The 67,015-nt window shown below is 48.4% G+C and overlaps 10 protein-coding genes and 1 non-coding gene across 20 annotated transcripts; 4 read left to right on the top strand and 7 right to left on the bottom strand.

The window, feature by feature from the left end:
* Window positions 1–7,665: 7,665 nt before the first annotated feature.
* Window positions 7,666–10,940, bottom strand: LOC136552407 (probable serine/threonine-protein kinase PBL16). Its single transcript, XM_066543969.1, has 7 exons — window positions 10,716–10,940; window positions 10,473–10,577; window positions 9,696–10,012; window positions 9,452–9,587; window positions 8,983–9,119; window positions 8,686–8,809; window positions 7,666–8,425 (listed from the first exon to the last, which is right to left on the bottom strand). The coding sequence occupies exons 2-7, from the start codon at window positions 10,537–10,539 to the stop codon at window positions 8,073–8,075; spliced, it is 1,134 nt and encodes a 377-aa protein (XP_066400066.1). The 5' UTR covers window positions 10,540–10,577; window positions 10,716–10,940; the 3' UTR covers window positions 7,666–8,072.
* Window positions 10,941–11,147: 207 nt separating this feature from the next.
* LOC136552368 (subtilisin-like protease SBT3.18) lies at window positions 11,148–26,397 on the top strand. 7 transcript variants are annotated; one of them, XM_066543954.1, is made up of 11 exons: window positions 11,148–11,294; window positions 11,392–11,477; window positions 20,147–20,160; window positions 21,118–21,189; window positions 22,318–22,409; window positions 22,777–23,136; window positions 23,512–24,182; window positions 24,290–24,357; window positions 24,437–24,876; window positions 25,004–25,217; window positions 25,337–26,397. In XM_066543954.1, the coding sequence occupies exons 6-11, from the start codon at window positions 22,782–22,784 to the stop codon at window positions 26,331–26,333; spliced, it is 2,745 nt and encodes a 914-aa protein (XP_066400051.1). In that variant the 5' UTR covers window positions 11,148–11,294; window positions 11,392–11,477; window positions 20,147–20,160; window positions 21,118–21,189; window positions 22,318–22,409; window positions 22,777–22,781; the 3' UTR covers window positions 26,334–26,397. The 7 variants fall into 7 exon arrangements, with proteins under 7 accessions (XP_066400051.1, XP_066400022.1, XP_066400035.1 ...); XM_066543925.1 differs by having other exon boundaries at window positions 19,281–20,160; XM_066543938.1 differs by lacking the exon at window positions 20,147–20,160.
* Window positions 15,302–16,646, top strand: LOC136468858 (tapetal oleosin GRP-16-like). Its single transcript, XM_066467274.1, has 2 exons — window positions 15,302–15,690; window positions 16,439–16,646. Exons 1-2 carry the CDS (start codon window positions 15,302–15,304, stop codon window positions 16,644–16,646), a joined length of 597 nt encoding a protein of 198 aa, XP_066323371.1.
* Window positions 16,684–17,502, bottom strand: LOC136468850 (uncharacterized). The gene is made up of 2 exons (XM_066467267.1): window positions 16,935–17,502; window positions 16,684–16,718 (listed from the first exon to the last, which is right to left on the bottom strand). Exons 1-2 carry the CDS (start codon window positions 17,500–17,502, stop codon window positions 16,684–16,686), a joined length of 603 nt encoding a protein of 200 aa, XP_066323364.1.
* Window positions 26,398–34,174: 7,777 nt separating the features above from the next.
* LOC136552343 (YTH domain-containing protein ECT4-like) lies at window positions 34,175–39,195 on the top strand. 4 transcript variants are annotated; one of them, XM_066543898.1, is made up of 9 exons: window positions 34,175–34,702; window positions 35,087–35,175; window positions 35,282–35,399; window positions 35,570–35,643; window positions 36,175–36,720; window positions 37,129–37,710; window positions 37,798–38,010; window positions 38,102–38,248; window positions 38,528–39,195. In XM_066543898.1, the coding sequence occupies exons 1-9, from the start codon at window positions 34,591–34,593 to the stop codon at window positions 38,786–38,788; spliced, it is 2,142 nt and encodes a 713-aa protein (XP_066399995.1). In that variant the 5' UTR covers window positions 34,175–34,590; the 3' UTR covers window positions 38,789–39,195. The 4 variants fall into 4 exon arrangements, with proteins under 4 accessions (XP_066399995.1, XP_066399982.1, XP_066400003.1 ...); XM_066543885.1 differs by having other exon boundaries at window positions 34,176–34,702; window positions 35,279–35,399; XM_066543906.1 differs by having other exon boundaries at window positions 34,181–34,702; window positions 37,132–37,710.
* Window positions 39,196–40,264: 1,069 nt separating this feature from the next.
* On the bottom strand, window positions 40,265–40,348 carry TRNAL-CAA (transfer RNA leucine (anticodon CAA)). Its single transcript has one exon. It is a non-coding gene; the product is annotated as a tRNA-Leu (tRNA).
* Window positions 40,349–41,518: 1,170 nt separating this feature from the next.
* LOC136552333 (photosynthetic NDH subunit of subcomplex B 2, chloroplastic-like) lies at window positions 41,519–43,134 on the top strand. The gene is made up of 3 exons (XM_066543875.1): window positions 41,519–42,153; window positions 42,234–42,671; window positions 42,792–43,134. The coding sequence occupies exons 1-3, from the start codon at window positions 41,704–41,706 to the stop codon at window positions 42,984–42,986; spliced, it is 1,083 nt and encodes a 360-aa protein (XP_066399972.1). The 5' UTR covers window positions 41,519–41,703; the 3' UTR covers window positions 42,987–43,134.
* A 231-nt stretch (window positions 43,135–43,365) lies between these two features.
* Window positions 43,366–47,657, bottom strand: LOC136552324 (DEAD-box ATP-dependent RNA helicase 38-like). The gene is made up of 8 exons (XM_066543866.1): window positions 47,328–47,657; window positions 46,921–47,214; window positions 46,561–46,788; window positions 45,646–45,711; window positions 44,761–45,162; window positions 44,511–44,622; window positions 43,963–44,048; window positions 43,366–43,874 (listed from the first exon to the last, which is right to left on the bottom strand). Exons 1-8 carry the CDS (start codon window positions 47,577–47,579, stop codon window positions 43,812–43,814), a joined length of 1,503 nt encoding a protein of 500 aa, XP_066399963.1. The 5' UTR covers window positions 47,580–47,657; the 3' UTR covers window positions 43,366–43,811.
* A 4,074-nt stretch (window positions 47,658–51,731) lies between these two features.
* Window positions 51,732–53,461, bottom strand: LOC136507004 (phosphoserine aminotransferase 2, chloroplastic-like). The gene has a single exon (XM_066501870.1). It carries the CDS (start codon window positions 53,360–53,362, stop codon window positions 52,082–52,084), a length of 1,281 nt encoding a protein of 426 aa, XP_066357967.1. The 5' UTR covers window positions 53,363–53,461; the 3' UTR covers window positions 51,732–52,081.
* A 923-nt stretch (window positions 53,462–54,384) lies between these two features.
* Window positions 54,385–60,542, bottom strand: LOC136552317 (DEAD-box ATP-dependent RNA helicase 38-like). The gene is made up of 8 exons (XM_066543857.1): window positions 60,122–60,542; window positions 59,715–60,008; window positions 59,355–59,582; window positions 56,670–56,735; window positions 55,780–56,181; window positions 55,530–55,641; window positions 54,979–55,064; window positions 54,385–54,890 (listed from the first exon to the last, which is right to left on the bottom strand). Exons 1-8 carry the CDS (start codon window positions 60,371–60,373, stop codon window positions 54,828–54,830), a joined length of 1,503 nt encoding a protein of 500 aa, XP_066399954.1. The 5' UTR covers window positions 60,374–60,542; the 3' UTR covers window positions 54,385–54,827.
* Window positions 60,543–63,964: 3,422 nt separating this feature from the next.
* Window positions 63,965–65,728, bottom strand: LOC136506996 (phosphoserine aminotransferase 2, chloroplastic-like). The gene has a single exon (XM_066501864.1). The coding sequence runs from the start codon at window positions 65,628–65,630 to the stop codon at window positions 64,350–64,352; it is 1,281 nt and encodes a 426-aa protein (XP_066357961.1). The 5' UTR covers window positions 65,631–65,728; the 3' UTR covers window positions 63,965–64,349.
* Window positions 65,729–67,015: the final 1,287 nt, after the last annotated feature.

Raw genomic sequence — 67,015 nt, 5'->3', positions numbered from 1 at the left:
TTACTTGTTTCATCAAATCAAAGCTTAAAGCATCCATTAGAAAACAACAAGCACGTGCATCAAATTCATAGAGAACTCTTTGAGCTTTGGTGAGATTTCTATGGTCCAAAACATGGGTGAGACCACTTGTGACAACCCACCAAAATTTAGGTCCCTTTGCACGAAAATGATCAAGCATGTGATTTTTTCCAAAGTGCAAAGTTTATGCCATAAAAAATGTGTGCCTCACAAACATCTAGCCCATTAGACGCCATCCTCTTAGGTCAGTGAAGACCACAAATGAGAGACCTCACTCTGATACCACTTGTAGGGTCGAGATGGTGGACTAGAGGGGGGTGAATAGTCCTTTCTAAAAATTAATCACGTTGGCTAACCGAAACAAGTGTGGAATTAGAACTATCGGTCTAGCCAAGACTACACCCCTCTATCTATGTTCTCTAGCATCTTCCAAAGATACTAATTAAGCAACAAATGTGTCGGGCTAGCTAGAGCTCACCTAACCAATTCTAGGAGCAAGGTCACACAAACCTATGCCACTAGTACTTTAAGCAACAAGGGAGCTCCTACACATGCTAGTAAGCAAAAGCACAAAGCCAATTAAGCTCACTAGCAATGCTCAATAACAAGGCAACCAATGCCAAATTAGAGAGCGCAAATACTTAGCTACACAAACTAAGCAAAGTGACTAATAAGGTTACATAAACCTAATTAGCCACGCAAGGGAGCTACTTCTATGCTACACAAGCAAGAAGGTAACTAGTAAGCTACACAAGCTAACTAATTACAAGAGCAACTACACAAGCACAATGTATATGAAAGTAATTACAAGCTTGTGTAACAAGGATGCAAACCAACGGGAAGAACAAGGTTGACACGATAATTTTTCTCCCGAGGTTCACGTGCTTGCCAACACGCTACGTCCCCGTTGTGTCGACCGCTCACTTGGTGGTTCGGCGGCTAATTGGCATCACCCGCTAAGCCCGCACATCGGGCACCGCAAGAACCTACCCTGAAAGTGAGGGTAGCTCAAAGACACGCTCAACTAGAGTTGCTCTTCGTGGCTCCCGCGGGACGAGCACAATGCCCCTCACAAAGCTCTTCTTCGGAGCACCGCACAACCTTCTTGCGGGCTTCGACGGAGACCACCACCAAGCTGTCTAGGAGGTGGCAACCTCCAAGAGTAACAAGCACCACCGGCTTGCAACTCGATCACCTAGTGCCACTCGATGCAACCTCATGATGCAATCACACTAGAATCGCTCTCTCACATAATCGAATGATCACTATTAAGTATATGTGAGATAGAGGGCTCCCAAGCACTACTACACAAGCCACTAAGGCTCTAGTGTGCTCAACTCTTGGCTCAAGGCTGACCAAGGCTTCTATTTATAACCCCACGAACAAATAGAGCCTTACCCCTTCACTAGGCAAATGTCGGGACAACCGAACGCTCTGGTCCGACCGACCGGACGCTGGACCTCAGCGTCCGGTCGTGCGATGCACGCCACATGTCCCCTTCTTCAAACCCTCTCCCCTCTCCTACTTAAGGAAAAGGGAGCAACGGTTACAGAGGGATGCGCCGATCTGGGAAGCCAGAACGACGGGGCAAGATTTTCTCTTTCTTTCATTTAATGTAGATAAGACGTGCCCTGAACCGATGAGACGCGCCCCGCTCAATGGAACGGCTCCTGATCGGACGGAACGTGGCCTGGCCGTGGCCCACCACTACCGCACGATCAACCACTACCACACGACGGGCACAGGAACCAAAGCGCCACCGCACGCGAGCGGCTCCCCACTTCCCCAGGACAGACCTAAAGGAACCCAAATGACAGGTAAGGGTAGACACCGGATGACAGGTAAGGAAGCGAAGGGGTGCCCCATGTAGGCCACGCCGACTCCATCGTAGACGACGAGCATGGGTCCTGGTTGGACATTTCTAACTGAAGCTCTCCGAACCCCGTCACTTAGGTCATCAAGGTCCCAGTTGGACTTTTTCCGACTGAGGCTCTCCGAGCCCCGTCACTCTAATCATTAAGGTAAACATTGCCAAAACCCCCTCTATTTCTTTACAAATCATTCATACATCCATTTGCGCATTCATCTCATACGCCTAAACCCCCTGGACGGTTAGGGCATGAACCGCCTGGGGGCTCGGGAACTAAGCATCGCACGTGCAGCAAAATGCACTAGAACACTCCGTGTTGCGCCATGAAGCGATGGTTGCCTCATTCGACATGAGCAAACAACAGAGCCAGGGGAGAAACTGTAGATGGGCACCGTGCGGCCTTCACCCGGTCTGGCAAACTGGGTCATCTCACCCTTCTTGTTTGATCCTAAACCTCTCGCCAAGCCCACAGAATCTCCATCGAGGGGAGGCCATTAGGCCACCTTGGTCAGTCTTCAAAACGACCTAGGCATCTGCTGGGTTGTAGGTAAAGGAGTAGTGGAATGCCACAAGAGGGCTATGCCAACCCCGTCACGAATGACGGACCCAGATTCCGCTCGATCACACCCGTTAGCGAGCTCACCGAGCTAGTCTTTGAGCCCGAGTGATCGGGACAGGCAACGAAACTCAGCCCCTCCGGTTGTGAGGAACTAGATGGGGTAGTGCAAAACAACTCACATCAACCCACACGAAGGCCCAACAAGGCTCAGGGGCTCAAATGCCAAAAACCTTGGGACCACGACTCTGAACTCGTGTCGACAGGATCTATGACATCTGGCTACGGCTTGGGACCATGACTCCGAACTCGCGTAACAGCTTCACTTCTGACTGCGCTACAAAAAAAATCCGGGGATCGTGACTCCGAACTCACGTAACAGCTTCACTTCCGACAAAAACCCTAGGACCATGACCCCGAACTCGCGTCGATAGGATCTACGACATCCGGCTATGGCCTAGGACCATAACCCCGAACTCGCATCGATAGGATCTACGACATCCGGTTATGACCTGGGACCGTGACTCCAGACTTGCATAACGGCTTCACTTCCGACTATACTCCAAGAAACCCTGGCCAGGGACCACAACTCCAAACTCATGAAAAAACTAACTGAACTAACTACCTCGGCTGCCGAGGCCGCACCAACATCAGGACCCATGGGCTCCATCTCGTCCGTTTTCGGAACTAACCATTTCAAAACCACGACACGCACCAACGCTAGGGTCTGTCTCAAACTAAACTTTCTCACTCGATCCCCGGCGTGCATCGACGCCGGGATCAGTAAGTTCTGTTTCAATCCGATCTTCGCGCCTAAAATCGCCTCAACTACACAACATCACCTTGGTTGACAAAATTTCATCTCAAAACTAAAAACACGCACACCCACGGGTGCGCTCACGTGCACCCACTAACACGACACAAAACCTCTCCCACTGACAACACAAAAAAACCCCTAGTTGGTTCCACCCATGGGCTCGGGGGCTACACCTGCGGGTGCGCTCACGCGCACCCGCTAGCAAGACAAAAAAAATCCTCCGGACGATTTGGCTTAAATCACCTGGGGGCTCGGGGGCTCCTGTTGGGTTCATAAACCTGGAGTCCCTCGGGGACCGACTTCCATGCCCGGGCTCGGCCTAGGAAAACAATATGTAGTTCATGAGACGGCCTAAGAGTCTAAAACACAATGGGCCAAAAGGGCAGTCCGGTCACTTCCAGCTTCTCTGCTCTGCCTACGTCATCACACGTCACCCTGACCGGACGCACACAGCCAGCGTCCGGTCACTTCTAGCGCTAGTGTCCGGTCGATGACCGACGCCTGCACGCTGACTGCCACTATTGACCGGACGCTGGAACCCAGCGTCTGGTCACTGCGTGACCAGAGTCCGGTCCACTCTGTGGGACCCTATCTTTTCTATATAGGGCGTCGGTGGCACCGTCGGACTGTCCGCACCGGACACTCCACCAGTGGAGTTCCTAACCCTTCTCGCCACCGTTTCATTGCCAAGTTGATCCACATCAACTCCAACTCCATCTCCTTTGTAAATGTGCCAACACCACCAAGTGTACACCATCATGTGTATGTGTGTTAGTATTTTCATAATCATTTTCCAAAGGATTAGCCACTCAACTTGCCACGCCACTCGATCCTAGCGATGATGCAAAATTAGATCACTCGAGTGGCACTAGATGACCGATATGCAAACAAGTTTGCCCCTCTTGATAGTATGGCCATCTGTTCTAAACCCGGTCATCAACTTCTCTACACACCTATGACCGGCAGAATGAAATGCCCTAGGTTATACCTTTGCCTTACGCATTCCATTCTATCTCCTACAATGTTGATGCAACACATGCACCAACATGATCAACAATGATATGATCCACTTCATATCATCACGTGATCATATTGGTTCATTGATCTTGACTTCACTTGCTTTTCACCGTTGCCTTCGTCCATCGGCACCAAGTCTTGCTCAAGCTTCACCGCCACGTGGTCCATCGCTCTAAAGCCTTCAACTTGCCCTTTACGCTTGCAACCGATCCATCAAGCCAAGTCATGTCTTGATCTTCTCCACCTTGATCACATGATTCAATGTCATGTCTCATGTGCAATGAGCTCCTTCATCATCACATGTGTGAGCTTTGCAACATCTCCAAGCCATTTCACCTTTATGACATATGTTGCTCACACATATATATATGTGGACTAATCACCTGTATATCTCACATAAACATAATTAGTCCACCTAGATTGTCACTCAATTACCAAAACCACACAAGGACCTTTCACCATCTCTGAGTGGTCTCTCCAATCGGAAGGCCTGGCCAAAAACACTGCTTCCTACTTCGACCCCGTGACTTCAACCCTGCGACCGGGGCTCGTGGGAACCCTGCTCACCGCTCTTCTCCGACCGGCGCACTCAGAGCCGACTGGAGCCATCCGACCGGGGGAGCCCCGTTCGGTAGGAACCAGAAGACGTACGGAGAAAGGCAAGGCAAGGCTCACAAGTCAAAACTACTGTACCAGGGACCATACCCTGCATGAAATAGTACTCTGCAGCCACCATCTCCCCCTACAGTATTGTAGGGGCAGCTAAAACTCCCATACGGTAAGCCCCCCGCGTGTCTCTAGACATCGATCGCGGTATGGGTACCAGGATTTGCCGTACCGGGTGAACATAGCGCAACTCCTCACATGCCACTAGGCATCAAATAGTATTTGCAGGTACCGGCGTCCATCCTTCCTGAAAAAGATAGCACGACCTCATGTGCGCATCTGACATTCTACAGCAACATCAACAGTGTTGGGGACGCCTACCATTATCCAATCTTCATCAGCGTGGGCAACAAGGCTTAGAAACATCCGTACTCTCTCCCTCTCACCTGTAAAGCCATCCCCTTCATCTATAAAAGGGGATGCGCTCCCTCCAACAAAAGGAGGTCGACTTCTTCAAGTTCAGACTCACTAGATCGATAGCTCACAACTCCTCAAGCGCACGCTCAAACATCTAGCTCGTAGCGAAGTTCCTGTCACTCTCGGCCCTTCCGGTCGGAGCCAACCGGACCTCTTGTACACCCCATCTTTCTCTCTCTCATTTATAACCCTACTGCAAACTTCGAGCACCTGGGCTCAGGAATAAAGTCACCGACCGACCTCGACTGGACGTAGGGCACGTTGCCCGAACCAGTATAAATCCTGTGTCATTGAGTGCTAGGCCACCTCTGATCACAACGTACAGCAAAACTATAAATATTCACTAGTTGGCCACTTTCTGCACCAACAGTACTGTTGGCTGATTTGTTGTGAGAGAAAAATACTGTTCGTTGACTAAAAAAGTACAGCTTATAAGCCAAGCGAACATGATGATTATTCTGTCTATCTATTTTTCCCTTTCTACAATGCTCTTGCGCCCCTTTCTGTCTTATACGTGACACAGACTTACAACCTTGCTCTTATAAGTTAGAACCATACTCATGTACGTATTGAAATAGATAATCCAACCATTACGTAAATCTCTGAGCTATAAGTTGTTAGGTTAATCGAGCGATAAGGTGTTCCGTTGCAACGTGCCAATATGTTTGCTATTATATACGTATGCTCGCTAGTGGTCTCCTTCAATTCACTTCAATCATTCTATATAGGCGGAATCATTATTACAGTGACTTACCCATGGATTTAGAGATCTACCTAGCTTTTAGCTATAATTCTAAGAACCACTACATACTCTACCTCCGTCTAAAAAAACTTGATGTTCTATAATTTTAGGATAGATTAGTGCTCAACGAAAATACCAATATATCCCTATTTATTGAAGGTGAACTATGCTAATTAAGGAATAAATCCCTTACTTAAGATTTGTCCAAATATATTGTCTAAGCAAAAATATCAAGTTTTTTAGGACAATTTTTAAATCATAGAGTTTTTTGGACAAAGGAAGTACAACGTAACAACAACTTTCTCTCGCTAGCAATCAGACTTTCTTTATCAAGTTTTTTTAGACGAAGAAAGTACAACGCAACAACTACTGGTGTCCACTATAGCGGCGGTCTCGTAGTCTCGCCCTGTCCCATCACATGTCCCCCTCCCTCCTCCCATCCACTATAGCGGCAGTCTTGTCACGTGGTGTGGGCAGTTGAGCACCGCTCGCGCAGGATGGAGTGGGTAGAGTGGCATTGACATGACGCAACCTGTACAGACAATAAAAAAATCCAAACACGCAGGCACGTAATCGTTCGTACATACCCATCCCACGAGCCACGATAACTGCTCCAACTTCTGCACATTACTCTTCCACCCGCCGTCCAGCCATCCTGTTGTCGAAAAAACTATGTGCAATAAAGTACCAGCATAGCGAGAGACGGAGAGGAAAGGAGGCTTGGTGCCGGTGCCCACGGCATCGAGCTCGACGCCTGGAGCTACGATGTCAGCGTCTATGGCGTCGAGCTGCCTGCCAAATCAGCGCCACGTCAACGTCGAGCCCAAGATCTCGGCGCCAGAGACGCTAGCACAGTGTTATCTCGGCGCCATCGGTGCTGGGACCGAGGGTCAATATTCTAAAATCTTTCCGAAACTAAAAAAAAAAGCTAAAATGTAAAAAATTCGGACAGTGCCACCTCCCGCCTCCCGCAGTCCCGCTGCTGGCTGGCGGCAGGGCAGACAGGGCCAGGCCCGCGCGCTGCCTGCTCGGCCCAGAGGCTAGAGCTCGGCGCGATGAGGTGCCCGTCGAACAAGTGCCCGGTGTTTCTAAGGCGTAGGCGGCGCAGCTCGACGTGCCGGAGCACGCCAACGACAACGAGCGACGTCTCGACGAGGCTACGACTACGAGTGCTCGTCCGCTCGGAGCGTTGAGCTGAAGGTGAGGTCACTTGGAACTTGGATCATGCACGCCCTCGCCCTGCACCTGTTTGTTGTTTTGCTCCAGTGAAAAATCGTATTGCTGATTACTATGCCCCGAAGCCGAACCTGTCAGCTAGGATCGGTCCTATATTCGTATGTCTTGCCATCAATCCATCATTGAACGGTAGACCCTGCTTTGATCATGACCCGCTATTGCACATGGGGAAGCTCTTGATGGGTCCTCTTCTCGGCGAACGCCGGCAGGTCTAATAAGAGGGTGGGGGTTCAGTAACCAAATGACGATAAAGATCACGTGATGGTGGTGATACAATTACAGCCCAAAAACCAATAACGACTATAGCCTGTAACTCCTTAATCACAAAGAGGAAATAAAGCGTGTTGTTTTTGTTTGACTCCCAGGAACATATATATCTGCATTACTCAACATGCATATATCATGAGCTGCACAATACTAGTTACTAGGTTACAAACACTGGTAAGCAAACTTCCTTTGTGGTCAACAAACATTGCAGACTGCACAGACTTGCCCACATCCGAAATGTCGGAAATCGCCATGCCAGGGCTGGATCTGGATACACACCTAAACCTGCCTAGAGATATATACTAACTTTGTGCTCAACAAAACTACTGTCTCCATGGATTAATTAAACAATCAAGAAATCATCTGCAGATCAAGAACACTGGCTAGCTACTATTATCACACGCATGTAGTAAGTACGTGGCGCTTGTGTTTTCCTGAGCTGTGCGTGAACTGTGAAGTGACCACTTCAAGTGCCTTCAAGTGTCATCGCCACACTGTCACTAGGGGTCTCCTCCAGCTGCTGAAGAGGCTCCAAAGTTGCTACGATGTCACGCATCAGCGGCCTAGCCTTTGGGTTGCGGCTAAGGCAATGGTATGCCAGCATCGCCGTCTTCTGCACCGCCTTTACTGGGTAGTCCTCGGCAAGCCTTGGGTCTACTATGCCAAGTACCTTCTTCTTCTGTGTCAACAACGGGAATGCCCAGTCTGCCAACATCTGCTCCCTGACTGGTCGGGACTTGTCCAGTGACTTCCGGCCCGTGAGGAGCTCCAGTAGTACAACACCATAGCTGTAGACATCGCTCATCGCTGTTAGATGCCCTGGAGTTGAAAAAGAGCAACACATTGGTTCAGTCTAGTACTGGATATCTGAAATTTCTGGAACCAGATGCCTAGCTAGTTCTAAAAGATTCAGTGCCAATTCCCTTGCTTATGTAAAGTTCCGTCTCAGGTCATGACCACAAGGCCCTGAGTAAGCAGTTGCATGAACCTAGCATATCTTTTATTTTGAAACTCATTTCGTAGTAGTTAAGCTTGCTCTTGACTTAGATACACAGTGTGATCTTTGAGGATCACATTACCTGTCATAATGTACTCTGGTGCAGCATAACCGTAGGTACCCATAATACGAGTTGAAACATGGGACTTATCGCCAACTGGTCCATCTTTTGCAAGCCCAAAGTCAGATAGTTTTGCATTGTATTCCTGTAGTTTTTATGGGTATCAAAGAAGATTCTGATAAGCAAGAAACCACTGTGTCCCATGCCCATAACAAAATGAATGACAGTATCATACTGCGTATGTATTTTCCTTTGTTTCCTGCATTTTAGTTTACAGCAACTGGCATTCAAGTGTAACAACATAAAAAAAGAAGTTACCTCATCTAGCAATATGTTTGATGTCTTAAAGTCCCTATAGATGACTGGCTTCTCAGCTTCATGCAGAAAAGCAAGTCCTTTTGCAGCACCGAGAGCAATTTTCATTCTGGTCGACCATGGAAGTGGCACCATAACCCCTGCATTATAAATACAAATACTTTAATGATATGATAAAATACATTGCTTAATCTGAAATGAACAAATAATAATGCATAACTGACCACATAGGTCATGCAGAAATTGATAATGCTGCCACTCGATGCAGTGCTGAGATGCAGTTAAATAATGCTAGTTCAGGATAGGAGTGAAGGACAGGTTTATGCTTGTTTTCAGCTAATTCTTTCCATTTATGAGTATGAGAATTTGCACGAATGCCATGTCTGGATATAACATAGTCAGTGTTATGACAAGGTGACAAGAAACTTTAGAAAACCGAATAACAATCTGTCAAAAATAGGATAAGAATTACTTGAAAACAAATGAGACTCCACGCTTCCTAGGGGCATGAACTCATAAACAAGAACCCTGTGGTCATCTTCACAACAATAGCCGATCAACTTCACTAAATTTGGGTGAGAGAGCTGTCCAAGAAATATAACCTCAGCCTGCAAACACGGACAAAAACTTCATATCTGAAAACAGCAAAGCAAAGCATGCCAAAACTGAAATAAATGCTTTTATCATTATATATTCAGAAATAGTAGGTTAATCACCAGCCACTCCCTATGGCCCTGGAAGCTATTGTCACCATCATGGACCTTAACAGCAACCCTCAGGGGCTCTTCTATCTCTAACCCTTCGCGGAGATCCTTGGTGATGAAACCTTTGTAGACTCTGCCAAATCCACCACCCCCTAGTAATGAATCTTGCCTGAAATTTTTGGTAATTCTCTTGAGCTCCTCAAATGTGAATGCTATCAAAGGATTGCGGGCTGTATCCTTTCTCAGCGCCTCCACTTCTTTCGGGTTGGATGGTAGCTGGCAGTCCTCCTTTTCAGTTCTCTCCGATGGGCTCTGAATTTTGGGAGATTCTGCAGAAAACAAATAGGCAAGTCAAATATGGGGACTGAAATACAGGATGCAGATTATTCAGAAACTTTGTAAAATCAGTTACCAAAATATGAACAAGAATTTCATATGGCAGAACAAAAGTATCTGAACATTACATGGAATAGCCATAAAATCAACTGTCAAGGTTAGAAAAAAAGAATCATGGGATTGGATCAGATTAAACATTAGGACTGATTTTTTGCGAAGAAAATATTCAGTACTGAAATAGCTGTAATTGGATTAAACAAGAGCAGGGAACATCTATCAAGATGAGAGAACATTCTCTCTCTCTCTCTCTCTCTCTCTCTCTCTCTCAAAAAAAAAAGCAGCAGTTTTATTAATGCCTAAATTGAGGGGATCAAATAAATATCTGAAACTTCTGCATATTACAGTTGAAGTTACATAATCACAGAGATCAAACCAAAGATATAATAGTGGTACCTGATTTGGTTGCATTGGAAGAAACCCTGTTAAAGTATGGATTCCCCTTAAACCAGCAATTACCCATAGTGCACGGATCCTAAAGAAGAAACTCTGTCTGGTACTCTGTCTCACCAAGAACACCAAGAACAGAAAAGGAGGCAAAAGAGTGCTTGTAGTAAAGCTGATGGGTTGATGGTTTGCTTATTTAGCAACGGATGAGCACCAAAAAAACAAGAATGACACCAATATATAATCCCAGACCTATGAATCGCTCTCAGGAACCAAACCAAGAACAGGCCCTCCTGAAGATCAGCCCTAGTTGTCAGCATGAAACCAAGGAAGGAGGAAGAACGCTGGTGCGAGAGAAGGTCCAAATTTTTATTCTCCTGAAAGCTACAGAGAAGGCACAAGCACAAAGGAAAGCCTCAAACGAAACATCCCTTTCTCTATTGAATGGAAACAAAACGCCAAGGTGGAAAAGAAACGGAACAGCTGAGTGCTGGTAGTGGTAGTCCGTTTCCTCTATATGCAATCCTTATATGGATGGCATAAATATTGCATTTAAGAAGCGTATGGAAGATTTTTCTTTTTCTGCATTTATTTATATTTTCCTCTATGCATTTCTGGGGGTTGGCTTGTGGAGGAGAAGAAAAAGGGGATGGGAAATGCAGCGACCAGACATCACGTAAAGGCCCCAGAGCACCAAGACGAGGGTGCACTCGAGTTTGAGTGGGGCAATGGGGATTGCCGTTGTGGCTATCTCTGTCTCTCACGGCTCCCCTGCAATCATCCTAGATTCCACTGTCTTGGCCCTGAGGAGGGCTGAGGCCCTTGACCTTGGTTGCTTTGCCCTCACTCCTTTCCGATTTGCTTTCTGGGCTGTGGTTGGGACTTGCAAGGAATGCACTCATCTAGCGCCATCTGCTTGATCTTTCAGGGATATGAAATGATGGGGTTTCTTGGTGGAACGGCGGTGGTGGTGGTGCCCATCTCACCCCCACTAACCAATAACTGTAGCCACAGGTGAGACTAATCACTGCACTAATTATATCTCCCCCATTTCCTTGCTCCAAGGAATTTTCTAATCTTCTCGTGGAATTTGCTTTCTTTCCCCTGTGATGATGACAACCTTTACTGCTGGGCAAGTGGATGTCTGGATCACGCAGCCAGTTTCCTCCTACGAATTTTCTCCAGGGGAAATGTTGCAATCCTCGCAGAGTTGTGTTGCAGTGGGAATTGGCTTGGGCGACTCACTCGGCGTTGCTTCTTGGCCGCTCTTTTGGCTTGGGTGGGCTTGGGAGTGAGGGCGAGACCTGGACCGTTGCCAGTCTTCCAAGTTCAGCACCCACCAGGCACCACCAACCATTACATCTGTTCCTTCCCACCGCATTTGGTCTGAAATGTTTCCCCTATGTCTAAGCTGGGCGCGTCAACATCACTATCTTTTTCCTAGCCAATTGCCATGCTTAGGTTTGGTTGATCTCGTTAATTAAGGTCAATAAAGGTGCACGGCTTTGGATTGTTTAGGATGGCGCTTCGTCTGGGCAACAAATTATAACACAAAGGGCCCATCACTGGAGACAGTAACAGTTATGCTGTTTTGACATGTGAGGGATATAGTTGCAGAAACATCCCGTTTCAGCAGTAGCTAGTGATCCTGCATCTTCATGGGGAGGTGGCTGGCGTTTATGTCCCCTGGAGGTTCAGCAGCATAGCGTGAACTACTTGTTTCCATGAACATAAATAATTTCTCATTGCATTCCCTGTCAAACTGTAATATTGGCAAAGAAATGAGCGTGTCGACTGGTGTGCACAATATGCTTGGGGATAACCTTGTGCGATCACCACACGTTCGGTTGATTGCTTGTGAGACTTCGTGGTGTTAGTGCTAGGTTTGCATATACACCGTTAGGCCGCTCAGTTTTGGGTTCACCATGGCCTAAAAAGGGGGGACTTAAATTCTCGGTGATGGGACTGTGTGTGTGAGATCCGGCTAGTAAAATCTATCATGCTGTCCATTTGATGTTTTTCCTAACTATGTCGGCATCAGTAGCTCTGACTGTCTGACATATAAACTCAGCCTGTATTTGGATTTTGTATGGCTGCATGAACCCTGAGGGTGCCGACAGATTTTGTCCGTGATTGGTGCTAAAAGAAGCTATTTGAGTAGATTGACTATACCATTTCATGACACTTGGCGATGTTTTGATGGGTTAGAATCTTGCCTGTAGTAGGTCATTTTTGTCATTTTATCAAAACAGCACACTTTGGGTTTTATTTTCCTATGCTTAAAAGCTACAGGCCTTTACAAGCCACATTCTTTTTACTCCTGCATTTTGATAGTACCAAGTCAAAGAAACAGGCTCCACTTGGGTTTCCTTTAGTTGTCTGATCCTAGAAAGCCCTAAAGGTAACTTCATTTGTTGGCCGCACTAGAAAAAATCATTGTCTAGATTCTCCTACAAGGCAGCTTGCACAAGTAGTGTTTGTGAAACTTGTCATTTGGGAATTAAAATCCTATTCATTTAGCTCTAGTTGTTTAGTATGAGCTCTGATGGTACTGTATTCCCTTTTGTTGTCCTGAATCCTGATTATAACCTACAGCCTAGGTCATGCCTTTATCATTTTTTCTTCCTTTTTTCTCTTGAACACGCAGGAGAGTTGTGTATCATCATTATATTGAGAAGAAAAGAGAAGAGGTTAGAACCCATACAACACCCTTGCTCACACAAAACAGAACAGATTGTACCTACTTGCCAGTTGCCACTCGAAGTAAACACAACCAGACCTCGATCAGCATTCTTCTTCCTTTTTGCTCCTACTACATCCCTTCTGTCGATGTTTAGACAACTTACTGACATGGAATCCAATTTTCAGTGAATGATTTTATTAGACAAAGGCCATTAGGCTTTGTATATTCCTTGATGATGGATTACAAAAGGGATTACACTTATATAGGAGAGAGAGGGGATGGCCCAAGGGGCCAGCAGTGTGAAAGGGCCAGTATAGCTGGCGCCTGCACAGATAGCTAGGAGATTACAGTAAAGGAGCAAATAATTCTAACACCCCCCCGCAGTCGGAACGTCGGTGGAGCGAACGTTCAGATTGGAGCGAAAGTCCATGAACACAGAAGACGGAAGCCCTTTGGTGAAGACATCTGCGAACTGTGAGGTGGTGGGAACGTGAAGCACACGAACAACACCAATAGCAACGCGTTCTCGGACGAAGTGGAGGTCGATTTCCACGTGCTTGGTGCGCTGATGCTGAATGGGGTTGGAGGAGAGGTAGACGGCGCTGACGTTGTCGCAGTAGACGAGGGAGGCAGTCTGTAAAGGGTGGTGCAGCTCCTGTAGAAGTTGCTGCAGCCAGGATGCTTCGGCAACGCCGTTGGCAACAACCCGATACTCAGCCTCGGCACTCGACCGAGAGACAGTGGGCTGCCGCTTGGAGGACCAAGAGATGAGACTGCCCCCGAGGAAGACCGCATAGCCGGAGGTGGAGCGTCGAGTGTCAGGGCAGCCGGCCCAATCCGCATCAGTATACACAACAAGTTGCGTTGGAGTAGACCGAGGAATAATCAGACCGAAGCTGAGGGTGCCCTGAAGGTACCGAAGGATCCGCTTGGCAGCCACAAGGTGAACTTCCCGGGGATCATGCATGTGAAGGCAGATTTGCTGGACAGCATACGCAATGTCGGGTCGAGTAAATGTCAGGTACTGAAGTGCACCTGCAAGGCTGCGGTAGGCAGTGGGATCAGCAACAGGAAGACCGGCATCTGCAGGAACTTTGGCACAGGTGTCGACAGGAGTGGAGCAAGGCTTGCAGTCGCTCATCCCATGGCGAGCAAGAATGTCCAGGATGTACTGACGCTGTGACAGAGTGAGGTGATCCTTGTGGCGTGAACTGCCACACCGAGGAAATGATGAAGGGGGCCAAGGTCCTTCATGGCAAACTCGTTCTTGAGTGCTGCAATCAGGCGATGCAGGAGTTGCTCGGAGGAGGCAGTGAGGACGATGTCGTCGACATAGAGAAGCAAGTAGACTGTCTTGGTGCCACGACGAAGTATGAAGAGGGATGTATCGGACTTTGCTTCACTGAAACCCAAAGAAAGCAGGAAGGAGGCAAACCGGCTGTACCATGCCCGTGGAGCCTGTTTTAGTCCATAGAGGGATCTGTTGAGCTTGCATACATGACCAAGAAGTGCAGGATCACCAAAACCAGTGGGTTGTGAGCAGTAGACTGTTTCTGACAGGGTCCCGTGGAGGAAGGCGTTTTTCACATCAAGTTGATGAATCGGCCAATCCCGGGAGTGAGCCAAGGTGAGGACAGTCCGGACGGTAGCAGGCTTGACGACGGGGCTGAATGTCTCGTCGTAATCAACGCCGGGACATTGGGTGAACCCGCGAAGCACCCAGCGAGCCTTGTATCTGTCCAGGGAACCATCGGCATGAAACTTATGCTTGAAGATCCATTTGCCGGTGACCACATTTGCCTTGGCAGGACGGGGAACGAGATCCCAAGTGTTGTTGTCCTGTAGGGCAGCATACTCCTCTTCCATGGCCCGACGCCAGTGTGGGTCGGCGAGGGCGTCACGACAGGAGCGTGGTAGAGGTGACAGAGCCTCAGTGTGCAGCGCGAGGCGCGGCTGTCGGTAACCGGACTTCCCGCGGGTCGCCATGCCATGAGTGTTGGCGACTGGCGGGATGGGGACAGCTCCTGTTGGAAGAGGAGGGTCACCCTTGACGAAGCGCGGCGGTGAAGGAATCATGTTGGAGCGTCAAGGAGGTGGTCCAACAGGGGACGCAGGTGGCGAGCTGGGGGCGGGTGGACGCCGGGTGTAGACATGAATGACCGGTGGTTTGTTGAAGGAGGACGCCGGAGGTAGTTGTACAGGGGGTGCCACCACGGGCGCCTGTACAGAAGGACCCGTGGGCACCGGAGCAGAGGGCGCCAGGGGCGCCTCTGCAGAGGGCGCCATGGGCGCCGACGAAGTGGGCGCCTGTCCCGAGGGCGCCATGGGCGTCGGCGAAGTGGGCGTCTATACAGAGGGCGCCATGGGCGCCTGTACAGGTCGAGCTGGAGAGGAGCCCGGCGGCCGGGGCACGAAGCCCGGCGGAGGCTGTCGGAGGGCCGGTGCGCCCAAGGTGGGCACCGGCTGGGAGAGCACACGGGCGGGCAGAGGGCCAGCAGCCCACGGTGTACCTGCAGGTGGAAGTAAAACTGACGACGAATCGTCGTTAGTTAGAAAATCAAGCTCGTGTGTGGGTGGCGAAGGTCGACGGAGGGAGAAAGGGAATGTTGTCTCGTCGAAGACAACGTGGCGTGAGATGATGACGCGGTTTGTGGCGAGGTCAAGGCACCTATACCCCTTGTGGTCAGGAGAATAGCCAAGAAAGACGCACAAGGAAGATCGTGGAGCGAGCTTGTGAGGAGTGGTGGCGGTGAGGTTGGGGTAGCAGGTGCACCCGAAAGCTCGAAGGTCATGGTAGGAGGGGAGAGTGCCATGGAGGGCAAAGAAGGGAGTGCTCATGTTCAGGGTCTTGGTTGGGAGGCGATTGATGAGGAGAGTGGCGGTGGCAAGGGCATCAGCCCAGTAAGAGGGGGGCATGGATGCTTGGAAGAGCAAGGTGCGGGTGACGTTGTTGACGGTGCGAAGCATGCGCTCGGCTTTGCCATTTTGCTGCGAGGTGTAGGGGCATGCATGCGAAGGGTGACACCTTTGGCAGAAAAGAAAGCGCGCGACGCGGAGTTGTCAAACTCACGCCCGTTGTCACACTGCACGGTCTTGATGGTGCAACCAAACTGAGTGAGCACATAGGCGAAAAAAATGGAGAGAGCATTAAAGGTGTCAGACTTTAGTTTAAGAGGGAAAGTCCAAACAAAATGCGAGCAATCATCAATAATGACTAGATAATATTTGAAACCGGATACACTGATGATTGGGGAAGTCCACAAATCACAATGTATCAAGTCGAAATTTTTAGTTGCACGAGACAAGGAATTGTTAAAAGGCAAGCGGACATGACGCCCAAGCTGGCAAGCATGGCAGAGAGTGTCATCGTCGGGCTTGCTGCAAATGATGGAGGACGACTTGGCAAGAGTCTGAAGAGTAGCCTTCCCGGGATGACCGAGCCGATAATGCCAAGTAGTGGAGGAGGGAGTGGCCACGAGAGCGCAGGAACCGGGTGGTGATGTCGGGAGCTGCAAGGTGTAAAGGGGTCCCGAGCTGTCACAGTGAACGAGGAGGTTCCTGGTACGAAGATCCTTCACAGAAACACCAAGAGGGTCAAACTCGACAGAAACAAGATTATCAGTGGTGAATTTCCGAATTGACAAGAGATTTCTAATAATGTCAGGGGCAATGAGAACATTGTTGAGGCGAAATGGGCCAGGGAGGGTTGAGTAGCCGGTGCCAACAACCGGAAGAGTGGCGCCATTTCCCACAACAATTGAAGGAGGTTGGTGACATGGTGACCATACCAGGAGTGCCGGCTATGTGAGAGGAAGCACCCGAGTCGAAGACCCAATCCGAGGTGCTTGACGGCGGAGTGAGGGTGACGGTGCTGAAAGCGTTGGCGAGACCCTCAGTAGTCCAGGGCGACGGCGAGGTGGGCGCCTGCTGGGGCGCCTGGTAGTATGCCCCGGGGACCGGCGAAGGAGCGAAGTAACCCGGGGGCACCCCGGCCATGAGAGCTTGCTGTGGCGGTGGACCGCGAGAGCCGCCTGGGTTGGACCTGGGCCACATCTGGATGGACCCGGTCCATGGGTTGAAGAAGGATGGCCACTGTTGGCCATTTGGTGGGCCGGCTTGAGTGCCGGCTTGGGCGCCGCCGTGGCCGCGTCCACCGCGGCGACGTCGTCCGCGGTTATTGCCGTTGTCGGACTGCTGGCCCCCAGCAGCCTGAGGATGGCGTGAAGGAGAAGGGGTGTGGCCGAGCTGCTGTCCCCCAGCAGGCTGTGGAGGGCACTGAGGAGCAGGGGACGGAGCAGGCGGCTTGCTGGACGGCGCGGTGACGAGGGCCGAGGGCGGAGCTGAAGGTGACGCCATGTTGAGTTCGGCCAGCCTCAGGTCAGCACGGACGTCGGCGAAGGATGGGAAGGGCTTCTGCCGCGTGACGAGCTACGACATGAACTGGAAGCGTTCGTTGAGGCCGCGCAGCACATTCAACACCAGGGTCCGGTCCAGGACGGGTTCGCCAAGGTCGGCGAGCGCGTCCGCCATGTGCTTCATCTTGCGACAGTATTCATCCACAGATAGAGCACCCTGGCAGAGAGTGCGGAACTCGGCGTCGAGGAGCATGGCGCGTGATTCACGGTTGTTGAAGAATTGCTGCTCGAGGCCGAGCCACGCCGCCCGAGCAGTGATGCCGTCACGCTCGTGGACGACGTCGAGGAGGTCAGGGGCGATGGTGTTGAAGATCCATGAGACGACAACACAGTCCATGCGGGACCATGCCGCATCGTGGAGGTGGATGGCGTCGCTGAGGACGTGGTCCTTCAGGGCAAACCGGCCGAGGATGAGCAGGATGAAACCGCGCCATTTGGAGTAGTTTGAGGCTTGCAGATCAAGAACAATAGGAATGAGGTTCTTGATGTTCTGCACAGCGGCCGCCTGGCTATGAAGATGGGCGACAGCCACAGTCTCCGTGGCGATGGAGTCGGCGTCGCCCTCCGAGTCGTCGTCGCGGTGATGCTCGGGGTGGAGCCGCGCGCGGAGGGCCGCGGCCTGCTGTTCCAGCAGGTCAGCCTGCTCGCGCTCCAAGTCGAGAGCGGCGGCGGCAGCGCGGACCCGCTCCTGGGCGGCGGCGGCGGACTTGAGGAGGTCCGCCTCCTCCTTGAGTTGGGCGCTGCGCGCCTGGTTGGAGTCGCGCAGGGAGGCGGCCTCAACTTCCAGAGCCTTGGCGGCGGCGAGCGCCTCGTCGCGGAGCTTGGTCGCGGCGGCGGCAGCCGAGGCGCCGGAGCCGGAATCGCCGCTGGAGGAAAGAGCAGCCATGGGTACGGGAACTGGCGGGGTACGCGCGGCGGCCGGAGGAGGGCACGCGGCGGCCGTTGGGGCGGGCGCAGCAGCCAGAGCGCGGCGGCCGGAGAGGCGCGTGCGCGGGTCGGGGCTGGGCGGCGGCAGAGAGTAGCGGAAGCAGGGGATACGATTAGACTGATACCATATTAGACAAAGGCCATTAGGCTTTGTATATTCCTTGATGATGGATTACAGAAGGGATTACACTTATATAGGAGAGAGAGGGGATGACCCAAGGGGCCAGCAGTGTGAAAGGGCCAGTATAGCTGGCGCCTGCACAGATAGCTAGGAGATTACAGTAAAGGAGCAAATAATTCTAACAGATTTCTACCCTGTAAGCTCCGGGCACACTCTTAGTTTTCAAGTTTGGTGTTCTGCTGATTTTTTTTTTATGATTCAAGGGCATCACCCCATGCCCGTTGCATGGCATCAGCACAGTAGTTATAAGAGTTTAGCTTAAAGTGGTTACAAGACGTTAAAAGTTTGACTCATAAACAACAATCTCTAGCCCTCTGAAGCCAGCTTAACAGATCATGACTTACAGATCTGTTGGTTAATACAAATTATAGCAGCAAGATTTAAGGGGTTGATTGCAGTGTAGTTTGTAGTCTCTGTTGGTTAGCTTCTGGGTTGGTCTGATAATAGCACCTCTCTCTCTAGTTTCTGTTGGTTGCTTATTTTATTTTTTAGGGACCAGCTGGGGCAAGGAGCCTGCCTGAACATAAACTATTTCGTTGAGACCAAGAAAGAAGGGTTGGCGAGATTTTTTCTGATTGGATCTGTAAATACTTATTTTCTTCCATGTTCAGGGTCAAGTGCCAAAACATGTTTATTCTCAAAGAAACACGTGCGACTCTCTTGTTTATTCTCAAAGAAAATATGTGCATGGTCAAGCGCCAAAACATGTTCAGTTGAGTTTTCCCCCTTTCCTCAAAAGGTAATATTTTGTAGGCTTTCATCTGAAATATCGAATTCAGGAGAGTTTACTTTCTGAAATACACAATGTCCATCGACTTGAAAAACCGTTATGTTGATCTGTGGTTCTGTAGGGTTGTATAGAATCTTACTGTCTGCTTATCTTGAACATTTCGGTCTAATGGTTTACAAAACTTGTGACAGTCATATGTTTATCATTAACCAAAGTTCTGTATTTTTCTTATATCATAGTCAAAACTCAAAACATTTTCAGGAAAACTCCAAATTATATTCCCCTTTGTGTTTATCCATTATGATATCATGTGTAGAACTTTGACAAGTCTGTTTCAGAAGGCTTTTGGATAGATAAATCTAGCATGTTCAGGGAAACCAAATGCTACCAAGGATCATGCTATCATCCTGATTATGTGTGAAAACACATACACAAGCAGAACGGTGCTCCATCTCTATATTTTGCAGTAGACAAAATACATACTGCAATATCATCCAACGGGTGCCTTATTTTGGCAACAATGCTCTGCTTCATGATGGGTTCCAAAAGACAGTTTAAAAGAACTAAGGAGTTCATGCTGTCATAAAAGGAAAATTTTGTGTACTGGGAATCCTTTTGCAGCAGATAAGGAGGTGTTGTTGCCTGTTTGGTATTCATGCAACCATGAACGGAAACTTGCGTAACACCATGCCATGCAAATCCTTGTGGGGGCATATAAGGCGGTATAATTGTCTGTTTGGTCTTCAGGAACTCCACAAAAGGTACATTTGCCATTATCAATCCATCCTCAGATGTATCTGCTTTGTTATTGTTCTGTGCCTCCCGTGAAGCCAAAAGAACATTTTGTATATGGAGCCTTGGAGGGTGCACAGGTATTCCTTCAGTTGGATTGACCATAATTGACATGTATGGATATGATGCAGCCATTGAACATGTCAACATGGATAACCAAACACATGTGGGAACCATTCTTTTTTCCTATGTTGCATCGAATGATGCAAAATTCATGTAATAATGCATCTAAAAGATGAAAAGATTGACGGTCGGTGAAGCATGCTGGTAGATCTTTTTGGTGAAGTGAACAAATATGATGAACCAAACTCACGCCAAGGGTGTGTTTGTTAAGACTCATACTGCATGTTTGATGCTTTTTTTTACCTGCAATGACACTGAATAGTTGCCTCCGGATATGGTTTTTATCTGTGTTTTATTGATACATAGTAAACTCAGGTTTCCTTTTTTTGCTTCCATCTCTTTTGTAATTCTGAGTTTCATATTCTTGTGAACCGTAATGACGTGTATAAGGATCTGTTTCAGCTCACTTATGCCCCTTAAATATTATGTTAATCATTGTTACAAGTCAGCACACAATGGGAAAAAAGTGTTGCTCTATGAGCATTCTTGTTGATTGTATGCAAGACATAGCCCCTTTCTTTTTTAAGATCTGACAAAGCCGTATGCAAGACATACCCTGGATGGGAGGTTTACTGAGTATGGCGCATGCTAGATGCACCACTCAACCTTTTTTTTATAAGTCAGGCAGGTTACAAGCTGCTGAAATATATAAGCTGATATTAAGGTTGAATGACTACAAATTAGGCCGCGTGAAGGATCAAACCATAATTAAAGAAACACGGTCCATGCTGACTAAGTATTAGTGGTTCCTGTAAGCCACGGGTGTTCATTATTTCTGAGATTTCTTGCTTTTGATTCAGCAGATGCATAATGCTTGCACGGAGTCTGATGGTTACCAGCAGCAACATGTACAATAAACTTTCCTGTTTTACCACGTAAGCTTTCACTTTTTTTGAATCCTACTGTTGCTTAAACATGACTGGCAAGAGACAAGAAAAGCCCTTAATTTCATGGAACACTGCTGAGTAGTCACTGTGTTTTTTTTTCTTTTTTGTTTTTGGTGCAAGCGGTAGAGTCTTACTGCCTGTGACCGGAAGGTCCCGGGTTCGAGTCGCGGTCTCCTTGCATTGCACAGGCGAGGGTAAGGCTTGCCACTGACACCCTTCCCCAGACCCCGCACAGAGCGGGAGCTCTCTACACTGGGTACGCCCTTTTTTTTGTTTTTGTTTTACAGAAGTATAGTCACTGCAGTTTGCTATAACCTGTATGTTAGGTGTAATGTTTGTCTTGTCGCTAAATTGGATCCTGATTCCTGAAGGTATAATGATATGAGCATATATGTTATCTTCATAACTCAACACTTGCCCATACCTTTGATTCTTTGGAAGTCTGGACCTTTAGCCTTGGAGCTTAGCCTTTTAGTTAGTTAAACTAAAAGCTTGAGGTTAGCCTTTAGAGAAATTCAAAAGCTACAACATTCAGACTTGACTATAGACTCTAGCTGGATCTTGCCTCTTTTGTGTAGGAAGTAAACAAAAACATTAGATCAGATGATTAAAACACGAGGGTGAGAAGGTTAGGTCGCTACGAATCAGCTTAGGTCTGTTAGTTATCTTACACACTGTACAGTAGCTAGACTCTGTACTTAACTCGATAGGCCTAATCATCGCATCAGTGACCTATGGACTAGATCACTAGATGAATAAGGCAGTGGGCATGATGCAGCCATGGAGGGCTGTCAGAGCCAATTGTAGCTTTGCAAAGCTTGTCTTGCAAGCACCCTACAGCACGGCAAGAACACATGCCCCCACAGAATGATATGCTATGTCCTTTGTCTATCTCCCTATATATACCCCTGCCATTCCAGTAAAGCCATCGTGTAAAGACAATGGCAGTTTTTCTGCTGCTGCTTGTTGTTTTCTCTCTTTCCTTTGCAATTTATCCCGTCCAAACTACTCCAGCATCTCATGCAGTACTATTTTTCATAGAGTTCTCAGTCCTTTTTATCTTTTGATCAAATCATGCGTTCACATTATGTATTCTGTATTTCTGTTGCCTTGCAGGTTCACATTGTGTACTTGGGCCACAACAATGGCCTCAGTCCTTCTCTAACTACACATTCTCATCTGCAACTTCTGTCGAGAGTCTTTACAAAGTAATTGTTTCTCTTTTCTCCTGCTGTAGTTGGTGTACAAATTAAGGGAACTACCAAAATACATGTGGAGCTTCTAGTAAATTTGATTTAATATAGACGTTGTGCATAAACTCCATACTTTGTTAAACAGTTCTAATCTATAATTTTCCTCAGTCAATATACCGATGTGTTGCTGGATAAACAAACACTTCAATCAATAAAATATAAAAGAATAATGCAAGTTAAGCTATTTCTGCAAATTTTATCGTGACCGTTACATTTGTTTACTGCTTTAGACTATTATGATCATCACCTCATTTAATTTAGACACACGTAGTCTGATTGGTATTTTTTTTTATTAAAGACACTTATGCACTCGACATTTCAGGCCAGATGAAGCAAGGGAAGCTATTCTGTACAGCTACAGCTGTGGATTCTCTGGTTTTGCTGCATTGCTCAATTCAACACAGGCTGCCACATTGTCTGGTAAGGAGTTATTTGTCAGAACATACATGCATCTACCTCGTAATGCACAGTTCACTGTTGACGTGCACTTGCAAGAAAGCTCATGATCATCACAAAGCAGGAACTCAAGGGGTCGTATCAGTATTCAGGAGTCGGATGCTGGAGATCCATACAACAAGGAGCTGGGATTTCATGGGCCTCCACCTGCACATGCAGATGAAACAACCATCGCAAAGGCATTTGAAATTTGGAGATGATGTGATCCTCGGCGTCCTTGATACTGGTATTTATTCATGCCCCTGCATCGCTGCCAATCCTGCATTTGCAGGGTTTTATTTTCCTATAGAAACACGAAATCATTTTTTTTCCTGCACTTTGTTGATAACAACCTGGAAAAAATGGTTTCCAAATATTCATCCAGAAAGTTGCTGGAGATAAATTAGATAATTGAGTGGCGATCCCTCTCACACCTGCATAGAATTGAGCAACCTTGACATGAAAGATAGAATGATTAGTATGATCCCAGCACAGCATGACCGGTGCAAAGATGAAATTCATATTTTTGTAGCACTCATTCGTGTTAGTTGTTGCAAAGTGTGGTCCTTGACATTCCACTTGGATGCTTTGAGAAACATTTGAGCTTTTCATGTGCCCTCAGGAGTGTGGCCTGAATCCGAGAGCTTCAGGGATGACCCCCACTACGGCCCCATCCCGTCGTCATGGAAGGGCACGTGCGTGAAAGGCGACGAGTTCGATCCAGCCACCGCGTGCAACCGCAAGCTCATCGGCGCGCGCTACTACCTGAAAGGCTTCGAGAGCGAGCTGGGCCCGCTGAACACCAGCGACGGGTCGGAGTACCGGTCGCCGCGCGACCGCGTCGGGCACGGCACGCACACGGCGTCCACGGCCGTGGGGAGCGTGGCGCCCAACGCCAGCTACTTCGGCCTCGGCCACGGCGCCGCCCGCGGGGGCGCGCCCAGGGCGCGGCTCGCGGTGTACAAGGTGTGCTGGTACAAGGACCTGACGGGCCGGTGCAGCGACGCCGACATCCTGGCCGCGTTCGACGAGGCACTGTGCGACGGCGTGCACGTGGTGTCTGCGTCCCTGGGGTCGCCGCCGCCGCTCATGCCGCTGCTGTCGACGAGCACCGAGATCGGGGCGTTCCACGCGATGCAGCGCGGCGTCGTGTCGGTGTTCTCGGCCGGGAACGACGGGCCGGACGCCTCCATGGTGCAGAACGTGTCACCGTGGGGGCTCACCGTCGCCGCCAGCACCATCGACAGGAGGTTCCCGACGGTGATCACGCTCGGGAACAACGCCTCCATCGTGGTGGGGTTTCTTTCTGCTCCTACGTACGTACTCGTGCGGCGTAATCCGTAATTTCATGTGCATGATGGATTGATCATATAGCGTGCTTTGCCTACATGGTTGCGCAGGGGGAGAGCTTCATTGTGAAAGCCATGAAGAATGATCTGGTAGATAGCAGCAGCGTCTTCGCCGATGGGTAATCTGTGATCTCTCTCACACTCTCTGATAGCCTGCTCCCATCTCACCATCTTTTTTTCTGCATTTTGTGGACGAAGGACGTGCACATTCGATCAGCTGATCAACCGCACAGCGGCATCAGGGAAGATCGTGCTGTGCTTCGCCACGATGGGAACGGTGTCCAGCGACGGCGCGGCGCTGGCGGTGTATGCCGGGAACGGCGCCGGCGTGATCTTCGCCGACACCCTAAGCCGGAAATCGAGCCAAGACAGCTTCTGGCCGACGGTCCACGTGGACCTGTACCAGGGCACTCAGATCCTCTACTACATCCGCGACTCCAGGTGCGTGGGTGAAGAACTCATCAACTCAATCATGGACCAAGCAAACCCGCTTTCTAACCGAGCACAACCCCTGCGGTCGCAGCAATCCGACGGTGCACATATCTCCGAGCAAGACGGTCGTCGGCGAAACGCCGGCGCCCGCCGTGGCGTACTTCTCTTCCAGAGGGCCGAGCTCCGTCTCTCCAAAGATCCTCAAGGTACCCGTTACCCGCAAATGAACAGCACCGTACCTGAGCAAATGTGGCCCGCAGTGGGCTCAGCCCATTGCAGGTAGGTTAGTCGTGAGGATTCTTACGCTGGTGTGGTGCGTCCTGATCATGGTAGCCCGACGTGACCGCCCCCGGAGTGAACATACTGGCGGCATGGCCGCCCAAGTCGTCGCCGACGGTAATCCCCCTGGACAAGCGCTCGACGGAGTGGAACTTCGACTCCGGCACGTCCATGTCGTGCCCGCACGTCTCCGGCATCGCCGCGGTCATCAAGTCCGTGCACCCGACCTGGTCGCCGGCGGCCGTCAAGTCCGCCCTCATGACCACAGGTACAGTAGTTTCTACAGGCCGGTGTCCTAGCTAGCACTAATAACTGTAAGTAGTAATTACGGAAAGTAAGCTTTGCATCGATCAGGAATTTCCCGTCTTTGTAATGCCGTCTTTGCAGCGTACATGTACGACGACACGTCGGACGTGATGCAGGCCGGCGGGACGGTGAAGGCGGCGGACGCCTTCGACGTGGGCGCGGGGCACGTGGACCCGCTGCGCGCGCTGGACCCCGGGCTGGTCTACGACGCGGGCGCGCGCGACCACGTGCTGTTCCTCTGCAGCCTGGGCTACACGGAGTCCGCGATCCGGAACATGGTGCTCCCTTGCCCGGCGCTCGACACGAGCTGCCCTTCCGGCGGCGCGGCGGCGGCGGCCCACGCGGACCTCAACTACCCGGCCATCGTGCTACCGGACCTGGGCGGCACGGTGACGGTGAAGCGGACGGTGACCAACGTGGGCGCGAACCGGGACGCCGTGTACCGCGTCTCCGTGGCCAGCCCGCAGGGCGCGCGCGCCGAGGTGTGGCCGCGGGAGCTGGCCTTCTCCTCTCGCCACGGCGGCGGCGAACAGGCCTCCTACTACCTGACCGTCACCCCCGCGAAGCTGTCCCGCGGCCGATTCGACTTCGGCGAGGTGGTGTGGTCCGACGGCTTCCACCGCGTCCGTACGCCGCTCGTCGTCAGGGTGACCAACCTGCCGGACGACGGCGTCCGGGTCCGGGCCGCCAACGCCACGGGCGACGTGCACGGCGCCGACGGTTCCCAGGCCACCGCCTAGCCTCCCTAGCTGCCTCCGGTTCTTGGCAGGCGGCTCATGGTCTGAGCCTGTCACTGCCAGATTTCAGATATTTCGCGCGCGGGTTTGCTGTGTGGACTACGCTTCGTACCGAGACTTTTCGCGTCCATTTCTTGGGATCCTCTCGTATTGTGTATTGGTATTTTTGTCTTTTGATGAAAAGATGGTTGTGTACTCCTGGTAGTAGTGTGTGTGAGCGTGGCATTGGTCAAGGCAGAACTACTGCCACGGAATTCCATGGCGTCGCTGTCAGTGGACCGATACTTGTGCAGCGTGTGCAGGAGCCCAGTCAGAGCCATCATGCCCGGATTATTGTATGACAGTAGTTTGATGATTCACCTTGAGGTTTGAGCCCAGTCAAAACTTTACGTCATGTCACATCGAATGTTTAGACACAGGCGCGAAGTATTAAATATAGATTAAAAAAATAACTAATTGCACAGTTTGCGACTAATTTGCGAGATGAATCTTTTAAACCTAATTAGTTTATAATTTGGTAATAAAGTGCTACAGTAATACATGTGCTAATATTGGATTAATTAAGCTTAATGAATTCGTCTCGTGGTTTACTGACGTATTCTGTAATTTTTTTTATTAGTATCCGAATACCACATGCGATCCCTCATGTAACATCCGATGTGACACCCCAAAACTTTACTTGCTGAATCTAAACAAGACCTTAACCCTTTTTTAAAAAAAAATATTCATTTACCCATCTGAACGACGTAAACCAGACTTTAGACCATTTTTCTCGACGTCGTGACCTATGACGCCGAGGTAACACGTCTCGGTGCCATAGGTCACAGTGCCAAGATAGGAGGTTCGGAATGACATGGCCGGCAATGTGGCGCTGACGTGGTAAACACCGCCTTAATAACTATGGTGATCTGATAATTCTTTCTTAATTAAAAGGAGTTACGTTTACCACCATTCCATCTAGATTCTGACGCCCGTGCATGCACTCCCCACTCCCGTGCTGGTCTTCTCTACTCTCCCTGTGGCGCGTGCAGCAGCTGGGCGTCTGGTCTCTCTGCCTCTCTCCCGTGGCTACGCGTGCAGCAACAGTTCTCTCTGCTCTCTGTTGGGGCGCGTGCAGCAGCTGGTGGCTTCACTGGCACATAGGTCACCATGCACCGGCTGCTAGCTCGCCGCCATGACTTACGGCGTCGAGCTCGACGGCGGGAATCGTGGCGTTGAGCTGTGGCCACGTCAGCACCATATCGTTAGCCACATCATTTTAGACCTTCAACCTTAGCGTCATGACCTATGACGCCGAGACGTGTTGCCTCGGCGCCATAAGTCATGGCGTCGAGAAAAAGATCCAAAGTTTGGTTTACGTCGTTCAGGGAGTAAATGTGAATATTTAAAAAAAATACTAAATTGTATAAAAAAGGAGGTTTGGGGGCATCGATTGGGATTTGTGCTCCTTGTGAGACCTCAGTTTGGGGACGCCAGGAGGAAGGGAATTTGTGCAAGGCACGGCAAAGCCCATGGCCAAGCCGTGAGCAACCTGATCACAGTACTGCGTCAGGCCGAGTGCAACTTTCAGAGTGTTTTCAGCACGGAACACACTCCTACTCACCACTGCTAGAACAGTACTACTAGTAGTGTTAGGTAAGATCATGTTAAATTGACTATAAAAAGCCTTGTAATTGGGGGCAATTTCCAGCAGCGGATAGACTACGCCCAAAACGGGTAGGATGGATACAGCATACCAGATCCAATCATGAATCATCCATCGAGATGGAGGAATATGAATCTCTAGTCCTTGTCAGGAACGACCACTCTGACGCTGACTCCCTGCGAGGTAGCACTAGACGAGCGGTGATGTGTGCGCATCCTTCCCCCTTCGCCACTTTTCTAAAGCCGTGCTGATACTGCATGATACATCCATAGCAAAAGGGCAACGGCTGAATTATACACATGGTAATAAAGAGAGAAAATTTTCGCCGTAGGTTTTTTTTTTTGTGTCACTTATTTTTTGTCCAACCCCAAATCTATCTCGGTCTCATGCTCAGCCTCAGTATGCCCATCTATATGCCCATCTATTTGCCTTAACCGACCAAGATCAGGAGCGGAGAAGAGAATAGAAAGAAATTCAGGGTTTCAGATGTAAAGATGCCAGAGAGAAAGAAAATATGTGAGGACATTAATAGTTTTAAAAATATATTGGGGTTCCTGATATAAAATATCCAGAATCAAGTGAGCCTCTCCTGGTGAGTTTTTTTTTTTGACCTAGGCCGAATCCTTCGTGTTGGGTCGGCTTCGTTGTGGGATGGACCAAGTCCATACAAGCCTTTTTCATTTTCTTTCCTTTTCCCTTTTTCTATAAAAACAAAGATTTTGCAAAATTCAAAAAAAAAAATTATAGAAAAATCAGAAAATGCCCAACCAGTTTTGTTAGCTTCATGAAAATATGATTTATCCATAGATGTTATGAATCTTGTTAAGTTATGCTTCGCCTATATTTGCATCAAATCATCTCTTCATATGTTGCATGCATATAGGTTTGGCGATGACCGAGAACGTGTTAGAAGCAAACCCGGAATACGCGGAGGTGGCCGAGGAGCACGAGGAAGATGTCCTCGTCGTCGGTGTTCCCGAAACCTTAACTAACTTTCCACTATCCGGTTCCTGCCTAAGACAAGCCCCAGTACATAACACCTACTTTTTAGCAATGTTTGTTTGTGCATTAAGTTTTGAGAAGATAGATTTACACCATATGATGTAGTTTTGATTATAAATAAAACTTATTTTTATTAAATATGAATTAGTCAATGGTACACCTAATTATTTTATGAACTAGAATCTTGGGTAGATTATTGTCTAATGAAATCTAAACAAATGTATTTATGTAATTTCTAATGAGGGATGTCGTGTGAAAAATTAAGAGAGGTCTCTCGTCGTAATCATTGACAGACAGACCAATCCTTGACACATTGAAAAAAAGTTACGGAGGTTGATATGATGCGTCAAAAAGCCACAAAGGTCAATATTGAATCAGAGAAACACATGGGTAGTATGAAAAAGTAAAGTTATGGTATATTTATATCTAAATAATTATACGCTTTATAATGGAAGAAAAAATATGTCAAGGTGTATTTTAATTCGATACAGGTTTAATAGGACATTATTATTTATTGTCAGCATTAACTTATATTATGGATGTGACAGTCATCATAAAATAAATTATAAAAGCATAAAATAGATACGTACCATTCACGTTATCGTTTTGCATGAATGTTTAATAATTTTTTTCTCCCGTTGCAACGCACAAGCATATTTGCTAGTAATTCTAATATAATTTCTTTATTATACATGATATGTATTGTATAGTAGGAGTATTCTAGTAGGCCCCCCACCCTTTGATTTGGTGGGTGTGGGTACCGACGGACGCACTTGTTCAGGCTTGTCTAAGCTTATTTTAGTTTGTTTTAATTTATTCTCTCATAAAATATTATTGAATCAGTCGAAAATCAGCCACAGCTGGATCAGGATCTGATCCTCGCCAGCGCCGTGCCATACTACGCTTTTATTTGCACTGCATCGATCGGATCTGATCCTTCTGTCGGCAGATGGATCCCGTGGGCTCACGTGGCCAAGAAGCAGGGGTGGAGACATGCCCCCCTCCTAACGTTGCATAGTTTTCACTACTATTTTTAGTATTTCTCACTAATCACTAGAGATTATAAAATAAACAAGCTTTACTAACTAATTTTAGATTGCTTTTCTCAAACGCATCTCTTGATTATCTAATGTTAAGTGGTTAAATAAAATAAATATGTGATGTGCATTGTTGATCTACGAAGAATGTCCCTTCAATTCTTATCTTCAATTTAGATATTTACTTCCTCCGTCATGTAATGTAATATAGTGCATTCCAAAAGAATTAAGACAACTTAAGGAAATCCTTAAATGGCACAAACTCATAGATTTAACTCAATAAGGATCCCCAATTAAGATGTTTTTTTCTCAAATTATGGTATCCTGTTTTAATCAACTTTGTCAAATCTAAGCCTTGACAATATGTAAAATGCATTACATTTCAGTACAAATTTTGAAATTTATAGTGCACTATATATTCTAGGATGGAGGGAGTAGCATTTTTCAGATGAAGAGATTAAAGACGATTTATTATAGTTTTTTAAACTAACATCAAATTCTACAAATTTTTAAACCGACATCAAGATCTAGCGAGGGCACTATATAATTTTTGTCGATACTTAGTGAGCGTCCGGCCCCCCTATATCTAAATCCTGGCTCCGCCCCTACCAAGAAGCCACGGGCTCACTCCGACTAACCGGAATCGGTGAGGTGATGGAGGTAAGGTCACCGTTCTAGGGAAGAGGTGACAGTACCAAATAATACAAGCAACCAAATAAAAACTAACTTATCCAGGCTTAGCTAGCACATGACAACCAAATACTGCTAGGTTGCATTGACTTTGGACAGGCTAGCTGAAGCCTAGAGAAACGCAACCAAACACACCCATAGCATCTCCAACCGTCCTCTTAGACCTTGTATGGATATGAGATTGTAGAAGCTGAACTTTAAAAGCTAGATTGCTAGAAGTTGGATTATAAAAGCTATGTTAGTAGGTTGTTTCGATCCACATATTGCAAAAGCTATAATTGGTTGCTTTTCCAATGTAAAATAACCGTGTTGTCCTTGTTCTTTGATTTCTTCTGCAGCTGTGTCAATTTGAAGGGCATAATTGTCAAGTTGAATCTAGAAGCTGAAAAAAACTTGAGTTCCTCGGCTTGCTCGACTGTGAAATCTCAAACCTCCTGGATTGTAGGAGCCAGCTAAAAGTTGAATTCCTTGGATTCCTAGCTAGCTCCTAGAAGTTAGCTATCATAATATGTTGAAATCCAAATAGGGCCTTAATACCTCTCTCTCTATCTAAAAAACTATCATATTAAGAGATCTCCAAGAGTCTTTTTAAAATTGACCCTCTAAATGTTTTAGAGAATCGTTTGAATAAAAATCTTTTTTATATATCTCTATATTCTCGAACAATTTTTCTATATCTTGTATGTCCTCTAGAAAGTCATTCTCTCTCTCCATCTTTAGTTAGCGAAAAAAATTAGAATAGAAGATGTCTACATTTGGAGATCCAACCCAAGAAACCCTTAAGGTATTTTTTCACCAAAATCTATAATTCCTGCAGATTAGGAATTGCAGTCGCTCTAAGAGCTTGTTTGGTATAACTCTAACTCCATCAGCAGCAGGAGTGTTCGGCTGCACTCACACAACGTTGCAGCCGCAGTGGTTGGGGGTATAATCTCTCTCGCATGGCACTGTGCATACAACTGCAGCCCGATGGATTGTAGTTCAGGCGAACACTTTTAACTTCTACGGAGGAGACGAAGGAGCGGTACCAAAAACACTTTAGGTGAATGAGTTGTTTTCTAGTGAATAGTATACGAGCCGAAGCCGTTTTGAGATCTCGAGGATAAACTGCAATTTGTGGCTTCTCCTCAGGGCTCCGGCTTCCTTCGAAGGAGCATTTGAGCGGGAACTATGCCAACCATGCTCTAAGGGTTATTGTACCTTTTTCTTACTCGGACACTATGCTAATGCCTCTCACTTATTTTGTCGTCAGTTCGTCATAGATATTTACCTAGCCTTCTCTCAAATAAAAGAGTGTTTATCAACCCTAACAGCAAAGGACCATCTCAACCATCGTTTTTTGCCCCATTTTTTTTCTACACACGTGTGGACCCTATCTTTTGTATGATTATTGGTTGGAGAGATATTGAAATATTTGTGCAGCAACTTTTTCAATATTCACAAAATTAACATTGGGTTACCCCAGGAGCTGGAGAATACAAACTCGTAGCGCGTCTAGCTCCCTAAGCCTGGGCGTTCGGGTTACCCGATTTTTTCGGGTCGGGTAATTCGGGTAATTCAAAATTCGGGTAATGAAAATTGCTGCCCGATATTACCCCCGAGAAAACACTACCCGCAAATTCGGGTACCCGATAATTCGGGTTCGGGTATTACCCGATATACCCAAATTTACAGAAAACAACAAACTACACTAAATTTCAGTAGCGATATATACATAATTTCAGCAGCAATTTGTATAGAATTTCAATAGCAATTTGTAGAGAATAATATATTACAGTCACTCATTCAAATAGAGAGAATTATATTCTAATAAAGTGATAAGTTAAATGGTTCAGCTAACAACACATGATAAATACAAAGACAAAAACAAATCTTTGGGTAGTTCGGGTACCGGGGGATATTACCCAAACTAATTTCGGGTAATCAAAATCGCTATCCAAATTTAGGATCGGGTACCTTGGGTTCGGGTAATTCGGGTCCGGGTTCGGGTAATTCGGGTATGGATAATGGGTATCGGGTATTTTGCCCAGGCTTATCGCTCCCTAGCTACGTACGTACGTAGGCATCGCGATCGGCTCACCTGCAATGCAAGACGAGATCGTTTGTCCGCTTGGAATTGGATGGAAACCATCGCGGTCCTCACAGGAAAACCCACGTGTATCACTCCGTTCCGCGATCCGATTTTCTGCCGGGGACGCGGACGGCGGACCCGGCCGCGGAGCCGCAGCGACGTGTCCCCTCCCGGCGCCGGAATCTCACGCAGGCGAAAGGGAAATCGCCCGCGGAATCGCGCGATCGGCCGGGCCAGATCCAACCAATTCAGATTTCGTTCATCAGGGACGCCATTTCTTTCTTTCTTTTTTGCCGTTCTGCTCTGTCGATCTAAACAAAATTTCCTTACCGTTCAAGAAAAAAAGAGAACAGATTTTCCTCTGGGCTGTGGGGTTGCGTCACGTACGATGCGATCCCGTTCGTCCCGCCTGCGCCCGGTAGGGATAAGCAGGCAGAGGACAAGCGGGGCAAGCGCTGCACGTGCGAGACCTTGTCTATCCTCACTTGGTTTCTCCATGCGCCTGCGAGGAAACGCACGGAGAAAACTAGTGGGAAAAAAAGAACGTCCCCAAAACAAAAAAAGAAGCCGGCAGGGCAGCTGCCGCCCTGAGAAAAGGAGAGGCCGTGGGCGCCGGCGGCTCACGGCCAAGGCACTTGTTGGGCGGCTGGGCTCGGTGCGTGGCGGCCCGCGCGCGTCACGCTGGCCGCACTGTGGACGAGCCGCAGCCGTCCAGTCCGGTGCGCTGCTCGCCTGCTCTCAGGGTTGACTGGTTCGTATCATCGTTGGTTCGTGAAAAAGTACTGTTGATTGGTTTATGTGAGAAAAAAATACCGTTCCAGCTAAAAATTTAGTATACAAGTCACAGCTAAACGAACAGGCTGTCTGTTGCTTTGGGTTTTTTCTTCCCCTCCTTTTCGATACCGTTCGCTGCGAAACTGCTGGAGCGTTTGCCATCTAGACTCCAGAAACGCTAGCGACGGTCTGGCTGGTCTGGCGACGACTCACGCAATTATTGGCTGGCAGCCTCGCGTGCGGCAACTGGCCGCTACATCACACGATTTACTGTTGCCAACCAACATGGATGAGCTCAATTATTGGCTGGCAGCCTCTTCGCTTTTGGTTTGAAACAGGACTTACAGCCAACAGTGTTTATAATCACCCTTCGCCACCACAACTGTGCACTGTACACCACTAGCGACAGATTGTCACCAAAAATAGGCATGGACACGTAACCCTTACTATACACGGTTTGTAAAAAAAAACGGAAAAGAATATACTCCGGTAGACAAAATGAAACAAGGCCTGTGCTAAACGCCAGGTTAGGCACAAGATTGAGACAGCCGGAGCGTGACGAGTCACTTTCCTATGTCGGTTCGTTTGAGCCGGTTTGACTTATAAGCCATGGCTAAAAGTACTGTTGAAGTCGGTTTGGCTTATAAGCCATAGCTAAAAGTACGGTTGACTGGTTTGATGTGAGACAAAAATACTGTTTAATGTGAGAGAAAAATAATATCCGTTGGGCTTATAAGCCAAATACTAACAGCTAGTCGGCTGGCTGCCTGGCTCCAAACCCACCGGGCTAAGGAAAGGATCTGATCTGACGCTTTGAAACCTAGCACTCGCGATCACGATTACCCACTATAAACTAATCCACCAGCAGAGGAGTAGAGCAGTGCAGGGAGCATGACGAAATTAGTTTATTTTTATTTAGAGAAAAAAAAATGGAGCGGCGCGGGGAGGGGAATCCAAAGCGGACGCCGAGCAGGCAGGCGGCCGAGAGAGCCGTGCGGCTGCCGGACTCCCCCTCGTATCCGGGTGCAGTGCAGCCAGGCGGTAGCCGCCGGCACCTGCTGCCTGCTATATGACCCCCGCACCCCACCCAAAACCTCCCCTTTTCCCCTTCACAGCCCTGTACCAGTAGTGTACTACTATCCCCGCTACCGCTAGCCGCCGCGCTGCTCCTCTGGTGGCGGCTCGCCTCCCTCCCCCCACCCTTCACCCACCGCCGCCGCCGCCTCCTATCGCTCCCTCCTTATCCCGAGCTTAGCTCGTGCTACCTGCCTACGTATCCGTAGGAGAGGAAGAGAGGAGAAGGGCCGGTCGGTCGGTCGGGGGCTCTCGGATCTCGCCGCTGCCTCCTTCGTTCGTTGGGATCTCGCTCGTCTCGCGCCATGGCCGCCGTCGCGCCGCCCCCGGCTCCCGCGCCCGCCGCCCCGGCACCGGCACCGGCTGCTGCTCCTCCTGCTCCGGCTCCGGCTTCTGCCACCGTCCCTGTCGCGGATCGTATCCTTTATTTCTGTGCTGCTGGGCATCAAAGGTTTTGGCTTTACGAGGGTTTCGTTTGCGTCGTTGGGGTCAAAGGTTTGGCCTTGGCTGCTTCGTTGGGGGTTAAAGGTTTTGTCTTCCCATGGCTGCTGCGCCGGTCGGTACCGTGTCGAGTGCTCTTGTCTGTCCTTGCTGCCTTGTTTGCTTGAATTGTACAGATCCATATGTTTCTACCGTGTTTTCACTGTTGCTTGCAAGCTACCGGGGATAAAAAAGCATATTTTTCCATGCTTTTGTTATTGTTCTATTGCTACTGCTCGTCAGGATTTAGTAGCTTGCAACCTCTGGGATATAGAAATAATCTTGTTACACCTTAATTCTTTGGTCTGCTGTTGTGCGAAGAAACCACGGAGCTGCTGCAGAAGTTGTCGCTGGATTCGCAGCCAAAGGCGGCGGCGACGGATGCAACAGAGCCTGCTGCTGCCAAGAAGGTAGAGATAAAAGCAGAAGCTCCTCTCATGGGTTCTCATCTTGTCCGTGTTGATAATCTGCGATTCTGATTCGTTCGCTTATTTGTGCTGTTTATTAAATCAGCAGGGTGCTGTGACGAGCCAGCCGCTGAGCGTGGGGATCCCGCCGGAGCGGTCCATCACGCCGGTGCTTCAAGACTTTATGGATCCCAACCTGTTCTATCTGCCAGCGTATTACTATGGAGGTGAGGAGCTTATGGTGATCTTGTCGTAGCTAGTGCGAGTATTTTAGCCCTCTGTTTGCTGCTTTCGTCTTCCTTGTGGCGTCTGATGAGAACATAATTTGAATTATTTGTTGCTCTGAGAGTTCTGTGATTTTCTAACTGAATTGTCTGGTTCTTGCCTTGTCTTGCAGGTTACGAAAGTTCCATGAGCGAGTGGGATGATTATCCGAGATATCTAAATTCAGATGGAGTGGAGATTGCCCCAGTAAGTTGTCCTATAAGATCTTATCCTTCATGTGTCATGTGATGCTTCCCATGATTGTTTGCATCCTATGTCTTATCCTTAATGTAGAAATGCTGGAATTGTCAAATTACTTGCTACTACTGTCTACTGATACCTGTACTGTCGAGTCTATTGTTGGACATGTAATAAGTGGAAAGCTGTTCACCCTCTTTTTGGGGTATAGTTTCTGCTGTGGTTGGTTCCCCCCTTTTCCTTATGCTCTCTGCACTGTTACCTCATGTTGCAAAGGTTGTTTTTCTTGTCTGCCACTATCATCTTGTCATTGAAATTCTGCATCTTGTGTCTTGTGAGGTTGTTTGGACCTAATCGCTACCATTCCATTTGGACTGGAGCAGAAAATGAGCTAATTTCCCCCTCGATCCCTCCCAATGTGTTATGGATTGGAAGGGTTTTTTCATCTATCCAAACAGGACCTGTTGTGTCTCTCATATTTATGCTACTCTTGGAAACATCATGATTAACCATTTCAATGGGTCTTTTGGACTTTTGCAGGCAGTATATGGAGATATTTATGGATATGGGTATGCTCCTTATGGGGCATACTCTCCTGCTACTTCCCCAGTTCCAACGGTTGATGGTCAAATGTTTGGTGCGCAGCATTACCAGTATCCAACTGCGTATTTTCAGCCTCCTACACCAGTTCCTTCTACCACTCAAAGTGACCTACAGTCTTCTAACAATCCTGAAAATCCAGCAGCTAAAGCAGACCCTGCCAAGACAACCGCTAACGGTGTTCCAAATGGTACCGCTCACAGTAACAGTGTAACTGTACCCCTTGCGTCAAGCCAACAAAATTCATCACTGACGCCTGACGGAACTTATAGGGCGCCCTTACTAGGTGGAGTTCCTTCTGCTGGTTACCTGGACACGACATATGGGTATGACAGCACAGGGGCACACTTTGCATGGTATGATGGCTCTGCTTATGCAAATGGACAGCAAAGAACAACTACAACTAATCATTATCCATCCTCAACATTCAGTGGTAATGGTTCCTCAGCAAGAAATCAGAACAAGAGCTCAACCACGCAGCAGATGGTATGTTCAGAGAAATTATCTTGATAATATTTTTATTAAATGCAGCTGTGTTATTTATGTATTTTTCTTCTGTTTATGCATGTTCCCTTCGAGGCTAATGACTCCACTGTTTCAGTCACTATAGGATATAAATAGTCACTATAGGATAAATGTTATTGCTTTTTCATGGCTCTTAGTTTAACCCGATAGGAAGCATAATAATGTTGTGTAGAATTCAATTTGTGTTTTAACACTTCAAGGGCAGACTGGGCCTGTCAATACAAGAAATATGTGCTTTCTGATTGAGCAGCTTACAAACTTTTAGGTTTTGCCTTCTAATTTGAGTTGACTATGATGATATACTTTGACTGTGTATTACATCTGTTGCCAGGCTCACTCATGTTTTTTTCTCTCTGTATTGTCTTCAAGCAGGGTATGCAGAACAGAAGACCTACAACTACATCAGCAGCTCCTACTTATCCCAATAGGATGTACCCTAGCTCCCGACCGTATACCCAGTATGGGAATTCAATAAAAACTGGCCTTCCCTACGGGAGTAACGGTTACGATTCCAGGATATATGGTCGATGGGGTCTTGGTATGGATAACAGGTACAGGCCTAGGGTCCGTAATGGATACTATGGTTATGGCAATGAGAGTCAGGATGGAACAATCGAGTTAAACAGAGGTCCTAGATCTGGCCGTTTCAAGAACCAGAAATTGTACGGTCATACTGTCACTATTGCTGTGAAAGGGCAGAGTCTTCCTTCTGGTGAAAGCAAGAATGATAGTGCCGTGCCTGATAGAGCACAGTTCAATAGAGATGGCTTCCCTGTTCAGTACGATGCTGCAAAGTTCTTTGTCATTAAATCGTATAGCGAGGATGACATCCACAAGAGTGTAAAATACAATGTGTGGGCAAGCACAACCAATGGAAACAAGAAGCTTGATGCTGCTTATCAAGAAGCTCAGTCAAAGGGCTCTCCATGCCCTATATTCTTGTTTTTCTCAGTAAGGATCTTTTCCTCATTTGGTATTTCATTATGAATGTCAAGTTAGTTTTCTTTGTCTGATATGCCATTCACAATGAAATTTCAGGTGAATACAAGTGGTCAGTTTGTTGGTGTTGCTGAAATGACTGGTGCTGTTGATTTTGAGAAGAGACTGGAGTATTGGCAACAGGACAAGTGGAATGGTTCCTTCTCTGTTAAGTGGCACATTGTCAAGGACGTGCCTAACAATATTCTCAAGCACATCATCCTAGAGAACAATGAGAACAAGCCTGTCACGAATAGCCGTGACACTCAGGAGGTAAGCATAGTCCATGTTTTTTTTTTCAAGTTTCCTGAATTGCAAAATTTGCCGTCTTGCCTCCTTACTTACCCTTTTGACGATAATGTAGATACACCTTGAACAAGGCCTTCAGATGCTCAAGATCTTCAAGGATCATGTCAGCAAGACGTCCATCCTGGATGACTTTGCCTTCTATGAGAGCCGCCAGAAGTTGATGCAGGACAAGAGGTCGAAACAGCAGCAGGTTCAAAAGCAGGTAGGTTTGAAATTCCAAATACATGGCTTAATTCATCAACTGCAGATTTCATCACCTTGCCCGTCTAATACCTGCGGAAGGGCGGGCCTGGTGCAAGCGGTAGAGTCTTACCGCCTGTGACCGGAAGGTCCCGGGTTCGAGTCGCGGTCTCCTCGCATTGCACAGGCGAGGGTAAGGCTTGCCACTAACACCCTTCCCCAGGCTCCGCACAGAGCGGGAGCTCTCTGCACTGGGTACGCCCGTCTAATACCTGCGGGTTGACTGTCTTGAATCATGCAGGTCTGGGACAGTAGGACCCCCATTTCTGTCACCGGTGAGCAACAGCAGGAAGCTGCTAACGGGAAGCCCAATCCGTCTGATGTACCAAACGGTGTCACTGCAGAGGTGAAGGTGGTGAAGGCTCCTGCAGAGAAACCTGTCCTCACCAACTTAGTCGCCAACGGAGTCACCACCACTCCTGCTGTTTCCTATGCGGCAAAGGTGGCCCAAACAGCAACAGAGAAACCCGTCCTCGCCAACGGAGTCGCCAAGACCGGTTAGCTCGACCGCCCAACCAATGCTCCATAGCTAGCCGCAAGCGAGGTTGGATGTCCTGAAGACTCGCGCGGTGCAAGGGAACTGGTGACCAACCAAGGCAGGCTGTGGAACTGGCAGCATGGCCCCAAGAGCGTTGCTGCTCCATCTCATGGCTACTGGAGAGCAGTTGGCTAGTTAGCGTTTACCCTATTTTCTCTTTTCGCTGTGTTTCCCGTTTCAGTTTTTTTATAGCCCGAAGACTCGTTTCTACCGTAGTATCAGAATGCCAGAGACCTGTGGCTGGACAAAAGGATTTGCGAAGGCCGTCTGGCTTGGTGTGTGTTGCGTCATCGGGGTCGAGTATACCCTGTTCTGTTCGTCGTTATATTGAGTGGATCTGAATGAAAGTGGGTTAGATTGGAGTTTTTCTATTCTTTTTTCTTCCTATTCCAGGTTTGATTATTGCGGACTGTCCCTTCTCTATCCGTCGTCCATCGTCTGGTGATGGCGCTCGGCTGCTGGATTCGGTTCGGTGCTCCACTAGACTACCACCGCATTGGGCTAGTGGGGACTAGGGAGTTGTTGCAAAGATGACGAAGCAAAAAGGCCCGCTCTTTGCCGTAGCCTGCTTTGCGTAATTTGGCTTCCCACTCTGCATTAGCCACCTTTCTAAAGTTGTCCAAATTCATCACCTCTGTAAAGTTGCCCAAATTCATGACCATCAATTTGGTGACAGAAATTTGGGCGTGTCAAATTGTAGCTCGGTTAGAGGTGCCATGTAGGAAACACATTTGCGCTACAACTAGTAGCAGGCGCAGGTTACTGATGATCAAGTGCTATGTCCTGTGCTGTCCCCGGGCAAAGGGAGGAGAGGGAGATTTTTCATCGACGGTGGAAACTGGAACGGATGGGCCTGTGGCTGGTGAACCCGGTTGGGGAAGTTCTGGCCTACTACAGTACTACGGGTGTTCAATTTCACGCCATCAACGCACCACGCTATCCTCTTGGAGCCGTAAATAGAAGTAGGGTCTGTTTAGGACGGCTTTGGCTCCGGCAACAACTTCTGTGGAGGAGCGAGAGAAGCCTTACCGAACACTTTGGTAAACAATAGGAAATCAGGAGCTGAATCGCAAAAAGTGCCCCCCTTCTCAAACGCTCCGGCTTGTCCAGAGGAACACTTGATTGTCGAGAAAGCCAATTTTTATGTAGGGTTGCGCACAGCGAGCAGGGAAGGATTGCAACCTAGTAGTTTTTATGTTGTCACACTTTAGTCTCAAATGCAATTTGTCTCTACAAAGTTTTGCAATATTAAAGCACTATAGAACTCCAGGGAAAAAAAAAAGAAAAACATTTTTTTTATGTTGCGACACTTTTGTCTATGCAAAAATTTGCAATGTGAAAGCATTGTAAAACTCTACAGAAAAAAGGAGAAAAAGAAGTTTTTATGTTGTGACACTTTTGTCTCATGCAAAAAAAAAAAACCTAAAAATTTAAATTTTATGTCAGAAGTGGGATTTGAACCCACGCCCTCGTTAGAGGACCAGAACTTGAGTCTGGCGCCTTAGACCACTCGGCCATCCTAACATTTTTATATAATTACCTGATAATATCATATAAATAGCCTATCCCGAAAGAAGCACACTTTGCAAATATCTGCTGTGCTTCCACATTCTTAAGCTGTACACTTGTGAGCTGTGACACACGGCCACATCTTTTTTTTTCCTCTCACTTTTCTTATATGAGGTATCTGATTTTTTTAATCGTTGTTTAGATGATAGATAATTTTGTCATTGTTTAAGTATAAAAAATTATGTTGTCAAAAAAAAAACTATAAAACATTATGAAATATCTCTTGAGAGTTTTTTTAAGTGAAGGGGGGAATATATTAAAACTTCACACGGTACATTTCAAATTACACATGAAAAAAATATAAAATAAAACCGATACAATGTATCTAAATTCTCCTATCGTCTTCTTTCCCACCAAATTTCCTTGATGTAGACATGTTTCAAATTAGCAAAGTTTTGTTGAACACCGAAACCAAAGTACAGTCCTTATGCCAAAGTCATATGGTCGACCCTAGAACATTCGATTTTTTGCAAGATCCAATGTTTCGGAACCCGTTCAAAACACATCAAAAGCGATGAAATAGCATTGATAGTTAAATCATTATGAACAACATAGGTATCAGATTCAACACCTCTAACCTTATTCGTCATAGTTGGATGTCTGATTTCTGCTTTGTCACCATCGACGGTGAGGCCGATGATTCGGAGCACCTCTTTCCTTATAGATAATGTCCACAGATTAACTCCTGCGATGAAATTGATGCTTGCGATGACGACCTCAACGTGGTCATCACCAAAGTCACCATAGATAACAAACATCCAACCAAAAATTATATGATTTCGTTAGTAGAATTGTTTGAACTAAACCAAAGTAAACTAGATAAAAAAAAAACTGCTGTAAATGAGAGAAGGGTCCCCTATTCCTTACCATCGGGCGAACTCACCGGAGAAGAATAAGTGGGGTCCTAGGCAAAGGCCGGAGACGACTGTCTCGCGAGTATGGGTCCCTACTCCCTAGGACCTTTTCCGCGCCTCCATACACTGAACTATCTCTCTAAAAATGTCTCCTAAAGAGTTATCTTTTGAATTATTGTATAAGATTCGTCTAAAATTGATGCACGCGAAATATAACAATTTCTTTTTACGTTGGCGTATAATACAATAACATCTCTCTAGCGAAGAGGGGGAAAAAGAGCACGGAAAAGCGCGAGAACGAAGGAAGGAGGCGACAGGGAGAAAGTTGAAAGTGTCATCTATCCGGAGGCTCCAGGATATGAGGCTGCGGTGAACGCCGCCCCGCGTCTGGAGAGGGCTCTGATCCTCCTCTGCCATCCCCCTCATCACACTCTCCTGACTCCCACTCCCGCTCCAATGGCCACCTCCTCCGTGCTCCCGCTGCACCTCCCGTCCTGCGCGCGCCGGGCCAGCACCGCCTTGCGCGCCTCCGCGGCCCCGGCGGCGGCGACGGCGACGACCGCGCAGTCACTGGAGGAGTCGTTCGGGCGGAAGGGTCTGCGTTTCGTGGCCGACCCGGCCGGCGGGGCCCCCACCGCGGAGCTCAGCGTGCGGAACGGCAGCTCGCTGCACCTCCGCCTCGGCGACGGCCTCGTCACGTCCTACAAACCCAAGGTGTACTGGAAGGACGACGGGTGCCGGGAGGTGCTGTACACCGTGGCGGGCAAGGGCGGCGTCGGCCTCGTCCTCAACGAGGCGTCGTCCTCCTCGTCCGCCGGCGCGGGCATCGCCGCCCAGTGGTCTCTGGTCGACGGCGCCGAATGGACCGTCAGGGACGCCGACTCCGACTCCTACGACGCCGTGCAGGTGCATTTTTCTCTTCTTTTGGTACTTTTCCTCTGATGAAAAAAAAGTTACGCGAAGCAGTACCGTGAAAGAAACTGCAGGTTGAGCTCGGGTGCACCAAGGGTAAGCTGGACATCTCGTACGTGGTGACGCTGTACGGGGTGAGCATGGCGACGGCGGTGATCGTCCGGAACACGGGCACCAAGCCGGTGGAGCTGACGGGCGCGGTGCTGAGCCACATCAAGTTCGACAAGCGAGGCGGCACGGCCGTGGAGGGCCTCCGTGGCTGCCCCTACTGCTCCCAGCCGCCGCCGGCCGCCGCCTTCAGCCTCCTGTCCCCGGCGGAGGCCATGATGCGGGAGGACCCCGGCTGGTTCAGCGGCGGCGGCGAGGAGCCGCGCCAGGGCATCTGGACCGTCGAGGAGGACCTCTACACCGTGCTCAAGAAGAAGGTGAGCCGGGTGTACGCGGCGCCGCCGGAGGAGAGGAAGAAGCGCGTCTACAGCACCGCGCCGTCCAAGTTCACCACCATCGATCAGGTTCGATCGAGCACACGTTCTTTCTCTGGTCCTCATCATCATCAACAACAATTCAACATGCAGATTATCCATCCTCTCTCGCGATACTGAATCACAACGTTTGCTGCCGTGAATCTGCAGTATAGCGGGCTCGGGTTCAGGCTGGTGAGGATGGGGTTCGACGACATGTACCTGTACAGCCCGGGAGGCATGTACGAGAAGTTCGGCAAGGACTACTTCCTGTGCACGGGGATGGCGTCCATGTTGGTGCCCGTCGTCGTCAACCCCGGCGAGGAGTGGAAGGCGGCACAGGTCATCGAGCATGACAACTTGTAACTTTTTCTTCTTCTTTTGGGTGAACGGAATTACAGAATCGAATGGCAGCTCCATGTGGACATTATCGTATACATGTTGATGGGCCCCGGTCTCCAGTGAGATAGATTAATACAGATAATTCTCTCCGTGGGAAGCAGCTTGTACTGAATCTCCTCCTCATTCCCATGCCTCACCCTGTCTGGCAGAGCGAGCGACGGTCCCATGGCTATGGCTGGCATAGCTCGTTAGCACGAGCGGCGGCCTACGGTAACTCCGCCTCCGCCCAGCAGTGTCCGACGGCGTGTCCGTGTGAGCCATTTCTGCCATTAAGCCGGCTCCACCGCTTGTCACATGACGCGGGATGGAGCACAGGAAACGAAAGCAAAATTTGATCCAAGACTCATCTTAAGTGTACATTGATGATACATTTTCTTTAAACAATCACTGTAAAAAAGATTGTAACGCACGCATCTCGACAGTTAACTCTTTAATAACAAGATTTACAGTTTCAAATGGTAATGCTCATAACTGCGCTACAAGCAGATTGGCAAAGAAACACCTTTTAACAACCCTCTGTTTCATAAGCTCATAACACCATAATTGTCCTAGTCTTTTAACATAATCCACAAAACTCTGCTGCAAAACACTCAGTGCTGATAACATGATAAGCAGAAGAGCACAGTAACGTTGTGCAGCAGACTCAGCAAAAAATCACCGGTGAAAATCGGTGCTGCTAAGAGGATGAGCAGAAGAGCACAATAACGTTGTGCAGCAGGCTCAGCAAAAAATCACTGGTGAATTGTCCTGAGCCGGAGAGCGCTGCTCACCACAAGTTTCGGTGGTTACTTAAAGTAAACCTGCATCCTTAAGAGCAGACTCAAAATCTTCTTCATGTTGCCAATTCCGAACCTAAAATTAACAAACATAGTAGTAAGTATACAGTAAGTTTAGGCATAAGAGCACAAGATAAAAGCACGCACAAGTTTCAGTTACACACCTCAGGTACACTGTGCTGGAAATAGTCCTCGATCTTCTTCATCACAACATTATCTGTTGGACCACACAACAAGTTGAACACAGCACCTGTCACCAGCAACAATTCCAAGTTAGCAACATTAATATACTATACAAAATAGTAAACCTAGTCAAGTAGAAAAGTCTTGTTATTTGTTTTCTTATTAAACAGATTAAAGGGCCTTTTCCATCTTATCATAAAAAACATCTAAATTTCTTGATTAAACTTTATAAAAAAGAATTCAAAGGGATTTGCATCCGGGTGAAAATTCAAGCTCAAGGCTACAAACACACTATGCTTGATAAAAGCAGCATGGTCACCTAATATGGGGGGCACAGGTTCAATCCAATATTCTGACAGCATGATCCCCAATTCATTTCATTCCTAATAATACCACCACTATTATTTGCCACAATGTGGATCACAATACCTAGTTGCTTCCTGTGACACTGACTTATTCATTTAATGCAAAACCGGTGCTACTAAACATGTAATACAATTCTAGAAGGAACCATAGATCCAAATTTCACCTTTCCGGCCAAAGCGCCCAGCTCTGCCAATTCTGTGCAAGTACACCTCATAATCAGGTTCATCTCTTGTACCAAATTTGATTGGCATGTCGTAGTTGATAACCAGGTTAACCTTTCAAAAACAACAAAATTAGAAGGTGAAAATTTTGTACTTCATAAAGTGTAAAGCAAATGCTCGAAAACAACAAAATTAGAAGGTGAAAAATTTGTACTTCATGAAGTGTAAAGCAAAATGCCGCACAAATAGTACCTGCGCTTGGTCAAAACCTCGAGCAAGAACATCAGTTGATATAAGAACCTTGGTGTAGCCATCTTTGAATTCCTGTATTATCTTTTCCCTCTCTGATTGGTCAAGGGATCCTTGAATTGAGGAGCACACATAGTCGTCCCTCGTCAAAGCATTGTGAACATTCTTAGTACTTTGCTTTGTTCTAACAAATATGATAACCTGGCCAACTTTCTGTCCAAATTCAAATATCTTGTCCCTTATAACCTCTATTTTTGCTGATTCATCAGGGACTTGAACTTTGTATTGCTTTACTTTTTCCAAAGTAAGCTCTTCCTTCTTCACGAATATCTGATTTCCATCCCTAATGACCTTTGTAACAAAATCCTTCACCCTCTCATTGAAGGTCGCAGAAAAGAGAAGCACCTGGCAAAAATAGAATTAAAATATGAAAAATAGTTCGACAAACACATCAGGTCAACAAGACATTGCCGCTGTATGGCCAGGCAGGATATACGAATAGTTATGAGAAGCTCCGATTATCATCCATTATAGGTCTAGTTCAAAACTGAAGTGAATGCATAATTTAGCAATAGGAATCCGCCAATAAGACATTACATAAGACCCAAGTATCTAACAAAGATACATCCAGTAAGTAGTAACATAACAAATGACGAATGCATGCACAGTTTTTTAAAAGAAATTAATGTCATCGTTGGTTGATTCCACACCTACAGTGAATGGACTGAATTCAGGGATGAGATTTTTCAAATAATAAGCCTTGTTTCCATCATTAGGAAAAAGGTTGTTCCCTAGATCAAGATTGTTTCTCACAACATCTTCCGGATATCCTCTTAGCAAGCTTTTTCATGTGATAAGAAAAAAGTTAAAGAGGCAAAGGAAAATTACCTGACAACCACCAGCGCTTCTTTGTATATCCCTCATGATCCTTTCAGAATCACACCTAAAGCCATCCTGCAAGGAATTCACCACTGTAAGAAAACAACTCATGGATTTACAAAGACTAGCTTAAATGATAAAATAAGCTGCATGGCCATGGACAATCAAGGGCAAGATGTCATGAGCAACGAACCAATTTGTGAACTCCAGTTATAAAAAGAATTATCATGCCAGAAATAAAGTAGAAGACATAGACATCAGTTTGCGATTTAGAGAACATATAAAAGCTGGAAAGGCTAAAATCATTCTAGCAATGAAAAAACTCGACCTGCGGGCATTATACCAATAAGGAAATAGAAATCCTTTTTCTCCTTCTCAGTGTACTTGGAACTAGAATGTACTGCATGTTACTAGACCAAAAGTTGTTTGGTAGCAATGTAGTATATGCTATGCATTACTTGGAGCTGTAAAGGTTTAAAAAACAAATCGTTACTCTGCGTTGCTAACTAACATTCAACTAATGGTTTGCATCTAGACATGATGAAAATAACCCGTCCCTACTGTGAGCGTGCATCAACAATATCTGTTTGATGTTTGGGAAAGGCATAACATCGCGGAAAGTATATAAAATGCATAACGTTCCTCTACTCTGGTTAATAACCACTTAATCAGTCGGTTGTGATTCATTGTATACACGTGCATTGCTTTTGTCTACTCTAGTTAATAATCACTTAATCAGTTGGTTATAATGTGACTGCCAAGGGTAGTCAGAGAAGCTTAACAAGTTTCTTGACGCATTGCTCCTTATAGCATATAGTAACTCAAATACCATGCCAAAAGAGACTAACAGTAAGGTGCCCTTCCAAATACTGACAACCCTAGGCATTGTTATGATAACAAGACAAGAATTGAAATCAAACAAACCTCAGAAAGCATATGATCCGCCTCATCAAACACAAGTATCTTGATATCCCTTGTGGCCAGCTTCTTATGGGTAATCCATTTGATGAGCGTACCAGATGTGCCAATAACAATCTGGTCAGTAATCGGAGCCATTTTAGAGATCGGCATATAGTCTTTTTGAGCTGGCGGGATTGCACAGGCACATGTAATGCCAGTAAACTTGCCCATCCTCATGAGAACTGCCTTATTCTGCACAGTTGAATGAAGCAAACTCAGCACCATTAACAACAGAGCTTCATCCAATAATAACCAGGGATAACGCCATCTCCACCCATATGATACGATAGCATAGTACAAGAACGGTGAGTCTTAAGTTATGACCTGCTGCGCGAGCTCCCTAGTGGGGCAAATGCAGATAGCCTGGGGTATCTTGCGTTGCGGGTCGACGCGGCTGAGCATGCCGAGGACGAAACAGGTGGTCTTTCCAGAGCCGTTGTGCGCCTGCGCGACGAGGTCCTTGTAGGGCGGCGTGAGGATCATGGGCAGGGTGATCGCCTGGATCTTGCTTGGGCGGCTGAACCCCATCTCGTCGTGCAGCCCCTTGAGCAGCTCGGGAGACAGCTTCAGATCCTCGAACGTGGTGGCCGACTCGTACACCGTGCCACCCGAAGTCACCTGGAGCGAAGCCAAATCGAAATCACATCAATCAATCAGCAGCCCGAGGCAAGCGAGACTGGCTAGGGCTAGCGTCGGCGCTGGCGGAAGTGGGGAGGAGAACGGGAGCGTACGGCTTGGATTTGCGAGTCATCGGAGTCATCGAGGAGGGGCGGACCCTCTTCGCCTGCGGCGTCCTCCACCGCCGGGGCGAGAGAGAGAGCCTCGATCTGCTTGGCCTGCTCCTCCACCGTCGGCTCAGTGGTGGAGGAAGAGGACGCCGCCGCAGCCGCTTCCGCTTCCGCGGCCGCCTTGGCCTTGGCCTCCTCCTCTTCCTCGACGTCGGCCCACGACTTCTTCTCCGGGGACGCCGCCTTGTCGGCCATAGCGCCGCGCCCTGGCAGATCGAGAGCAATCAGGGGAGGAGAAACAGAGAAGAAGCAGAGGGGCTAGTCGGTTCGCGTTTTTCTCCTCGAGTCAATTCCTTCGTTGCCACTGAAATTTATAAGCATTCCCTTAATGCCATTGAAATTGTTAACTGCTACTGTTCTAAGGCTATGTTTAGTTCGCGAATTTTAGGAATTTGGCTATGGTAGCATTTTTGTTTTTATTTGGCAATTATTGTTCAATCAATGGACTAATTAGGCTCAAAACGTTCATCTCGTAATTTCTAACAAAATTGTGCAATTAGTTTTTTTCATCTACATTTAATGCTCCATGCACGTATCGCAAGATTCGATGTAATAGCTACTATAGCACTTTTTAAGAAATTTTTTGGAAACTAAACGAGCACTAAGTTTGCAATTCCTCGATTGCCATTGCCGTTAAAATCGGTTAACTTTTCTGTTAAGTTGGCACTCGCCGAGGCAAATGTGCTGCTTCATCGCTCCGGCCTTGTTAGCTGTTGTTCTGCCTCAGCCCTCAGCTCCGCGGCTACGCCTCAACCACGTCGACACTGACCGCGCTGCGAGATTCGTCGACACCGTCATGGCCTCATGGTCCTCGCTCACCAGCGGCCCCACCCTTCGTTTGGGCTTCTTTATCTTATAAACAGTATTTTTTTACCAATCAATAGTATTTTTCTTTCGCTAATTAATAGAATTTTTGTCTCGCACCACCAAGCGAACGGGGCGGACGCGCATGCATGCGGGAGGGGCAGGGCGGCTGACGCACACCCGCACAGGAGGGCGAATAGGTCGAGAACGCGCGCAGGACGACTGAACAGGCAGAGGCCCAGGCGGCGCGCGTCTCCCCTCCGTCGTCCGCACACGCTTGCTAGGTGCGGTGCAGCCGCGCGCACATCCTGGCATCGCCGACTCGCGTCTGCGGTCTGCCGACAGGTGCACTCGTTCGTCAATGGCACCAGAATGGCAAATGGATTAGCTCTCAAGGAAAGAAGCCACCGGATGCAATCTTTAGTTAGTTTCTTCCTTGCTGTACTCTATGAATACTGGACTATCCGGTTAATGAAATTATTACGTATTCTCTACAAAAACTTGTACGCTTTTACATGGGAAAGAAAGGGAAATAGCTAAGCAGAATCAGGAAGAAGGCATGCCCACTCACGACTCTGCGAGCACGGGCTCGGTCAGCGACCATCTCTTCTCAACTATCGTTGCCATCGACTTTGCCTCCAACTCATGCGGATCCGTATGAAAGAAGCAGGTGCGTTTCTGTGAACATCAGCACATGTGCGCTTCTTGAGGCACCGGCCAGCCGAGTGCCTTGCCCTGGCGGCCGTGAGCAGCCTGGCCCCTAGCGGTCACGAGCACCCCGGTGGCTCCCTGATCTTGCCCAGCTGCTTGCGCATGCCGCCGAAGACGCCTCCCCTCGTCCTCCCCCTTCGCACGCTCTAGCAATATCGTCGTGGAGGCCGGCGAGCTCGGACGACCCCGCGCACCTGCACTTCTTGCCTCACCGGCGACTACGAGCCCGGCGCCCCGGCCTCAGCCGCCACGCGCGCCCAGGCGGTTGCAAGATCCCCAGCAAGCCGCGAGCTCACCGGGGCAGCCGCGTGCCCGGCGCCGCGAGCCTTGCCTAAGCAGCCGCAAGCTTTGCCCGGTCGCCCAATGTTTCTATTTTTTTCCGATGAAGCGATCGCATAACAGAGAAGTTGTGGGGTCCTGTTGTCATTGAGTATAACTTGACAGAATTTAACAGAAATGGCAGTAAGGGAAACACAAATTTCATACAATGGCACTGAAGGGAAGTTGAAAATTTGAATGGCATTCAAAGAACTCCTATAATTTATAGTGGCAACGCAACCTCCTTTCTCGTGTTGAGCTGCACAAGGGATCAGAGGGTGTTTAGGTTTAGGGACTAAAGTTGGAATGTGTCATACGGAGTTATCACATGGTGCGTTTTGATATTAATAAAAAAAAATTACAGAATTCGTCAGTAATCCACGAAACAAATTTATTAAGCCTAATTAACCTATCATTAGCATATGTTTACTGTAGCACCACGCTGTCAAATCATGACCTAATTCAGCTTAAAAAATCGTCTCGCAAAATAGTCTCATATTTAATTTCATAAATAGTCTATATTTAATACTCTATGCATGTGTCAAACATCCGATGAGACAGCAACTAAAGTTTAGGAGATAAACCAAACACCACCTTAATACTGCTCGTGCGAGAGCAGTTTAGCTTAGCTTTCAAGCGGACTGCCTCCGTGTGCTCTGCTTGCGATTTACGCAGCGGGCAGCGGTTAATCCGGGGCCACGCCCACTTCGGCGCCGACCGTTTTAGGATAGAGTGTGGGCTGGGCCTTGGAAGGGGAAGGAAGTTAACTGACCGGTGACATGGGCCGGGCCGCAGGAACAAAAACATGATGAGTACTGAACTAACAGTTGCATTGCTAAAAAAAGAAAACTAAACAGTGCACTACAGCAGATTTTGCAATCTTTAGGGGCCAAAAAAAAAACCAAGAACATGCTGCTATCCTGATTTTTACGGATTATTAAGTCAAAACATAATCCTGTTATTTGGATTACCGAACGTGCAATCTGAAACTGGATCACACTGCATATATGCTCATAATATGTTTTTGGTACCAGCCTAGTGAATCAGTCCAGACCCTAAATGAATTTTTGACAAATAAATACTAGTAATAGCATCAGATACAGGGCCGTGTGGGTTTCCACTCTTTTAACCAGGAATCCAAAATGCTACAAACATGAAAGTTGAACTGCAGAGGCGGAATGCATTTCCAAGGAGAATACCGGCAGTTTCAGCAATTTGCAGTGGTACCCATTCACACCTTCCATACAAAATTTCCATTCACTTCCATCGGAATTGCAGGCTCAAAGTGCAAACACACTTTAGCATGAGAGAGAGCTGTCCCCCACTCGTCAGAATAGATTAGCAATTCCAAACGAAGACTCAAATGACAAGAATCATGGATGACATAACGACATCCAAGTGGTTGTGTCCATAATATAATAATAGACCATTTCACCCATAAGTACCAAGTGCAGAGAGCTCCCGCTCTATACGGGGTCTACGGAAGGATGTTAGTAGCAAGCTTTATCCTCACCTGTGCAATGCGAGGAGACCGCAACTCAAACCCGGGACTTTTCAGTCACAGGCGATAAGACTCTACCGCTTACACCAGACCCGCTCTTCAACCATTCCACCCATAGAATCAGAAAATAAACATGTACAGATTCTGCACGTCTCCTGATGGTTAGTTAAAAGAGAATAATATTACGGCGTGACTAGCAGCTCAACTTGATTGTACGTAGTAACTTGTCAATTGGAGAACTAGTACCGAAACAGATTTTGCAATCTCGAGGAAAAGAAGGCATGCTGCTATTCGAGTTTAGACTGATTTGAGTCAAAACATTATCTTGTAATTTGGAACGGCCCCGTTCGCGTGCCCTTAAACCCGGTTTGATTCGCTTATTTTTTTCATCCGAAACAGTGTTTTTCTCTCACAAATTCTTCCAGCATTCATCCAAACCATCTAGATTCCTCCAAAATTCAGACAAGCGAACAGGCCCGAACAGATGACCTTTTGCCTGGCTCCGTTCGGCTGGCTGAATCTTGGCTGAAAACACGATTCCAGCTGAAATGTTGTAAGAGAAAAACATTGTTCCGGCTGAAAAAAAAAAAACCCGAACTAATCCGGATATAAAATAAGCCGAACGGGCCTCGTGCAATTTGAAACAATGTCACACTGCACATCTGTTTTTGGTATCAGCTTAAATGGATCAGTCAGATAACGACACCAAGAACCAGCAAAAAGTACTTCACCAAACTCTGGACTCTGGAGTTCTCACCCGTTACCAACCTTAAATGGATCTTTCACAGATATACTAGTACCATCAGATCAGATGCAAGGCAGTGTATTCTATGCTTAGTCATCAACATGGACAACCTATCTGAAAACAACACTGGATACGTACAACGGGTGTAAAGAATTTTCATCAGAATCTTGCTAAAGTACAGATGACATCAAATTTCAGCAGAATTCTGTCTCTAAAAATGATAAGAAAAGAAGAAACCAACAAAATTTGCTTTGTTTGGAGAGGCAAAAACCAAACAACCTTCAAATTAGTGTTTTATAAGCACTGACAAGTCTGAATGATATAGCAGCGTCACCTGCTCTCGATCGAGGCGAGGCAATTGACCATCCACCTTATTCCTTATTTCCAGCAAAACACATTCCAACTACAATGGTGATCCATAGAAATGAAATCCCATGAACACCTAATAAAAAGTGAAAAAGAACATCGCAAAATACAGTAGCTGTTACTAATACTACAGATAGATCCCAGATGCGCAAAGCAAAGTTGCTCTTGCACAGAGCTCACTTGTGCTATGAAGAAAGAACAAAACATACTGCTAAAGAGCAGCAATACCAAATGATCATAAGCACAAGCCAATCAAGGGTTCCTAGCTTGGAAGTCCTTCATGAAGGCGACAAGCTTCTCCACGCCGGCGAGCGGCATGGCATTGTAGATGGAGGCGCGGACGCCACCGACCGACCTGTGCCCCTTGAGCTGCACCATGCTCTCCTTGTCCGCTTCGGCGATGAACTGCTTCTCGAAGTCCGGCCCCTTCGCCAGGGTGAAGGGCACGTTCATGTGCGACCGCACCGACTTGTCGACGGGGCAGATGTAGTAGCCGCTGCTGGCGTCGACGGTGTCGTAGAGGATGCCGGCCTTGTGCGCGTTCTTCTTCTCGACCTCGGCGAGGCCGCCCTGCGCGAGCAGGTCCTCGAAGACGAGGCCGCAGATGTAGATGGCGAAGCAGGGCGGGGTGTTGTAGAGGGAGGCGTTGTCGGCGTGCGTCTTGAAGTCGAGCATGACGGGCGTGACGGGCTGCGCTGCGCCGATGAGGTCCTTGCGCACGATGGCGATGGTGACGCCCGAGGGCCCGACGTTCTTCTGCGCGCCGGCGTAGATGACGCCGAAGCGGGAGACGTCGACGGGCTTGGAGCAGAAGTTGGAGGACATGTCGGCGACGAGGATGCCCGACTTGTTGCGGGGCTCCGGGTAGTCCTTGAACTCGACGCCGTGGATGGTCTCGTTGGAGCAGATGTGGAGGAACCTGGCCTCAGGGTTCTGCTTGATGGCGTCGAAGGGCGGGAGGGCCGTGTACTTGCCGTCTTTACCCGACCAGGCGACGGAGGCGGCAGAGAACTTCTTGGCCTCCTTGAAGGACTTGTCGCTCCAGGAGCCGGACACGACGAAGTCAGCGGGGTCGGTGGGGCCCGCGCAGAGGTTGAGCGGGACGGCGGCGAACTGCGTGGTGGCGCCGCCCTGGAGGAAGAGCACGGCATGGGTGTCGGGCACCGCGAGGAGCGCGCGCAGGTCGGCCTCGGCCTTCTTGATGGCGGCGTCGAACTCCTTCCCGCGGTGGCTCATCTCCATGATGCTCATCCCGGAGCCGTGGTAGTCCACCAGCTCCGCCTGCGCCCGCTTGAGGACGGAGAGCGGCAGCGTCGCGGGCCCCGCCGCGAAGTTGTAGACGCCGCGCTCCGCCTCGTCCGCCGCCGCCGCGGCGGCGGGGGACGGCGCCGCCACCGCCGCGCACGAGATCCTGGCGGCGCGGGCCGAGAGGCTGAGGGAGGACGCGGCGATGGCCGCCCTCGGCGGCGCGGCCGGGGTCGCCGCGCGCTGGAGGAGGAGGGAGTGCGGCGTCGTGGCGGCGGCGGCGGCCATCGTGGGGAGGGGAGAGGAGGAGGGGAGGAGGGGAAAGGGTTTTGGGCTTGGGCCGGCTGCTTGGTGCGGAAATGGGAAAGGGGACGGGATCTATAGGACTAGGAGGGAGTTGGTTGGAAGGGGAAGGGGAAGGGGAAGGGGAGGGGTCACTTGTCAGAATCGGGGGTTGGTGCTGCCTACTGATGATGGGTTGGTTGGTGGGCCCGCTCGGCAGTGAAAATGAAATGCTCTGCGGCGGGCGTGTGGGCCTGCCGCCTGCCTCTGCCAGCAAGTTGCAACCAAAACGCCAAAATTTTTAAAATTTTCCATCACGTCGAATCTTTGACGCATGCATGAAGTATTAAGTATAAATAAAAAATAAAACTAATTATATAGTTTAGACGAAATCCACGAGACGAATCTTTTAAGCCTAATTAGACTATAATTGGACACTAATTGTCAAATAACAACGAAAATACTACAATTGCATTTAGAAAATACTACAGTTGCATTTTGCCAAAAAATTTGGCAACTAAACCGGGCCCAACTTGAGTGCCGTGACTGTATTCAGATTTCTGAATTCCAGGTTCCAAACCTGGAGCAGATTTCGGCAAGCTACCGTTTGGGCGGCACAGGTCATCGAGCATGACAACTTGTAACTTTTTTTTCTTCTTTTGGGTGAACGGAATTACAGAATCGAATGGCAGCTCCATGTGTACATTATCGTATACATGTTGATGGGCCCCGGTCTCCAGTGAGATAGATTAATACAGATAATTCTTTCCGTGGGAAGCAGCTTGTACTGAATCTCCTCCTCATTCCCATGCCTCAAACTGTCTGGCAGAGCGAGCGACGGTCACATGGCTATGGCTGGCATAGCTCGTTAGCACGAGCGGCGGCCTACGGTAACTCCGCCTCCGCCCAGCAGTGTCCGACGGCGTGTCCGTGTGAGCCATTTCTGCCATTAAGCCGGCTCCACCGCTTGACACATGACGCGGGATGGAGCACAGGAAACGAAAGCAAAATTTGATCCAAGACTCATCTTAAGTGTACATTGATGATACATTTTCTTTAAACAATCACTGTAAAAAAAATCGTGACGCACGCATCTCGACAGTTAACTCTTTAATAACAAGATTTACAGTTTCAAATGGTAATGCTCATAACTGCGCTACAAGCAGATTGGCAAAGAAACACCTTTTAACAACCCTCTGTTTCATATAAGCTCATAACACCATAATTGTCCTAGTCTTTTAACATAATCCACAAAACTCTGCTGCAAAACACTCAGTGCTGATAACATGATGAGCAGAAGAGCACAGTAACGTTGTGCAGCAGGCTCAGCAAAAAATCACCGGTGAAAATCGGTGCTGCTAAGAGGATGAGCAGAAGAGCACAATGATGTTGTGCAGCAGGCTCAGCAAAAAATCACTGGTGAATTGTCCTGAGCCGGAGAGCGCTGCTCACCACAAGTTTCGGTGGTTACTTAAAGTAAACCTGCATCCTTAAGAGCAGCCTCAAAATCTTCTTCATGTTGCCAATTCCGAACCTAAAATTAACAAACATAGTAGTAAGTATACAGTAAGTTTACGCATAAGAGCACAAGATAAAAGCACGCACAAGTTTCAGTTACACACCTCAGGTACACTGTGCTGGAAATAGTCCTCGATCTTCTTCATCACAACATTATCTGTTGGACCACACAACAAGTTGAACACAGCACCTGTCACCAGCAACAATTCCAAGTTAGCAACATTAATATGCTATACAAAATAGTAAACCTAGTCAAGTAGAAAAGTCTTGTTATTTGTTTTCTTATTAAACAGATTAAAGGGCCTTTTCCATCTTATCATAAAAAACATCTAAATTTCTTGATTAAACTTTATAAAAAAAGAATTCAAAGGGATTTGCATCCGGGTGAAAATTCAAGCTCAAGGCTACAAACAGACACTATGCTTGATAAAAGCAGCATGGTCACCTAATATGGGGGGCACAGGTTCAATCCAATATTTTGACAGCATGATCCCCAATTCATTTCATTCCTAATAATGCCACCACTATTATTTGCCACAATGTGGATCACAATACCTAGTTGCTTCCTGTGACGCTGACTTATTCATTTAATGCAAAACCGATGCTACTAAACATGTAATACAATTCTAGAAGGAACCATAGATCCAAATTTCACCTTTCCGGCCAAAGCGCCCAGCTCTGCCAATTCTGTGCAAGTACACCTCATAATCAGGTTCATCTCTTGTACCAAATTTGATTGGCATGTCGTAGTTGATAACCAGGTTAACCTTTCAAAAACAACAAAATTAGAAGGTGAAAAATTTGTACTTCATAAAGTGTAAAGCAAATGCTCGAAAACAACAAAATTAGAAGGTGAAAATTTTGTACTTCATGAAGTGTAAAGCAAAATGCCACACAAATAGTACCTGTGCTTGGTCAAAACCTCGAGCAAGAACATCAGTTGATATAAGAACCTTGGTGTAGCCATCTTTGAATTCCTGTATTATCTTTTCCCTCTCTGATTGGTCAAGGGATCCTTGAATTGAGGAGCACACATAGTCGTCCCTCGTCAAAGCATTGTGAACATTCTTAGTACTTTGCTTTGTTCTAACAAATATGATAACCTGCCCAACTTTCTGTCCAAATTCAAATATCTTGTCCCTTATGACCTCTATTTTTGCTGATTCATCAGGGACTTGAACTTTGTATTGCTTTACTTTTTCCAAAGTAAGCTCTTCCTTCTTCACGAATATCTGATTTCCATCCCTAATGACCTTTGTAACAAAATCCTTCACCCTCTCATTGAAGGTCGCAGAAAAGAGAAGCACCTGGCAAAAATAGAATTAAAATATGAAAAATAGTTCAACAAACACATCAGGTCAACAAGACATTGCCGCTGTATGGCCAGGCAGGATATACAAATAGTTATGAGAAGCTCCGATTATCATCCATTATAGGTCTAGTTCAAAACTGAAGTGAATGCATAATTTAGCAATAGGAATCCGCCAATAAGACATTACATAAGACCCAAGTATCGTATCTAACAAAGATACATCCAGTAAGTAGTAACATAACAAATGACGAATGCATGCACAGTTTTTTAAAAGAAATTAATGTCATCATTGGTTGATTCCACACCTACAGTGAATGGACTGAATTCAGGGATGAGATTTTTCAAATAATAAGCCTTGTTTCCATCATTAGGAAAAAGGTTGTTCCCTAGATCAAGATTGTTTCTCACTACAGCTTCCGGATATCCTCTTAGCAAGCTTTTTCATGTGATAGGAAAAAAGTTAAAGAGGCAAAGGAAAATTACCTGACAACCACCAGCGCTTCTTTGTATATCCCTCATGATCCTTTCAGAATCACTCCTAAAGCCATCCTGCAAGGAATTCACCACTGTACGAAAACAACTCATGGATTTACAAAGACTAGCTTAAATGATAAAATAAGCTGCATGGCCATGGACCCAAAAAAAAAATCAAGGGCAAGATGTCATGAGCAATGAACCAATTTGTGAACTCCAGTTATAAAAAGAATTATCATCCCAGAAATAAAGTAGAAGACATAGACATCAGTTTGCGATTTAGAGAACATATAAAAGCTGGAAAGGCTAAAATCATTCTAGCAATGAAAAAACTCGACTTGCGGGCATTCTACCAATAAGGAAATAGAAATCATTTTTCTACTTCTCAGTGTACTTGGAACTAGAATGTACTGCATGTTACTAGATCAAAAGTTGTTTGGTAGCAATGTAGTATATGCTATGCATTACTTGGAGTTGTAAAGGTTTAAAAAACAAATCGTTACTTTGCGTTGCTAACTAACATTCAACTAATGGTTTGCATCTAGACATGATGAAAATAACCCGTCCCTACTGTGAGCGTGCATCAACAATATCTGTTTGATGTTTGGGAAAGGCATAACATCGCGGAAAGTATATAAAATGCATAGCGTTCCACTACTTTGGTTAATAACCACTTAATCAGTCGGTTGTGATTCATTGTATACAAGTGCATTGCTTTTGTCTACTCTGGTTAATAATCACTTAGAAAACGCCCCCCGCGTCGCCCCCACGCAGGCGACACGGGAGGCGACCCAAACCCTAGCCGCCTCTCTTCCTTCCCTCCCTCTCTCCAGCCGCGCCGTCGCCGGAGGAGGCCGCCGGAATGGCCATCCAGCTTGCCGAGAGGGCGGCGGCGAGGCTCTTCTTCGCGGTGGAAGCTGCGACGGTAGGGGACGAGCTCGCGTGCGGCGTCCTGGGGCACGACGAGGTCGCTGAGGCTTGTGGCGGCGCCGGCGTCTTCAGCAGCGGTCTGGGGCAGTCTCCTCGCTTCGGCGTCCGAATCCGGCGGTCCAAGGACCGGATTCGCGCGGATCTCCGGCAGGCCGCGCCTGGGCGGGCGCTGGGCGACGGTGGCGGCGGCTCCTGTCTAAGACGCCGGGTAGTCGCCGGATCCGCGGGTACGGCGCCCGTGGTGCGAGGCGTTTCACCCAGGGGCACGCGCGGGGGCGGCTGCGTCGGCCTGGGGCAGGCCTCTTCCTCTTCCTCGCACTCGGCAGTTGTTGGCGGCGTGCACAGTAGCGGGTCGGCGGGCGTGCCCTCGCGCGAGCCGCGTGGGGCTCGGCGAGGCCACCTGCTGCGGCTGCGACGGCGCTGGCCAGTGCCCGTGCAGGCGCCGGGGGCTCCTTCTTCCTCCTCCGCTTCCCCCTTTCCTCCTCGACCATGGCGTGGAGGCGGCCAGTGACACTGGGTCTGGCGCCCTGACGGCCAGATCCGGTGCCCCCAGGGCAGGGGGCGGCGCCCGTGGTGGGGCATGCGCCTGACGGTGGCTGGCGGAGGTCGGCAGTGTCGAAGGCGGGTGCTTGAGCCGGCGACGATAGCTGGCGATGGCTTCGGCAGGGTGACGCGCGTGGCAGGGTAAGTCCAGCTCTGCATGTTGCCTGGTAGGAGGGGGTGGCGGCCGACGCAGCTGTGCGGCTGCTGTGAGCAGTCGCCGCATTGATGCCCCTCTGGAGGGGCGTCTGCGGGATGACAGTGACGACGACGGTGGCGACAGGCTAGGGTCCGACATCTTGGCTCGACGTATGTGCTAGGGGCACCTCGGGCGAAAGCCTTGGCGACGGCGACGCCTGTGGCGCCGATTTCCTTGTTCGGGGCGTCGTGTTCTCGTGCCCCTAGCCATGTCTTCCACGAGTGGAAACCCGGTCCATTCTTGGACAAGCGACGGCAGCGCAATCGGCGTCGTACCCTTCCTGAATGCGTCACTGTGGAAATTCGTCTCGGCCGTGATGTCTCCTTCGGCGGATGTCCTCTGCCTCTCGGCACCCGGTTGACGCGAGACGACGAGTTCTGCATCGTGAAGTCGGAGCTGCTGCATCAGGGGATGTAGCTCGGCAACGATGACGTAGGTCGAACCCTCCTTCTCCGACGGCTGGGTTTCAGCTTTAGAGGCTCGGCAATCGCCGCAGGCGGGGCGTGGGATCATGGCAGGAAGTCGGAGCTGCTCTTCGCGTAGCCGTTGAGCTCGGCAACGATGACCTGTTGTAGCCTCCTGCTTCGGGCCCGTTGGTCTGACATCTTAGGATGGGTCGTCGGTGTTCTGCCATGGAAAGTCGGAGCTGCTGGCTGCTTTGCAACCATGCTCGGCAACGATGACTCATGGTAGTGTGTACTCTACCGCGTTGCGTGGGTGGGCTAACCTTTCGTGGTATTTGGCACCACGCTTGGCTACCTTTGCTTGTATATAAACTCATTCGTCTTAATTGAAAGACAGAGCTCCTGCCATTGTTTCAAAAAAAAATCACTTAATCAGTTGGTTGTAATGTGACTGCCAAGGGTAGTCAGAGAAGCTTAACAAGTTTCTTGACGCATTGCTCCTTACAGCATATAGTAACTCAAATACCATGCCAAAAGAGACTAACAGTAAGGTGCCCTTCCAAATACTGACAACCCTAGGCATTGTTATGATAACAAGACAAGAATTGAAATCAAACAAACCTCAGAAAGCATATGATCCGCCTCATCAAACACAAGTATCTTGATATCCCTTGTGGCCAGCTTCTTATGGGTAATCCATTTGATGAGCGTACCAGATGTGCCAATAACAATCTGGTCAGTAATCGGAGCCATTTTAGAGATCGGCATATAGTCTTTTTGAGCTGGCGGGATTGCACAGGCACATGTAATGCCAGTAAACTTGCCCATCCTCATGAGAACTGCCTTATTCTGCACAGTTGAATGAAGCAAACTCAGCACCATTAACAACAGAGCTTCATTCAATAATAACCAGGGATAACGCCATCTCCACCCATATGATACGATAGCATAGTACAAGAACGGTGAGTCTTAAGTTATGACCTGCTGCGCGAGCTCCCTAGTGGGGCAAATGCAGATAGCCTGGGGTATCTTGCGTTGCGGGTCGACGCGGCTGAGCATGCCGAGGACGAAACAGGTGGTCTTTCCAGAGCCGTTGTGCGCCTGCGCGACGAGGTCCTTGTAGGGCGGCGTGAGGATCATGGGCAGGGTGATCGCCTGGATCTTGCTTGGGCGGCTGAACCCCATCTCGTCGTGCAGCCCCTTGAGCAGCTCGGGAGACAGCTTCAGATCCTCGAACGTGGTGGCCGACTCGTACACCGTGCCACCCGAAGTCACCTGGAGCGAAGCCAAATCGAAATCACATCAATCAATCAGCAGCCCGAGGCAAGCGAGACTGGCTAGGGCTAGCGTCGGCGCTGGCGGAAGTGGGGAGGGGAACGGGAGCGTACGGCTTGGATTTGCGAGTCATCGGAGTCATCGAGGAGGGGCGGACCCTCTTCGCCTGCGGCGTCCTCCACCGCCGGGGCGAGAGAGAGCGCCTCGATCTGCTTGGCCTGCTCCTCCACCGTTGGCTCAGTGGTGGAGGAAGAGGACGCCGCCGCAGCCGCTTCCGCTTCCGCGGCCGCCTTGGCCTTGGCCTCCTCCTCTTCCTCGACGTCGGCCCACGACTTCTTCTCCGGGGACGTCGCCTTGTCGGCCATCGCGCCGCGCCCTGGCAGATCGAGAGAATCAGGGGAGGAGAAACAGAGAAGAAGCAGAGGGGCTAGTCGGTTCGCGTTTTCTTCCTCGAGTCAAGAAATTTATATGCCATTGAAATTGTTAAGTTCCCTTGACTGCCACTATTCTAAGTTTGCAATTCCTCGATTGCCATTACCGTTAAAATCTGTTAACTTTTCCGTTAAGTTGGCACTCGCCGAGGCAAATGTGCTGCTTCATCGCTCGCCTTTCTCATGCGCGTCGTGCAGCGCTGGCTCCGGCCTTGTTGGCTGTTGTTCTGCCTCAGCCCTCAGCTCCGCGGCTACGCCTCAACCACGTCGACACTGACCGCGCTGTGAGATTCGTCGACACCGTCATGGCCTCATGGTCCTCGTTCACCAGCGGCCTACAGCTTGTTCGCTTGCGTGGATTATAAATTGAAATAGTATTTTTCTTTCGTACCAAATTATCTAGCAGTAAATAATTCACGATCGTTTACGACGACGCATGCATGCGGGAGGGGCAGGGCGGCTGACGCACACCCGCACAGGAGGGCGAATAGCTCGAGAACGCGCGCAGGACGACTGAACAGGCAGAGGCCCAGGCGGCGCGCGTCTCCCCTGCGTCGTCCGCACACGCTTGCTAGGTGCGGTGCAGCCGCGCGCACATCCTGGCATCGCCGACTCGCGTCTGCGGTCTGCCGACAGGTGCACTCGTTCGTCAATGGCACCAGAATGGCAAATGGATTAGCTCTCAAGGAAAGAAGCCACCGGATGCAATCTTTAGTTAGTTTCTTCCTTGCTGTACTCTATGAATACTGGACTATCCGGTTAATGAAATTATTGCGTATTCTCTGCAAAAACTTGTACGCTTTTACATGGGAAAGAAAGGGAAATAGCTAAGCAGAATCAGGAAGAAGGCATGCCCACTCACGACTCTGCGAGCACGGGCTCACTCTGCGACCATCTCTTCTCAACTATCGTTGCCATCGACTTTGCCTCCAACTCCTGCGGATCCGTATGAAAGAAGCAGGTGCGCTTCTGTGAACATCAGCACATGTGCGCTTCTTGCAGCACCGGCCAGCCGAGTGCCTTGCCCTGGCGGCCGTGAGCAGCCTGGCCCCTAGCGGTCGCGAGCGCCCCGGTGGCTCCCTGATCTTGCCCAGCTGCTTGCGCATGCCGCCGAAGACGCCTCCCCTCGTCCTCCCCCTTCGCACGATCTAGCAATATCGTCGTGGAGGCCGGCGAGCTCGGACGACCCCGCGCACCTGCACTTCTTGCCTCACCGGCGGCTACGAGTCCGGCGCCCCGGTCTCAGCCGCCACGCGCGCCTGGGCGGTTGCAAGATCCCCAGCAAGCCGCGAGCTCACCGGGGCAGCCGCGTGCCCGGCGCCGCAAGCCTTGCCTAAGCAGCCGCAAGCTTTGCCCGGCCGCCCAATGTTTCTATTTTTTCCGATGAAGCGATCGCATAACAGAGAAGTTGTGGGGCCCTGTTGTCATTGGGTATAACTTAACAGAATTTAACAGAAATGGCAGTAAGGGAAACACAAATTTCATACAATGGCACTGAAGGGAAGTTGAAAATTTGAATGGCATTGAAGGGAAGTTGAAAATTTGAATGGCTTTCAGAGAACTCCTACAATTTATAGTGGCAACGAGGGAATTGACTATTTTTGGTCCTTTCTCCTGTTAGACTTGCACAAGGGTTTAGAGGGTGTTTGATTCATGGACTAAAGCTGGGAGGTGTCATATAGGGGTATCACATAGTGTGTTTGGATACTAATAAAAAAATAAATTATAGAATCCACCAGTAATCTACGAGATAAATTTATTAAGCCTAATTAATCCGCAATTAGCATATGTACTGTAGCACCACATTGTCAAATCATGGACTAATTAAGTTTAAAAAATTCGTCTCGCAAAATAGTCTCAATCTGTGCATTTAATTTTATAAATAGTCTATACTTAATACTCTATGCATGTCCCAGAAGACAGCTGACTAGAGTTAGGCGGAGCTTACCTTTCAAGCGGACTGCCTCCGTGTGCTCTGCTTGCGATTTACTCAGCGGGCAGCGGTTAATCCGCGTTCTCGTTGGGCCACGCCCACTTCGGCGGCGGCCGTTTTAGGGTAGAGTGTGGGCTGGGCCTTGGAAGGGGAAGGAAGTTAACTGACCGGTGACGTGGGCCGGGCCGCAGGAACAAAAACATGATGAGTACTGAACTAACAGTTGCATTGCTAAAAAAAGGAAACTAAACAGTGCACTACAGCAGATTTTGCAATCTTTAGGGGCCAAAAAAAAAAAAAAAACCAAGAACATGCTGCTATCCTGATTTTACGGATTATTAAGTCAAAACATAATCCTGTTATTTGGATTACCGAACGTGCAATCTGAAACTGGATCACACTGCATATATGCTCATAATATGTTTTTGGTACCAGCCTAGTAAATCAGTCCAGACCCTAAATGAATTTTTGACAAATAAATACTAGTAATAGCATCAGATACAGGGCCGTGTGGGTTTCCACTTTTTTAACCAGGAATCCAAAATACTACAAACATGAAAGTTGAACTGCAGAGGCGGAATGCATTTCCAAGGAGAATACCGGCAGTTTCAGCAATTTGCAGTGGTACCCATTCACACCTTCCATACAAAATTTCCATTCACTTCCATCGGAATTGCAGGCTCAAAGTGCAAACACACTTTAGCATGAGAGAGAGCTGTCCCCCACTCGTCAGAATAGATTAGCAATTCCAAACGAAGACTCCAATGACAAGAATCATGGATGACATAACGACATCCAAGTGGTTGTGTCCATAATATAATAATAGACCATTCCACCCATAGAATCAGAAAAATTAACATGTACAGATTCTGCACGTCTCTTGATAACAGCATGTTCGCTCGTTGGTTTCAGCCGGGGCTTATCAGCCAGCCAACAGTGTTTCCCCCTCACAACAAACCAGCACCAGCCAGACTTATCAGCCCAGAAACCAACCAGCGAACAGGCTCGTATCCTGATGGTTAGTTAAAAGAGAATAATATTATGGCGTAACTAGCAGCTCAACTTGATTGTACGTAGTAACTTGTCAATTGGAGAACTAGTACCGAAACAGATTTTGCAATCTTGAGGAAAAGAAGGCATGCTGCTATTCGAGTTTAGACTGATTTGAGTCAAAACATTGTCTTGTCATTTGGAAATACCAACAGTTGACCTTTTGCCTGTGCTATGACACAATGTTTACCCAACGTGCAATTTAAAACAATGTCACACTGCACATCTGTTTTTGGTATCAGCATAAATGGATCAGTCAGATAACGACACCAAGAACCAGCAAAAAGTACTTCACCAAACTCTGGACTCTGGAGTGCTCACCCGTTACCAACCTTAAATGGATCTTTCACGGATATACTAGTACCATCAGATCAGATGCAAGGCAGTGTATTCTATGCTTAGTCATCAACATGGACAACCTATCTGAAAACAACGCTGGATACGTACAACGGGTGTAAAGAATTTTCATCAGAATCTTACTAAAGTACAGATGACATCAAATTTCAGCAGAATTCTGTCTCTAAAAATGGTAAGAAAAGAAGAAACCAACAAAATTTGCTTTGTTTGGAGAGGCAAAAACCAAACAACCTTCAAATTAGTGTTTTATAAGCACTGACAAGTCTGAATGATATAGCAGCGTCACCTGCTCTCGATCGAGGCGAGGCAAATGACCATCCACCTTATTCCTTATTTCCAGCAAAACACATTCCAACTACAATGGTGATCCATAGAAATGAAATCCCATGAACACCTAATAAAAAGTGAAAAAGAACATCGCAAAATACAGTAGCTGTTACTAATACTACAGATAGATCCCAGATGCGCAAAGCAAAGTTGCTCTTGCACAGAGCTCACTTGTGCTATGAAGAAAGAACAAAACATACTGCTAAAGAGCAGCAATACCAAATGATCATAAGCACAAGCCAATCAAGGGTTCCTAGCTTGGAAGTCCTTCATGAAGGCGACAAGCTTCTCCACGCCGGCGAGCGGCATGGCATTGTAGATGGAGGCGCGGACGCCACCGACCGACCTGTGCCCCTTGAGCTGCACCATGCCCTCCTTGGCCGCCTCGGCGATGAACTGCTTCTCGAAGTCCGGCCCCTTCGCCAGGGTGAAGGGCACGTTCATGTGCGACCGCACCGACTTGTCGACGGGGCAGATGTAGTAGCCGCCGCTGGCGTCGATGGTGTCGTAGAGGATGCCGGCCTTGTGCGCGTTCTTCTTCTCGACCTCGGCGAGGCCGCCCTGCGCGAGCAGGTCCTCGAAGACGAGGCCGCAGATGTAGATGGCGAAGCAGGGCGGGGTGTTGTAGAGGGAGGCGTTGTCGGCGTGCGTCTTGAAGTCGAGCATGACGGGCGTGACGGGCTGCGCTGCGCCGATGAGGTCCTTGCGCACGATGGCGATGGTGACGCCCGAGGGCCCGACGTTCTTCTGCGCGCCGGCGTAGATGACGCCGAAGCGGGAGACGTCGACGGGCTTGGAGCAGAAGTTGGAGGACATGTCGGCGACGAGGATGCCCGACTTGTTGCGGGGCTCCGGGTAGTCCTTGAACTCGACGCCGTGGATGGTCTCGTTGGAGCAGATGTGGAGGAACCTGGCCTCAGGGTTCTGCTTGATGGCGTCGAAGGGCGGGAGGGCCGTGTACTTGCCGTCTTTACCCGACCAGGCGACGGAGGCGGCAGAGAACTTCTTGGCCTCCTTGAAGGACTTGTCGCTCCAGGAGCCGGACACGACGAAGTCAGCGGGGTCGGTGGGGCCCGCGCAGAGGTTGAGCGGGACGGCGGCGAACTGCGTGGTGGCGCCGCCCTGGAGGAAGAGCACGGCATGGGTGTCGGGCACCGCGAGGAGCGCGCGCAGGTCGGCCTCGGCCTTCTTGATGGCGGCGTCGAACTCCTTCCCGCGGTGGCTCATCTCCATGATGCTCATCCCGGAGCCGTGGTAGTCCACCAGCTCCGCCTGCGCCCGCTTGAGGACGGAGAGCGGCAGCGTCGCGGGCCCCGCCGCGAAGTTGTAGACGCCGCGCTCCGCCTCGTCCGCCGCCGCCGCGGCGGCGGGGGACGGCGCCGCCACCGCCGCGCACGAGATCCTGGCGGCGCGGGCCGAGAGGCTGAGGGAGGACGCGGCGATGGCCGCCCTCGGCGGCGCGGCCGGGGTCGCCGCGCGCTGGAGGAGGAGGGAGTGCGGCGTCGTGGCGGCGGCGGCGGCCATCGTGGGGAGGGGAGAGGAGGAGGGGAGGAGGGGAAAGGGTTTTGGGCTTGGGCCGGCTGCTTGGTGCGGAAATGGGAAAGGGGACGGGATCTATAGGACTAGGAGGGAGTTGGTTGGAAGGGGAAGGGGAAGGGGAAGGGGAGGGGTCACTTGTCAGAATCGGGGGTTGGTGCTGCCTACTGATGATGGGTTGGTTGGTGGGCCCGCTCGGCAGTGAAAATGAAATGCTCTGCGGCGGGCGTGTGGGCCTGCCGCCTGCCTCTGCCAGCAAGTTGCAACCAAAACGCCAAAATTTTTAAAATTTTCCATCACGTCGAATCTTTGACGCATGCATGAAGTATTAAATATAAATAAAAAATAAAACTAATTATATAGTTTAGACGAAATCCACGAGACGAATCTTTTAAGCCTAATTAGACTATAATTGGACACTAATTGTCAAATAACAACGAAAATACTACAATTGCATTTTGAAAATACTACAGTTGCATTTTGCCAAAAAATTTGGCAACTAAACCGGGCCCAACTTGAGTGCCGTGACTGTATTCAGATTTCTGAATTCCAGGTTCCAAACCTGGAGCAGATTTCGGCAAGCTACCGTTTAGCCATTGTCGCACTTTCGTTCTTATTTTTTAATTAGTATCTAATTATAGTTTAATTAGGCTTAAAAGATTTATTTCGTGAATTTTGTCTAAACTATATAATTAGTTTTATTTTTTATTTATATTTAATACTTCATACATGCGTCCAAAGATTCGATGTGACGAAAAATCTTGAAAATTTTTGGTATTTTGAAGTGAAACTAAACAGGACCTAAGTTTTTTTCTTTTTGATTTGAAAGGTTATATTTCAGCCCAGTAACTTGGTTTGTGTAGGATCTGGTTATAGCTCTATTCCATTCCATTTTAATATTTCATATATGCGCCATGTTCTTCAGTACTACTTTAGCGAATAAATATTGTCTTTCACTCACAGCAAATTAGCATAAGCATGAGCATACGGCAAATTTCAACAAAACAAACCGGGCTGGTTCAAACTTCATCAGAGATTCACACCCTGTTCACTTGTTGGTTTTAGCCAGCCCAAACCAGCCAGCCAACAGTGTTTTTTTCTCACAACAAACCAGCACCAGCCAACCCAAACCAGTCCAGAAACCAACCAGCGAACAAGCCATCATAGGGTTGTTTGCACATAGGTGTAATCTTCGGCCTGTTCGCTTGATCGTATTTGGCTTATAAGCCATAGCTTATCAACCAGTAAATAATATTTTTCTCTCACATTAAACCAGCCAGCAACGTGGACGAGCTCTTGTTTTTTTATTCGCTCGTTTTTGTCGCGACAGGGTTCTTGTTGTTTCTAGTGGGCTTCTGTCCTCATGCGGAATT

This window comes from Miscanthus floridulus, chromosome 1 (genome assembly GCF_019320115.1).
Source record: "Miscanthus floridulus cultivar M001 chromosome 1, ASM1932011v1, whole genome shotgun sequence".
Taxonomy (NCBI): Eukaryota; Viridiplantae; Streptophyta; class Magnoliopsida; order Poales; family Poaceae; genus Miscanthus; species Miscanthus floridulus.
This window is presented reverse-complemented; position numbering and strand designations above follow the sequence as displayed.

Excerpts from the sequence above, each read along its gene's own strand:
- LOC136552324 (XM_066543866.1), bottom strand. The coding sequence starts at position 47,579 with ATGGCCGACAAGGCGGCGTCCCCGGAGAAGAAGTCGTGGGCCGACGTC. Across the intron at positions 45,163-45,645 it reads GAAGCGCTGGTGGTTGTCAG|GTGCTTCTCTTTTCTGCGAC; the intron begins GTAATTTTCCTT and ends TATTTTTGCCAG. Across the intron at positions 44,623-44,760 it reads GAGGTTTTGACCAAGCGCAG|GTTAACCTGGTTATCAACTA; the intron begins GTACTATTTGTG and ends TGTTTTTGAAAG.
- LOC136507004 (XM_066501870.1), bottom strand. The coding sequence starts at position 53,362 with ATGGCCGCCGCCGCCGCCACGACGCCGCACTCCCTCCTCCTCCAGCGC.
- LOC136552407 (XM_066543969.1), bottom strand. The coding sequence starts at position 10,539 with ATGGGTAATTGCTGGTTTAAGGGGAATCCATACTTTAACAGGGTTTCT. Across the intron at positions 10,013-10,472 it reads TTCCAATGCAACCAAATCAG|AATCTCCCAAAATTCAGAGC; the intron begins GTACCACTATTA and ends TGTTTTCTGCAG. Across the intron at positions 9,588-9,695 it reads AGGGCCATAGGGAGTGGCTG|GCTGAGGTTATATTTCTTGG; the intron begins GTGATTAACCTA and ends CCGTGTTTGCAG.
- LOC136552368 (XM_066543918.1), top strand. The coding sequence starts at position 22,143 with ATGGCAGTTTTTCTGCTGCTGCTTGTTGTTTTCTCTCTTTCCTTTGCA. Across the intron at positions 22,410-22,776 it reads CTGTCGAGAGTCTTTACAAA|GCCAGATGAAGCAAGGGAAG; the intron begins GTAATTGTTTCT and ends TCGACATTTCAG. Across the intron at positions 24,358-24,436 it reads AGCAGCGTCTTCGCCGATGG|GACGTGCACATTCGATCAGC; the intron begins GTAATCTGTGAT and ends TTGTGGACGAAG.
- LOC136468858 (XM_066467274.1), top strand. The coding sequence starts at position 15,302 with ATGACCGGTGGTTTGTTGAAGGAGGACGCCGGAGGTAGTTGTACAGGG. Across the intron at positions 15,691-16,438 it reads AAAACTGACGACGAATCGTC|TTGCACGAGACAAGGAATTG; the intron begins GTTAGTTAGAAA and ends CGAAATTTTTAG.
- LOC136506996 (XM_066501864.1), bottom strand. The coding sequence starts at position 65,630 with ATGGCCGCCGCCGCCGCCACGACGCCGCACTCCCTCCTCCTCCAGCGC.
- LOC136552317 (XM_066543857.1), bottom strand. The coding sequence starts at position 60,373 with ATGGCCGACAAGGCGACGTCCCCGGAGAAGAAGTCGTGGGCCGACGTC. Across the intron at positions 55,642-55,779 it reads GAGGTTTTGACCAAGCACAG|GTTAACCTGGTTATCAACTA; the intron begins GTACTATTTGTG and ends TGTTTTTGAAAG. Across the intron at positions 55,065-55,529 it reads TGGGCGCTTTGGCCGGAAAG|GTGCTGTGTTCAACTTGTTG; the intron begins GTGAAATTTGGA and ends TGCTGGTGACAG.
- LOC136552343 (XM_066543885.1), top strand. The coding sequence starts at position 34,591 with ATGGCCGCCGTCGCGCCGCCCCCGGCTCCCGCGCCCGCCGCCCCGGCA. Across the intron at positions 35,176-35,278 it reads AGCCTGCTGCTGCCAAGAAG|CAGGGTGCTGTGACGAGCCA; the intron begins GTAGAGATAAAA and ends TTATTAAATCAG. Across the intron at positions 35,400-35,569 it reads GCCAGCGTATTACTATGGAG|GTTACGAAAGTTCCATGAGC; the intron begins GTGAGGAGCTTA and ends CTTGTCTTGCAG.
- LOC136468850 (XM_066467267.1), bottom strand. The coding sequence starts at position 17,502 with ATGGCGTCACCTTCAGCTCCGCCCTCGGCCCTCGTCACCGCGCCGTCC. Across the intron at positions 16,719-16,934 it reads TCACATAGCCGGCACTCCTG|GATCTTCGTACCAGGAACCT; the intron begins GTATGGTCACCA and ends GTTTCTGTGAAG.
- LOC136552333 (XM_066543875.1), top strand. The coding sequence starts at position 41,704 with ATGGCCACCTCCTCCGTGCTCCCGCTGCACCTCCCGTCCTGCGCGCGC. Across the intron at positions 42,154-42,233 it reads ACTCCTACGACGCCGTGCAG|GTTGAGCTCGGGTGCACCAA; the intron begins GTGCATTTTTCT and ends AAGAAACTGCAG. Across the intron at positions 42,672-42,791 it reads AGTTCACCACCATCGATCAG|TATAGCGGGCTCGGGTTCAG; the intron begins GTTCGATCGAGC and ends GTGAATCTGCAG.